The sequence below is a fragment of the Schistosoma mansoni genome (genome assembly GCF_000237925.1).
Source record: "Schistosoma mansoni, WGS project CABG00000000 data, supercontig 0267, strain Puerto Rico, whole genome shotgun sequence".
In the NCBI taxonomy this organism is placed as follows: domain Eukaryota; kingdom Metazoa; phylum Platyhelminthes; class Trematoda; order Strigeidida; family Schistosomatidae; genus Schistosoma; species Schistosoma mansoni.
Genome location: NW_017386130.1, coordinates 41,042 through 113,130, shown reverse-complemented (window position 1 = coordinate 113,130; position 72,089 = coordinate 41,042). Strand labels below are relative to the sequence as shown.

The window sequence follows — 72,089 nt, the reverse complement described above, 5'->3', positions numbered from 1 at the left end:
AATTGCTTCTCTACCAATCTGTTTCGTCGAGACTCAACAGCTGGCGTCGGACGAATGGCGTCGAAATGTGTTCGTATTTTTCTGCCTAGTAAAGCTCCTGCTAGAGAGACCCTGTTAATTGTCTGAGTATTTGGTGTAGAACGACAATCAGGAACCCCTCTAAAATCTCTCCTGTGGTCCCCTTCCCGTTTGATTTTTTCAGAGCATTTTTAAATGTACTGACAAACGTTCTACTTGGCGATTGGATTGGGGATGGGATGGAGGTGTTCGGACATGACTAATTCCGTCCTACCGACAAAATCCTGAGAAGCTAGCGGACGTAAACTGCGTTTTAATATCTCTAACTACCAGTTCTGGAACCCCGAAAAGACTAAATAGCCGACATAGTTTTCTGACTGTACAGATTGCAGTTTGATTTTCCACGAGAAAGATTTCTTGCCACTTGCTGTATGCATCAACTACTGAAAGGAAAGTTTGTCCATGAAGTAGACAAGCAAATCCAAGTGTATACACTGCCACGGAAACCTTTCACCTATCTTTTTTGCAAGCATCGTGGTATCCAATGATGAACACGATACGTTATAGACACTCATATTCATTATTCCAAGTTTACCTAACATACCTAGATCAAGAAGATCGGGGTTTGGCTTTTCAGTTAGATAGTATTTTCCTTTACAGTTAGTTCCCTTGTGGGAAAATTCACACTGTAATTCGCCAACCAATTTTACCACTCCTCCTGATGTGTGTTTAATAGTCTTCTTAGATGGCTTCATTGGCGGTTTCCCAAGCAGGTTATAAGTTTCTTTAGACACTAGGATGATGTCGGATGCCGTGTCAATTCGAAGACGAGCTGGTACGCCGTTAATCTGGATATTAGCACACTTTCTCCGAATATCATATTCTGTTTGGAAGTCTGCTGCCAGAGAAAAAGATTTATAGTCGGCTGATTTCACCACATGTCGAGGACGTTTATGTTTCTTCTTGGGCTGGGACGTACGATTCGGTGGACAATGACCTTTATATCCACGTCTGTTTCACACCCGAAATTTATTCTTAATAAATGGGCAGAATCGTACATAATGTCAACCACCGCATAACCAACAACCAACAGGCAGTTGTTGGTTTGTTAGAAGCTGTTCTCGGCTTCTGAGCTTTCAACCTAATAATAGCATTGACACTACTACAGGTTAAATTAGGATTTACTTGTTCAATCAGCTCATCGTCGCGTTTGGTGTTTTGTAGCCGCTTACACTCATCTCTCAATGTCTTGGGTGTGACGTTTGAATCTTGATTTAGTCGAGTTAAAGGTCTAGTCCTATTCTCAGTATTTTGTGATGACTGGAGAGCTTTGATGAATATAAAGCATTTAAATTGGTCTTCTGTTAATGAGCGTAAATTGAACCGTTCACACTCTCTGTTGACGATGTCTGCTAGAGCACCATATTCATCGGCTTGGCGTTTCACCAAATTTAGACACGTGTCGAATACTAAACAATGAGGAGGATTCACCGAATATCTCTGACAATTGAGTTATCGTGTCCTCGAAACTGAGCTCTCGAGATAACTTCGGCAATATATGGTCAGCATAACGTGCATATTTATTGATTCCCAACTTATGCATCAACAATTGAGTTTTCCACGCGTTATCTTGTTTACAGAATTCTGTTCTAAATGTATCTTCCCAACGCTTGAACCACATGACTAAAGTGTTTCCACTATTAGGGTCATAGTTGACTTCTGGGATGCTGCCAGCAACTGCATCACAAGAAGTACTTGAAATAGCGTGTGAACTCGAGCAGTGGATGTTAAGTTGTTGCGTTAGAGTCTCCAATAACCGCATTTTTGCATCAAGTTGTGCTTGCTGTTGTTTTAGTATTCGGTCTAGCTGGTCATCTGATATCGGCATCTTGAACGTGTTTTCCTTTTCCCCGTCGTCAGTGTTATAATTTCTTTTATTACGATCCAGCTACTCCTATTGCTTAGTATTCTTGGATACCGATGCACTTAGCAAGTCCCCAAACCAGAACACTGTAGTGGATGAGAACACAAGTGGGGATAATCGGATGTATTTCAACACAAAATTACAGGATCTCTTAGTAAAATCTCTTAGTAAAACCATACAGTAAATACTTAATTTGCAAAACGTCAATCAATCGTCTCAGACTACATTCTTCTTTCGTTTCCACACCAATCATTCTTTGTTCTCTTTCTCTTTCTTTAAACTTCACTTTCGATTGATGGTACATACTACTTATATCGGTGGACATCAGTAACACACACCACAGGTTGAACAGGAGCGAAATTATATTCCAAATAACAAGGGTAGATGGAAGTAGGAAGCACGTTACTATATTTGTGGTTTTCGCATGAAAGAGTTTTCTCCAAGTATCCTCTAAGGATAATTAGATAAGAAATAGCCAATCAGCGTGCAACAACGCAATCCTGCATGGAACGTGCTTCAACCCAATCTATGCTTCGCTAACAACTTCATATGACAGTATGATGTGGTTTAAAAGCCAATTTGTTCACAAACTGAAGGTACTTCCAATGGATTTCTGGGTTAGTGATAAGAGCGCTCAACTTTTGAGTAGGAGGTTGAGCGTTCAAATCCGCTACCGTCTGCCTCTATTCGAACGACTGGATGGTAGCACTAGTCCTTACAAGTGTGACTTAACACCGAGTACATAAACCTGTACTTGGCGTGTTATATTAACAGAATTTTACGGTTAGACATGAATTTCTTGATGAGGACTAGTATTAAGTCGTTAGGTTGTGATGCTTCATCAAATAACGTCTTTAGTTCATATTTTACAAACAATTTTCCTTCTACCCAGACTTGCTATGTTCATTAAACTGAATTCAGGTTGTGAAAAAGATAATGTTGATTAGACCATAAAACAAAATCAGTCAATACAGTTGTCATAGGAACAAAACTAGTCATATAGATAATGATAATGAATTGAACTAAAAAAAAAACAAAACAAATGAGTATGTGGAGTTCATATTCTATGTTTTGTTTTTTTTTGAATTCTCATCAGGATGTACATTTGTTAATACGACTGCTTTTCAGTTATACCAACATATTGATGTTAGTGGTATGATGCAGTTAATTTTTTTCTCCAGTAAGGTTTATCTGATTTCACATATTAGAACTGTTGTGCAATGATGTGTAGATTTGATTTTTATTTAAAAAGTTGGTCAGTTTATATTTATCTCTGGTTTAGATAAGTCGGATAGTAGCTAAAGCTGTCGACTATCTAACCATTTAGTCATATATCCGCAACTGAATACACCTACTTCAGTTGAGTGTTATCACTAGTCATCAAATAAGATGTTTGCTTCAGAATATGTAGTTGGTTGTATTTATCTAGTTAATTATATTCTCTTTGTTACATATAGAAAGTTATTCACCACACTTGACTTGTTATATGATAAGGTTAATAAATTCTATTCGTACAACAGTCGTGCTAATATAATACTTTCTGAGTTAGGTTCTGTAGATGTAATGAGGAATTATAGTTTCGAATACTTGAACATCTCTTTTGTTATATCTTTGATTCTCATATATCTCTTTTAATTGAATCACTAGATAAAATTCTATCTGTGCAAATCCAGCTTATAATTCACTAATCCAAGTGAACTTCTCTCAATGACCTTAGCTTTAACCAATGGCACACTCTAACAACAGTTTGCCTTAATCAGCGACCTTATTAATCCTCAGCGCCTATTGGTCCAAAACGAAAGCAGGCAATCATTTATTGTTCATATTTCAAACCTTTGTAGGTTTATGCACGTGAATTTGTAGATGGCAAGCACCGTCAGTGGGAAAACGTAGTTTATGCGCAACCAAGCCAAAATTGATAGAGGACAGAGCGAGAGAAATAACCAGTCAGCGATAATTTAAAGATAGTGAAACATACATTGACCGTTTTAACATTTTACAAAAGCCTATGGATTAAATAATACAGCAATACCATAAACCAATTACTTAATATTTGAAGCATTTCAGTTCTTATTATGGGTTTTAGTTCCATCAAAATTACCTAATAATTGTTTATTAATAGGATTAAGAATAGTAGTTCACTACATAACAGTCCTAGAAAGTTCCAACTTCAATCCTTCGTTCCATTGTAAACACATATACTACCTATTTCATTACACTTGGGTCTGAGATAAGTTTGAAATAATTCTCTCCAGTCTTTTGTTTCCTGTAAATGTCTTGTTCTTTTCTTTTTGGAACAAATCCAACAATCTTCATCGTAGCGCGCTAAAATTGTCATCAATAAACCCCATGACTTTTTGGCAAGTATGCAGACGCATGCTTGGTTACAAGCATCACCTGCCCTGAAAGTTTCATCTTCATATGGCGTCGACTTGGCTGGCTTGTCTCCTGATCCACTCCCAGGTTCTACTGATGAAGATGAGAAAGCAGGTAAATATTTTAATGGTGATTATTTATTTTACATTTATGTTATTATGTGCAACAATTTCTATTTTTATCTAATAGTGACATATGAGGCAATAAATTATTTTTGAAACTGAATTACTTCCTAGTATAATCAGTTAGCGCTTCCTTTTTTATGATGTGCTCTATGGTAGTTGAAATTTAACAGTTTAGCTGAGAGATAAAACGAAGATACATTCAAATGTCTGTTATATTTCGCATAGTTTTGGCTAGATGATACACGAAGTGGTGAGAACTTTCCTTTTTTTCGTGATTCGCTTTATCACAAATATGCCTATTTCTTTCTCCAGCAAGAAATAAGAGTTATATACCTGAAATTTACATGAAGAAGTAATCATTAGTTAACCTGATAATGTAATTCTAAAAATTTGAACTTTAATGATAATGAACAAGACTGCTTTCTATCTTCTTCTCTGGCTACTAACGAGAGACAGTAGTTCAAGCTTGTATAGATACTTTATTGTTAAAGATTCATGAAGCGTTAATTGTCATCTGAGTTCATTAAGTTATATACCAATTACTGAAATAACACTCGGTTATTTCCCTTACACAAATGGGACGTTAATTTACCTTAGACAAATATCTACACTAGATGCCCTCCCAATATCTATTCTACAGGACTTTAGCGCAACTTGGATCAGGAACGTGTGACTGGCCTGACTTGAACGTGAGTATATTTCCACACTAACAACCGACAAAATTAGCATTAATAATAGGGGTAGGCTAATATATAACACATCTTATACCTGTCAGACTATCTACTAGTTTGACTAGGTAAACAACCAATCATCATTTTCCTATCCAAAACATCACTTACATTTTATGATTGTGGTGTATGCTACTTGTGTCGACAGACATAAGTAGTATGTAACACCAATCAGAAGAGGAATGCATGGAAGTAGAAGGCTGTGAGGATCGACTTGAAGAAAACAGAAACGAAAATAGGAAAGAATTATGACTTGGAAGAATCATGCAGAATGTGAAGGACAAATGATGGAAATTTACAAATAAAATATTCAGTGTATTCATATCTTCTTCTCTTAATGGCCACGTTTCGCAGCCGTAAAGTAGAACAGAACTAACTGCTGCGCAGCATACTCATCGCTTAATTGATAAACAGATATCTCGCCTTCGCCATAGGTGACGTAAGTTGACAAAAGTCAGACGAGCTTTCTGAATCTGCGCTGAGATTTTGTCAGACGCCAACCCATTAGGGCTGATCAGACTTCCAAGATAAGTCACGTTGTCCGTGTGTTCAACTACTTCACTCCCTAACCTCAGTTCAGGTGTTGATGCAGTCCAGTCCTGGAGCAACAATTTACATTTCGAGGGGGAGAAACGCATCCCAAACATCCTGGTATTGTTGCTAAGTGCTACCAAAAGACTACATTTTATCAATGTATTCACCAAACAGGACTATGTCATCTGCATATTCTAGGTCGATAAGTGGACCTCGTGGTTGGAGATCAATGCCCGAAAATTCAGTCGACGAGAACGTTATTTCCATCAGTATGTCTATGATGAAGTTGAACTAAAATGGACATAGTGGATAACCTTGACGGACACCACTTGACTCGACTGTTACCAAGATGAATACTTGTCGGGTAGCGAAAGCTTACGTTGTGCTCAAATATCTGTTTTATAGTTAATAGACTTTTACATTTTTTGATTCCTTATATTCATCCCTCAAAACCGTTTTTGTACAATCTCATAACTGTGACTGTCATAGAGTCGTAGTAATAAGTTCATTTTATTTTTCTTTTATCAGTGTCTTCTGACAGTCCTTTTAGTGTATTTGAAGAGGATGGGGCGTTTTCCCCGATCGATCTGCACGCTTGGGAAAGATTTTCATTCTCTGAAATGTCTCGGTATGTAGCTAGTATTTACTGCGAAGTTTAATTTGGAATTAGTTCATTAATTTTCCTTGTTTGATCATTATATTTATTTGTGTACATGTGTGAGTGTTTAGTACAATGACTTACAGTGACTTCCCCACTGTAGGTAACGAAGTAATATTGTTAACTTTCGTGTAACAGGTTTATAACTAACAGACTAGAACACGGAACTATAACGCATGAGATGTATACCATTTATTTCGAGGCCTAAAATTTCTACACGATTTTTTTGTCAAGTTAACTTAAATGGTATGTGATAAATATCCTCACTTTACTAAATCATTCCTATTATATTACGTTTCCTAGCGACAATCCAGGTTTCTTTATTGATTATGCATAGACTTTATGCCATTTAGTCATCCACCGTGTTTGAAGTCAGTTGTATACACTGACTATGATTCGAGTCCTCCAGGTAAGCGTCAGTTCTCTCAAGATTACACATACACCTTGCTGATGAGTGTCAGCGTGGAACCTAGATCTAAAGTTTCCTACTGACTACTTCCAATCATTTGACATACATTGTATATGTGTAAATCCCTAACATATTCTTAATTCTGATAAAATTCAACGTCAATCCAACTTGAACTGCAAATGAATCCTTCGAGAAGATATCTCCCTCTCCATGTTAATGGTACAAGTTATTTATAGGGTCACTTTTATCATGTCCACTGTATTTGTAAATTCCATATAGTGTCTTACATCAGAATGTATATCCTATACGTGTTGATTAATGCCAAGCAAGTATTATTCATTCGGAGACTACAATCTTGTATACAGAATCTATCAATGTGATATTTTGAGATCTAGTAGTAGTTCAGTACCATCTAATTAGAAGAATGTTTGGTTTACACATTCATGTTGAGAGGTTATTTATCATTTATTTCTTCCGTGTTTTATTTATTTGTTCCAGTTTTCCTACATTGTACTTAGCTGTACGAAATTTAGTTCTTTGTTTGTGGTTTCGTAATCCCAAAGTGAGTTTTACTTCAAGGGTGCATGTTTCGTTTTGCTTGTAAAGTTCTATTGTTTTAGATGTCTAGTGCTGTAGTATATATTATCATATTATATGTGTGTTTGCTTGTTAATTAAGAGTAAATACTTTCCAACATCGACTATCAAAAACAATGAACGTTGGGAAACGTCGGCTTCTCCTTCAAACTCATCTAACACCCAGATAAAACCAATGATGAATCAAAATAGTGATTAGGCTAACAGAAATGAGATTAATACTAGTGCATACCTGTTGTTTTTAAACACCTTTACGGCGTCCATAGAAACAGGGCAATTACCTTGTAAAATGAATCATCGAGTAAACTTTAACGAAGCTACATTTCTAAATACGGTAAAAATGAAGGACACTTATGTCGTGGTTAGATTCTTATTTCGGTTTTCAGTGTTAAGATTAGTTTATCATGTATTTACTTATTATGACAGGTAAAAATTTCGGTGTACTATGATACTAAATAGCCAAGGCTATGTACAGTACTTTCAATATTCCTCAAATTCATTGTACCTAACAGTTTTTGTCATTTTTCCGTCCATTTATATCATAGGTGCTACATGTTAAAGTGTAGTTTTCAATGAAGATTTCGTCCCAGTTATCCTCTATAAATATGTCATTATAGCTTAGCTCAACATGTAGGATGAAAAGTTAAGGCATAAAATAAAGTCTCTAATAAAAAGTACACTAATTTTCAGCACTTAGCTACTAAGTGAACAGACGTTTAGCCGAAACCACTGAGTACGATGCATTAAACATTGAATAACTCCATTCCACTTAATGAATGCTTCATACAAAATAAAATAAAACCAATGTCAAAGAGATATAGAAGATGGAGTGAAGTATAAATAAGTGAACAAGAATAGTGCTTATTAAAAGGTTCAGTCCAATTTCGAAAGTAACACAGACGAATTCTGTTCAATCAGGAAGGATCGTCTTTTTTATAGAGAGTGTAATCAAAAACTGCTATTGATTCGTCACTGATTTCTACTCTTAGCTATGCTTGATAATTTTTCGTGCAACTAATGTACATGATCTCTGGGACAATAGAATCATGATGGATTAGGAAATACTGGTCCTATATAGAGCAACCATCTTATACTTCATGATGTCATTTCATAAGCTGCCCATTTATTCGCTTTTCAACCAACTGTGCTGTCGGCGAGTATTGCACGATATGGAAACCTCTATTACACTACTCTTATAGTTATTTTCATTTAAAACTTTCTATCTCTAATAAGTAGTTTAATATATCATTGAAACAATTCACATCATGTTGACTCTATCGTTGACATAAAGTGTGAATATCCAAGTTATTATGGGAACGTTTTTCCATAACCCAATTTTTAACTGAAGTTTTTGAATCGCCCAGCTTTAAGGTCACCTAAATCTCATGAAGGTTGTATCGGGTTGTGGTCTATGGTAATGTAGTCATTTTGATTTCTTGGCATTGTTTTCACTCATAGAAAAGAAGCTTTTTCTATGTAAAACAAACATATATGTCATGAAATGAATAGAACTTGATGACCAACTAAAGATTTGTGTATTCAGTTTTAAAGCACACATCTTATTTGATATGATACTTTTCGGTTACTTGAAATAAAGTAGGATTATAGTGAGTTTTGAACCTACAATTCAGTGTTTGGATAGTCATTAGCTCTAACCATTAAGCCACGAGTTCACAATTTCATTGAATCAGTGAACTTCATCTGATAGATCACTAAATCCAATTCTCACATGAATCTTTAGTCTACCAAATCAAGCACAAATAAGCATAACTAGATACCGTAAGTGTAACAATTAGTTTGTTCAAGGAAACTCGAAAGACTATATTGAAACACACTGTTAAAATATCTTTCTGCTTTTTAGCTCGTAGACATGAATGATACAGGTTTGATGGTTACCATTCATTTCCTAAAATATCAGTGATATTTTTGCCTTCATTCGAGTTTTTATGTTCGTAATTTGCTTCTAAGTATATCAGCATCAAAATTGATTGACTATAGTTTCATCATATGAAAATAATTTCTACTTACTTCTACTTGAACAGTATGGTTCATTAGTTTGTAAAGCCTAGACTTTCAATCAAGATATAAATAACAGAGCCAAGTTTAATCTTCACCTGTTGAGGTTTAGGTGTTCAGTGTATGTGTATCGCTTACCTGATGAGCACTACAATTGTAGAGAATAAATGATTGCATGTTGTTTTTAGGTTGTTGTGTGTCATTTTTCTAAGTTACTTGTTAGTTATCATATTCTCACCTTTTGAATAAATATATTCTTTTACTTTTCAGCGTCTAATAACCGGTAAATTTGCAGCTAATCACTGTTTTGTCCGGGGCTTACTACGTATAGTTTTGTGTGAACACTGGATACCACATCTAATTGAAGAATTTACATGTCGTGGTCTTATCAACGTTGGTGTTTGTCAAATAGATCCGTTTGACCTAGCGGTAGAGAGTGACCAGGTATTATGTTTTAGAAAAGCAAGCAATTAAGTAGTACTAACGATCGCTAAGATTTCATTATATTGGTTCGTGTTATTTGTAGAAATTTTAGTACATAACTTGTAAGCAATATGTTTTGTTCGTCAAATCATATGTAGTGGGTATATTATGTTGAAATCTCTCAGATAAGTCTGTTTTAAGGTCTTAAATAGTTATTAGTTTAAAAATTTACATATTTAGCTTGTAAGGAATCAACTAAACAAATTACATTAGCAATTATTTAGTGTTGCTTATGTGGATTGAATAAGTTAATAGTAACTGTCATAAAAAGTAAACATCATTTTGTGAATCATGAGTGACCAAGGTATGTTTCTTGGATTCCACTCCAGCAACTAGGTCTCTTTATATTCTTTCTTTCCATATATGCCAATCAGTTTGATTTTATATAGACTCAAAATTGTATACTTGGAAGTATCAAATTGTGGTAAAAATCACTTTCAAACGTGGTTTTCCGTTTTTTCGTAACTATACTTTCTGTTAATTTAATAAACGAGCCGAAACGTCAAAGTTTTCGGTGCAACTTGGTAAAGTTTATTAGCGAATTTGCGAAATGTTGAAGTCTGTTTCTGAAGATTATTCACTAGCTTAAACTGCTCTTTTTAGAATGAATCAAGAGCTTCAGTAAAGGTCAGAAAGACTGCAAGGACGATATAAGGTAAGGATAGCCGTTGACCTTTCTGATAGGCACCTCACTTTCCGGGTTATTCCTGATGAGCTGGATTTTGGGAGAGTGTCTGTACACATGACCTCAGCAAAATACTTACGGATGAGAAAATTGTATGACGAAAAGACGACTGGAGAAGTCGTACTTTTGAAGACTTCCGGGACTGTTTTGAGCGATAGGAATGGTGATGGGATGAGTAAATTCCAATAAAATGAGAAGTTTTGTGTGAATGATAACATGAGTCTACCCTAATTTTTTCAAAACCATGGTTATTATGATATCCATTCATATATTCATCGAGCACAGTAGAATTTTACAAAACAAAATTCTTATTTAAATGCTATACTGTAATAACCATATTAGTAGATGCGAACCACCTGTTTGGGGTCCGCAAGATAATCGTGATCAGTTGCTGGAGACTTTGAGTGACATACCTCAGAGTCGTTCACAATAACGCACACATGCATTCAAATTTAGTCTTCCTCTTCAATATTCCTTTATGCATACTTTTCTACCTTGTTTTTTTTTGAAATATATTCTCAATGTTCATTTATTATCATTGTTAGCTAGTTATCTGGTTGATTTCATCTCTTCGTACTAACATTGTATTGATAATTTGAGCCAATCGGACATTTTTGTCAATCTCTACGTTAATGATGACGGACTAATTAATAGTAATCACTATAACACTGAATTCTGTATTAATTAATATATATTATTGCATTATATATATATATATATATATATATATATATATATATACTAATTACATATTATTAACATTGATATCCTGTGAAATTCTTGGGTCAATAAGATTGTCACTGGTGTTTCCAAAGAACAAAAACAACAACAAATTCCTTCAAAATTCCAATTACGAATAATCGGTGATTCAGATCTGACAACTGCTGTAACTATTCGTCAACTATGGAATGCACTTTATCTACACCAGTTACATGTTCAATCTAGTCAACGTGTTCAGTCACAACAACAAAAGCTTTATTTTCCTTTATCTATCAAATTAATACCTTCTCCTAGTGTTGTTAGTATATTGTCAACATTTACAAATTCGTTAAATAATAATTCATTAAGTAATAACAAGCTTGCAGAATTAATGATCCAGTTTTCCTCTTTGAATAATACTATTCAAAGCACTGTTGAATTGATCACAAACAAGGGATTCGATAAAAATATGTGTGATAATAATAATGGTGACATGAAAAACTTAAAATCCAATGCTTTAATGTTAAAAAAGTCCAAACAATGTCCAATTTTATCTGTCCCATCTTTAATGGTAAGTTGATCAGTTTTGTTTTAATTGTGCTTTGAAGGGAAAGTTAAAAACTTGATTTTTTAAAATGAATATTTATCTTGTTTAGCTATTGTTTTTGTTTAAAATTTGGTAAATGCTTTGATTTTTTATGGACGATGGAGCGGTGGCTCAGAAGTGGTTAAGGCTTTCAACTTTCATCTACGAAGCTGTAGGTCCCCACCTACTTCACTTTGGGCAACTAGGTGGTATCACTAGCCTTCATATGCAAAGTGTGGATTAAAATCAAGTACACGAATATGTACCTTGCCATGAGTTAATAGTAAAAGCGATACTTTCAACTTATATTTAACTTGATAATTTCCATTTAAACGTTTCAGATTTGAAATTGTCTGCAGTGGAACTGATATATTCTCGTCTTTGCCTTCCTTTGCGTCCTCAATATTATTTCTTATCCCTCGAATTCGTCCCTTTTTTACAAACTTTTCTCGAAAGCTTATTCTTTCTCATAATCAACAACAACTATTTCGATTATTCGTTATTCGCCTTTTAAGTTTTATCTCGTTGTGCTGGCATTGTATTATAACTTGGGATGTCGCATATTTGTCTATCAGTTAGTTATAAGCAACACAGGAATATATAGCCTCTGCCAGGGAAGTCCTACTCACTGCCTTCTCGTGGCGGGGGTGTTGTTCACGAAAGTGAGAGGACGAAAAGCGAATGTCCGGCGCTTTAACCGGGTTAGTGGACAAGGCGAGTCCACCTAGGGGAGTTGGAAAACCCTGATTCCAAACCAATGGTGCACACGGGCTCCAGTATCCTGAGGGAACAAATGGCGTACGAATCAACTGTTGATCACCGGCTACCATGGGACTGCATCTCCTCACGATGCTCCACTGCCTTGTGGATCAGATCTTTCGGTCAAAGGCTCCGGGTGTGATCCCCTAAGAAAACTACCTGTTTCAGTCTGGGCACCTGGGCAGTATCACAGCCCTCACACAAATCAAATGAGATTTGTGTGGCGCATATGTATCTGGTGCTTCCTTGTACCAATATTTATGTTTAAATAACTGAATAAAACACAGGACTTGGCACATTTGTGCATCTGTTTAAGCTACTACACAATCATCACAACACGATCAAATTATCAAAACAAACGTCAGAGTAGTAGATGTAGTGACAATATCAGCGATAGAGTGGGCTAGATTATACATACAGAATGTTCTTCGAGAAGAAAATATAACTTCATGGAATGAAAATTATAAGTATGCCATATTATTCAATGTCACCGACCGTTTTTTATGATAATCACATGAACCTCAAGTAAATAGGACCAATCTGCGTACTTGGTTTAATCCAGTAGTCAGTGACCTCATGGATTGACTCCATATATTTGTTACGCCTCTTCTAGCTTTCTTTCAGACTTTTACACCAACAGGAATCTCGCGTCAGGATATGTGGTGGTTGAGCATAGACGATATTTGTCTCAATCACCTCAGTTGTTGAAGATTCACTCCCTCGCCAACCAACTTGCCACCTTTACCCTATACCCTATGTCTAGCCTCTACATTTTCCACTCTATAGTCCCAATTTACATGAGAAATATGTTCATTTGTGCCGGGTTCCTTGTTGATTGCGACTGACTGGTTGAATGACTGAGGATGGTTTAGGCAGCAAGGTAATGGTAACGGTAACATCGTATCATTTTATGTAATATGTTTAATTTGTAATATAGCATTTTAATCATATTGTTCCTGTTAATATGTAGTGAAGAATCAAGATTCGTAAATATAAAAAGAACAAATAAGTTAAATAGTTTTGTGGAAATTCTTGTCTTTTTAAAAATCTAAAGGTCATTGGTTTGATCTTGTACGATTGTGTTGTTGTAGGTGTACATTAACTTACTTCATTCAGAGTACCGAGTTAAGATGATACAATTAATTGTTCAGTTATGAGTGGGTTTTTATATAACAACAGTTCGTGATGTTATGTTCTTCCACTGTTTAGCATTTATCCCGTGAACACTAAAATGCACTTGACTATCCCTAAGTCAAAATAAGAATTAGAAATGGACAATATTCATTCTAATAACCTGAATTACAAAACTACAGTTTACTTAGAATTTACACAAGAATATTCTAGTATTTCCGTCCTGTCTATTATATGATTGGTTAGTTAAAAATGATCCAATCGACTAACTTTAATTCCAATTTGTTTAGGACATTCAATAGCCAAGACTCTATCAGCAATAATAAAGTTATACGAACATGAAAGAATTTGATTAATTGATGTAATTTATTTACATTGTACAAGTTTATGTGCTCTTAGTTTTTATGTGAGTGCTTCCTGAATCATGTAGTTGGAGCAGGTTTCAGAATTACGATCTACTGGCTTTAATTGAGTTCACTTGACTTTATCATTTTATTATAGTATCACTGTTATCATCCTTACTAATTTTAGTTTGGAAAATGCGGTTGGATTACTAACTTTTTCAGTAATTAACTCTGGATCAGACCCATTTACAAATATCTATATTTATTTACTGAGTTAAGTGGTTTTTCTTTTTCCTTCACACTTCATCTAAAACTGCTAATTTATGTGTTTTCTATATACACTAATTTACGTAAGTTGTTTGTCAAGTACATATTGATTTTTTGAGTTGGAATTATTGTAAGAACTGTTCATACCACTTGGCTGTTAGATTATAAGTGGAACAGGTTTTGAACTAATGACTTACTGGTAGTTGAAAACCGAATGCTTTAAACAATAAATCGTCACTTCACTCATAAATATTATTTTCAGTCAGTGAATAATGATGTTTACATGTTGCTGTACACGTTTATAATTTGGAGAAATCTCAGCTCATTTGTATGAAATTATCCTACATGTGGGTTCTATTGTATTTGTTTTTTCACAATTTTTTGTCATTTCATGTCAAATACCCCTTTTGTTTCAACCTTTAAAAAATATTTATATGTGAAAATTGTCAATTTTAGTCTCCTGTTCAAATTGATGAAAATAAGAATTTATCAGGTATATTTGTACCACTACATTCATGGTCAGATCGTATCTATACTTATTCACATCATCCTGTGTCGATATTTGCTTGGCAAGTAAGGTCTTTTCATAGTCATAATTCTTATTGCTTATATTTCATATTTTTAATGTTTAAAAGATAATGATTGTAGTCTTGTGTAGATGAAGTTGTCGATAAGAGATTTGAGTTTATTGGTATTGAATACTTACAATCTATCCTATAACTACGTGAGCTTACGTCACAAAAGTTTAGGACACATTCATTTCTTCTTCTTCAAAACACTGCCGATTTTTGACGATACATCTCTTCCATTGTTAGTGTTTATGGGTTTCTACACATAATTCCTATAATTATTGTAAATGACAAGCATCGTACGGAATGTAAAGTTAAATATTAAGATTATTACTTGCATCCCAACCAGTATGTCTACATCTGACATTTTCTAGTCCAACAGTCAGTGATTTCCTTGACTAATCCTGTTTCTTGACATGACTGTTATTAATATCTCTTCCATCTACTTATATTCTAGTCATACTCGAAGTCAGGATAGGCAACTGCTAGGCGTAAGTACTACATGTTCAAGGAGCCCTAGCAGATGGAAGTCTACAGTCCCGTTAGCGAATTCATTATCTTCATCTACTAGCCTACTATTAACTGTAAGATTACTCACTCTATTACTTCGAAGACATTTATAACCAAACTCTAGCAGTAACCTAGGCATATCTATCTACATAAGCCATGTTCCACAGCCATAAATTAATCCAGGATAAACTGCTGTTCGGTCCACTTACCCCTTGATAACCAGATTGTTAGCAGGAAATAAACCGGATTAAGGCACGTTATGTGCATGATCGTGACGGCGCACACTGATTGGCTAATTCTAAACCACTCAGCTCTGGCAAATTATTGGAGAAACATCTAGAAGCTTCTTATGCATATATTATAGATATATGAACGTTTTTCTAACCATTGATTGCTGTTCACCTACTCTTGTTATTTTGAATAGTTTCGTTCCTGTTCAACGTGTTCTGATTTTGGGGGTCTTGTCGAGTGTCATTGTATAAGAATACTAAGCAATAGGAGTAACTGGGTCGTTTATTAGCAAAACAATTATAACACAGATAGATAGCTTGCACACACCAAACTTGGCGGAAGTTGGAAAACACCAAAATCACATTTCGTATCCATGCCAAGATTTCATCAACCAGTAACTCATGTCAGAGTTAATAAATTTTTGTGATCAGTAGTAAAATGATAAACATGTCCAACTATAGTGCACCGTTTATTAGTTTATTATAGAATAAGGTTTTTATGATTTGGTGGAGGAATTTCTGATTGTTAAAATGAAAGAAAAAAAACGCTTATCGAGATTGATATTCAGTAATACTGAATTAGGCGAGTAATGGCTGCCCATAACTCTGTATACTTTACATAAGGCGCTGAATGTTTTGAAAACAAAGACAAACTACTACCCACAAGAATGTAGTTTTCACATGTCATAAGATAAAGTACTTGTATGCAAAATATTGACACAAAATTTAATATAAAATATAAAAGTGAGTGAAAGAAATTAGTTTTTCAGTCATTCACTGTCCAATGAATTATAATGCCTGACTAATTGTTTTAGACCTAATTCTTATAGTTAGATTATTTAAACAATAATTCTTCATTTTCATTTTCTTACCGTTTTTCTCTTATTTATGTATATTGTTATTCATTGGATACATTGTTATTTCCTTTACTCTCTATAGACTGGTTTGGAATTACATCCTATTGCAAAATGTCTACTTTTACAGCCATCGTCAAGTGGATTTGTAATTAATAATAACAATAATAATAATAATAATAATAATAATAATGAGGATAATAATATAAACAAATTCACACTTATTCCATCGAGTCAATCCGTTCGTATAGAATTTCATGTTGAAGCTATCTTAGACTTAGTTATTCAACTTTATTCAGATAAAACAAATGCTGAAATTAATCCGAAATTAGAAGAAATGGAAGGAGTGGATTTTGTTACTGACATCAATAAGAATGATAATAATACTGTATTGAAATCTATAACTCATAGATTACTTGACAGAACTTCCTCAGTTGAAGGTAACATTTACTTATATGTATATGTAGACTGTTCGAAAATGTATCACTGAATTTTTCCGTATATATATATATATATATATATATATATATATATGAATGTATGTATGCATTTAATGGTAGTTGTTTTGGTATCTCTGATTTCATGATGACTATTACCATCCATTTTAACTTAGTGAGCCAGTGGTTTAATGACTAGATCATTTGTCTTTTAACAACACTAGATTAAATCTATTTGGTCAATTTTGTTTTACTCTTATATGTCTAGATATTTATGCCGGAGAAATAATATCTTAACCTGATTGATACATATAAATTAGTACTTGGTAAATCAACTACATTGTTAATATCGAAAGGTTTGTGGAGACTGTTGAATTTTCATATTTCAAATCCTAGGCTGGTCTTAGCTAGGTAACGATTAGAGTCCAGAAACCGCAGAACGGCTTTTCAGTCCTAGTATTTGACTTAGTGGTGTGCACATTCACAGACTCACAAGGGGTAGAACTCAGAACTTTTGGTCTCGCTCTCGAATTCTTAACCTGTAGACCACTGAGCTAAAATGTAATGGTGTACGCGTATAGTTCCATTTAATTCTCTATATTTTGCGGGCATCTGTCATTGTCTGGGGTGGATAGCTGTCTCACATTCGATATGGTTGAACTCTACTAGTCACTGGTATTTATTGGTTGCCTAACTAAGATCAGTCCGTGATGTAATCCATGGGAATTACATTGTGTCGGTTGTTTTTACGATCTATTGGATACAATAAAACTAATTATCAATTACTTTATTGTTAAACTCATTTCTATGCAACACACCTGTTTTCAGTGTACATATATTATAAGCTGCCTATTACAATTAAACAGGAATTTTATTTAAAAAACAATGTTTGTCCACATGGTGTTGTACTGATTGTCTAAAATTTATCTATGTTTACTAGTATTGGGCTGGGGAAATTGTTGAATTTTATTGAAGTCATGAACCGATCTCAGTTAGACAACATTGGACAGCCGTTTCGTTCCAGTATGGGACTCCCCAGTTTTATGTTTTATGGCCAGTCAAACATCACGTAACAAGAAATCACCAGTCAGAATACTGACTTCTCTGACCTTCCCCCTGTGCTAAACCAATGGCATGTCAACCAGCACTAGCAGCTTTGAGATAACACTGAGTCCTTATTGGTCCTCTGTGTGGTAGCCTCTCTCCTAGCCCAGTCCGTTCAATTCAGAACACAAATATCAGCCTCTTCTATTTGAATCGTACATTTCAGACACACGTGGTTTATATACAAGCAGACCAGACCACATCACACCATAAAGTGAAAAATAATAATTATACAAGATCAAATCAAAATTGGCTGTGAGTATAGGAGCCTGTAACCAATGGATTTGGTATAAATTAAGAACTGTAAATCGTATATTATTTATTTTCTTAAACACATAAACATTGGTACAAGGAGGTACCAAATAGGTATGCGCCACATAAATCATTCGAAAGTCGGACTCAGAACCTTTGGTCTAGCACGCGAACGCTTAATCGCCAAACTACCGAGCCAGTATTCAAAAACATATTTAACTCTTATTAGTCCGTGATATTGCCCGACGACCTTCCATTATCTTCAACGAGTAATATCCTCGCACTCGACACGGTTGAACTTCACTGATCACGTTCTCTGAATAGAACTTCACGAAGTTGTTCGCACATTGTCATAATCCTAATCTAGCCTAATTATATATCGCCTGCTGCTCACATTTCTATTTTTAGATTGCTGGGATGAAATGGATGCAGAAGTTCGAAGGCGCTTGACTGATTTAACTGGGAATTCAGTAAGTTAACTATCAGATATTTTGCTTTTTCTGATAACAATTAGACAAATCTGTTTAAAAGTGTAAAGCTTAGTGTAAATCAACTATTCTCCACACATCGTACGTGCGTGCCTGTGCGTATATCAAACTGTTAGCACAAGTTATACTATATCATACAGCTTGCTGGCTAGTTGTTTAGTATGTAGAGTTGGTTAGGGTTATACAAAGTAAAACACTCAGTTTGTGTATATATGTCAGTAATTCGGATTCTGTGTCATTGAGTATGGAATTTTTATCCTCACCCTTAGATTTTAGCTTTACATATTTGTAGGCCCTCTATTTTTTTCTGGAGAATGGGACCCTAGTTGGGAAATAAATAAGATTTCGAAAAAAACCTTTTATCATTCTGATAATATTTCGCCACTACTTTGTAATTCTATTACCGCCTCGTCAGGAGGGATGGGACGGTTAGTGTTTGCGCAAATATATTAAATGTTATATATTCTGTACACGAGACACTGATTTTAATGTAAAGGCAGACTACACGAATAACAGCGGGATTCATAAGTGACCTTGAGAAAGTAAAGCCAATTTGTAGCCATCAGAAATGTAGATGCTATGAGTGAATAACATAAAAATCCAAAATGACTAGGAGTTTTGGTTAAGGTGTAGGCTTAGGGGTTCGAGTTAAGATTCAAGGCTACGAGTTATGTTGGGCTTAGAAAGTTGAATACAACATTTGCAGTTAGAAATGATAGTAGGGAAATGCTACATAGCCTCATATAGACAAATACGTATCCAGTTCTTTGATTTTAAGTATGAAGCTATTCCCACGAATTTATGAATCATGTCTTCTATTCTTTAGTTCTCTTATATTCATCAGCTCTAAGCATTTTGTCAGCTCATTATTAGTAGTATTTAATTAGATTACAAAAAACATAAGTTTTGTCTGTCATAACGTTTTGAATTTCTCACAGAAAACCAATAGTCTTTATCTTAAATCGGATTGGCTCGCCTTTATAGTTTACTTTAACCGGTCAGAATTGTTCGGGAGATACTTGTTTTCAGTATGTTTTTCTACATTAAGTCTTTAAGTATTAATTATTCCTTTGTCTATTTTGTTTGTATTTTCAAATTTTTTATTAGATTGAACAAAGTTTGATTGAATACTTTTTAGCTTCTGTTGAATATGATTTGACCGAACCGTTAACAACAAATTTTACAGAATTATCAAAGTCATCATCAATGCGATATTTACAACCACTAACAGCTCGTTTAGATCAGTTACCAGTGTGTTATTTTAATGAGAAAACCGTCACATCGACAACAGTAACAAGAGAGTTTAGTCAACAACAATCGAATAATTTAAATGGTAATAATGAAAATCTCACTGCCTATGTTATTCGTACACCATCATCAATTAGGAATTGTGCTAATGAATCAAACAGTTGTTTAATTCCGGGTCCTATAAATTATTTATGGAATTGTTTGACAAAAAATATTATCAATGAAAGTATTACTTGTGATAATAATGGTTTGAGTCAATTAATCTCAATTATTCTAGAAAATTATGATTTCAATGTAAATACTAGTTCATCATCATTATCATCCTCAGATGACAATATTATTGATGCTAATAGTTCAATGCATATTGTTTCCACTCCATTGAAACAGTGTAATTGTAGTGATAACAGTAATAATAATTATACTAAAGAGAAGGTTATTTCAGATGATTTGAAAAGTATTCGTTTAAATTATACCAATGGAACTGAACTTGTTGATTGGGTAATAAATAGATTTTTTCCCCTTATTTTTATATTTTCTTAAATTTTTTATTATATTTGAATAAATACAGTTGATAGCTTGTCGATTCGGTTGTTTGAAACTTCACTGAATGGTAACTGGCCACATATCATTTTATCAGTCAGTCAGTTAGTCAATCACAACGTGGAACCGGGTACGTATATACATGGGTTCAAGTTGCCATACCTTATTAGCAAAGAGAGATGAAATTGTCAGACCAAATCCTAAAATAGTAGAGGTGGTAATGGTATGAGTGGTAATAAGAAAGAATAGGAATCAAAGATATGGCTCAAAGATATATAAATTAGTGAAATAAAAACGGATAAAAAGAAGTTATGGGGAATTCTGAGTTAAGAATGGATGCAGTTGCACCATTGCAACTGATTTTGAGCTATATCATTGAACGTCTCTAATCACTGGTTACGATAATTACATGAACCCCAACCAGATAGTCTACGTCTATTAGTCAACATGGATCAGTTCAATTGTCAGTTACTTTATGGACTGATGCGGTGTTTTGATTTGGCCACCCCTAACTTTCTTCCAGCTTACTACACCAGACATCTTTGCCCGTCAAAGTATGCAGTGGTCGGGGAGATGTATCACAAGGCCCGACTACCTCAGTTGGTGGGAATTCAATATCCCACCAATCGATTTGCCATCCTCACCTATTACTCAGTTCCTAACCGAGACATTACTCATTCAGTGGTCCCAAAACATATGAGACACCTGTGATTGAACACTTTTTACCTACGAATATCCTCTATTCTTAATGACCATGTTTTACATCTATAAAGTAGGACACAGTGAACTGCTACACAGTATACTCATCCTTTAGTTGGCAGACAGATATATCGCGTGCGTAACAGTAGGTAACGCAGGTTGGCAAAAGTCAATCGAGCCTTCTGAATTCGCGCAGTGGTTTCGTCAGACATCAGAGCATCAGGACTGATGAGACTCTTAATATAGATGAGGCATTCTATACGTTCAACTACTTCACTCTATATCATTAATTTAGGAGCTTACGCAAGCCAATCTTAAAGCGATATTTTGCATTTAGAGAGATATAATCCTATCCTAAACATGCTTGCATTGTCTCTTAAGGTGGTCAAATGATTCTGAAACGTTATGTTTAATGCTGAACGATTGATGTGATGCGTTCCAACTTAATCTAATATACTGTATCAAGCTGTATCACAAATACTGATTGTTGATACTCATTTTTAATATCATTCAATGTTAATTTTGAGTTATGACCCAGAGAAGGAGCCAGGAATGGCATTTTAATATATGTAAGTCTACATGTTTGTGGACTGTAAATCAGTATTGGTGAGTTAGATTAGCCTTCAGTTAGAGATTTAAGTTTAAATCAACTTCAGTGCAACTTCAGTGTTGTTCGTCAAGAAATCACTTGTTTCATACATTATCATCTTCAAGCAACAGTGTCATGTATTAAACTGGGAATAATCATTAGCGAACTATTTACTGAGTGGTCTACACGTTTCATCAAATGTGTTTTATTGTGTGCGTTTCGTGACAGAGTGACGTTTCAATATTTATTCAAATTCTGCTAAACTAATTTTTCTGGATAATAGACTAACTTTTCAAATATTTTCTTGGAAAACAAAATCATCTTTAAACAGGTCTTCATACCACCTGAACCATGTGTCAAAGTGCCGTTTGTTTAATGGTCATAGATTAATTTACCTACACTGTTAAGAATAAAGTCGATTGACAATGGAGTATTAGAAACAATAACTGAGAACGTCGCTTTTTGTGTTTTCTTCGAGTTCGTAAACTCTTGCATTAACTTAAGTTGTCGCTTCAATATTAATTCCACTTTATCAGGTTCTATTTTCACTAAACTCTGTCTCTACAAGGTATACTTTGCTCTAACAGTGATAATTCCTAACTGTGTCTTGATGTTAGGATAACAAGGCTTCTAATCCTTTTTAACCTTAACTACGGCAAAACATAATCTTGCAAATAAAATTTATATGTAGTGATTAAGGAAGATTATTCATTAATCAAATTCATTCATTTATATACAGATCATCATATAGAATTATTACAAATGAATATTATACTAAACACGAGTTGAACTGAATAATACGGAAGTCAAATGAACAAAATTCACACGTAGTCAATATACTTGATTTGTTACTAATAAATTGTATATTTCAATATCATCAATGTCACTGTTAGACAGTTGGTGAAGTTGTAACTATTTTTTGTCTCTTGTTTAGTATTTATTCACCGGTAAGATGTATTTATCATTTAGAAAGAGATTGTTTAGTTCTTCACAATATTTTCATCAAATCGATGAATTTCTAGTCAATACTTTCTATTTTTAGCCTGTGTTAATATGGCTTGTTCTTGGCGGAGTTAGCCTATGAATTCTTTTATTATTTATTTATTACTCTGACGGTATATGTTTGATATTAGCCGTGTCTATAAAACGAATATGAGCATATGAAACGTGATCTGTACAAGTTGCAAACGACCTCAACGACTCTGTTTTCGATCATTTTTGGCTCTGAGGAATTGCCAACACTTGTTGGTAACACAGTATCATTAGTGCAAAGTTTTTTGGGATATTGAAAGTGATAATTTAAAAAGGTGTCGTAATCTTGCTGGCTTACCATTAAACTGTGGGGTCATTTTATTCCATGGTGATGGCAATTCGGTTTAAATAGAGGAATAGCTTGGTGTTTTATTTTATTCTAGGTCGATCTGTTAATTTACCTATTCATCTTAGTATACCAGACTTCTTGTAATGTGTATTGGGTTTTTGGAGTGCTACTAATTTTGCTTCTTATCACATTTCTACTTAGGTAATCGTGACAACTCCCATTGATCGAATCCGTTTACATTTTGTACCCAAATCTTTGGTATCAAACGACATGTTAAACCGCTCTGTCCAATATTCCAAACAAACCTACCTATCAATCTATTTACCCTTTCATCTTCGATCCATTTTGATTGATGAACATTATTTACTCAAGAATGAACCATACGCTCTAGATGTAAATCGTTCAGTGGACAAGAATATTGGTCAATACTCAACAAACGCTCGTCTAATTACTATCACATTAGTTTATTCGTCAAGTTGGTGGAGACAGTATACTACTGAAGGTTTTGTGAGTTCTGATCCAAGCCATACAGTTTCATTTTATGGAGATAACTTCAGTGAATTATTCTCATTCCTTCCAGATAGTCGGGAAAACCGAGGATTCTGTCATGTGTTTCGTGATCTACGTCCAGATGTAAGCTCTTTTTTAAAATGTTTCATTGTAGTCTACCTGCTTGAAATGAATTCTTTATGACCATATAACATTATTATTAAGTCAATCTCGATAATTTGTCAATACCAACAGTGTGCCTTCTTGTTTCGTCAGTACATGTAGTTTGACTTCTCCTCGAACTTCATGGAATGATTGAAAATCGATATCTCGAAGTAGCTACAAAATACTTACTTAGTTTCCCTTTTTTCAAAACAGATGAGATATCTGGATGCCTGATAAAGAATAAGTATGTTTCACTTCTCGGGTGCTATTAGATCAGTTCATGAAGTTTTTGGATATTTATGTGGTTCATTTCGATCGGCTGGGTGGATTCCATACGATAATCGTTATCAGTGGTTAGAGACGTCGGGTAACATGGCTTAAAGTTGGTTACAAATGCTCTGACACATTCATTCTTTATTTTTCTCTCTATTTTGAATTTCACTATTCCTTCATCGTTATCATTGGTACTGCGTTATTTCGATCTCTTTTGCTATTAATCTTATTGATTTCATCTCATGCTAAAATAGAATGAAGATTTAGGCTAACGCACATTTGTGTCAAGCTTTACGTCTATTATAACTGATTTATACTGCATTTATTTTTGTGTTAATTTGTGGCTGTAAAATATAATCATTTAAAGTAAGTCTATACAAGCATCATAGGTATTTGAATTTGATTCAATGAAATGAACTGAGAAATATTAAAGCAAAATGTAAAATGTTCGGTAAAGTACACTAATATTTTGATAGGTTTGATCGCTTTTATGAATTGGGGTGGATGTGTCTAATCTGCTTCATGGTTTAATACATCATCCTTCTTCAGGTACGCACCATCATCTCATGTGGCTATATTGGTTCTGGAGCCAAGACTTGTAGGGATGTTGGTTTTTCTCACTTAGCAAGCACGCTACTTGTGAAAATTTCTAGGATATACTACCACTTTAACTGCTTTAAAGTGCATTTGTTAGTTTACGTGGTCCTATAGATCAGGTCGTATTAGCTGTACAATCATGCACTTGTCAAACGAATATCTGAGCACCACTCTTGCTTAGGACGTCAATCTAGTGGCTCTCATCGTTAAGTGTCCAACGTGAGACTTAAAGGTCATCAGTCTGGTTTTCACTCTTGAAGAATCTCAGACTATCATGTAATAACTATCCATAACCCTCAGATTTTCAGTGTTGCTTCGACTAAGATCAATCTGTGACAAATACAGCCTAATAAATTTATTCCTAATATTTATATATGATATTTATGATATGATATGATATTTATATATGATGGCATAATTTAACTTATTTTTATTTATTTGAACACATAAATATTGGTACAAAGGGGCACCGAATACATATGCGCTGCACAAATCTCATTTGATTTATGTGAGGGCTGTGATACTGCCCAGATGCCCAAACTGAAGCAGGCGGTTTTCTTAGGGGATCACACCCGGAGCCTTTGACCTAAAGGTCTAATCCACAAGGCAGTGGAGTATCGTGAGGAGATACAGTCCCATGGTAGCCGGTGACCAGCAATTGGTTTGTACGCCATTCGTTCCTGCAGGACACAGGAGCCCATGTGCACCATTGGTTTGGAATCAGGGTTTTCCAACTCCCCTAGGTGGACTTTCCATGTCTATCAACCCGGTTAAAGCGCCGGACATTCGCTTTTCGTCCTCTCACTTTCGTGAACAACACCCCCGCCACGAGAAGGCAGTGAGTAGGACTTCCCTGACAGAGGCTATATATGCGTGACCATATGAGAGCATTTGGAGAGGGAGAGCGGACTCTCCCCACTGTCGGCCGTACCAGGGCATTTGGGGACGCATAATTTAACTACGCTTTTGTAAATAAAGGTTACAAAAGCGTAGTTAAATTATGCTTTTGTACGTTTTTGTAACTATTCATGAGTGATGGAGTCAAATAAAGGTTACAAAAGCGTAAAAAAGCATAATTTAATTGCGCTTTTGTAACCTTTATTTGACCCCATCACTCATGAATATTAATAATCAAGGAATTATAGATCCTGCTCAATTTCATATGTATCCTGTCGACGTATCACGTTAATGCAACGTAGAAATAAAAAGTCGGCACGAATTGTGTTTAAAATACATATATTTCACACTCATCGGTCATACTGAACAAGTGAATGTGAAAATAGGCGTTTCAGCTAAAATCCTTGAAGAAATAGTTGATTTTTATTTGATAAGATAATGTGCAAACTATAGATACCCAATTGAATTGTGAACAGCGGACATACACATAAGCCATGGATACACGAAAAAATAAACATGAATGTCGTTGACGAAGTCACAGATAACTGAGATATACATAGAAGGTTATATACTATCTTAATTAGTAATCTGCTCATATGTTAGAAAAGTTCACTTTAGTATTCTAATAAAACAACACGTCACTACAATACAATAATTTCTTTCTTATTTATTTTCTTAAAGATTAACTCTCCAGGGATTTTACAAACTCAATTGTTCGCAGCCTCGGCAGATCATTGGTGGGATAAAACAGATGTACTTTTACAAACTGCTGTGGATCGATATTTGAAGACCCATTTCATGATATCATCGTCGACCGAAGAATCTCAATTTTCTGATCGATTTAATTTATTATCTTCATATATCGCTCGTTTACAAACTCCCAATTTAAATTCTTCGAAGAATTGTATATGTATTGTCAATAATGAAGAAAATGATTGTAGAGAACAATGGTTTCATGTTAAACGATCTGCTTGGATGGAGCTTGTAAAACGTACTGGATTACTTATTGTAAATTTGATACAGAATGAAAATTATATAGATTATGGTAGTCGGAAAGAAAATTGTTTACATATCAATAATCATATTAATGGTCTAACTACATCAGAAATGATTTACACGTCAAATCCAGTAAGTAGAATATACTTTGTATTGAAGATAATAAGATGTGAATATGTTTTATAGGATATGTTTAGTTTACCACTAGTTACTTAAATTTATAATAACTTAGCAGTGTCAAATCTAATAGGTTTCTTGTTCACCTACAGTAACATATTTTTATAAGTTTATATATATATATATATATATATATATATATATATATATTCAGTGTTTATGCTAAATTTATTCTAGTGAACGTGTCTTCATTCTGTTTTCTGCCTAACACGATTTCGAAGTCAATACAGGTTGTAGGTGACTTTTAACTACTACTCTCGTCCGGCTGACGAGTCTCAAGTAGGATGAAACATGGGCACTAGATTTTAGTTTTAACCATCATCCACTTCTGTTTATAACGCTTGTGACCAAATAGCAACATCGAGACAATCCGCACATGATGTACATAAGCCAAAAAGAGATTGATCCATTACAGTCCTAAACATTAATGGAAAGATTTAAACTAATACTCTCATTGTCCGAATTGAAATTGTCAGCTAATTATCACAGCTAGTTACGTAAGAGTAGGAATAGGAATTCAAATAAGGTATAAAAGTGGATGTTATTTATGTTATATATGAAGTAAATGATAAGCGATTGGTAGGATGGTTGCGATGAAAATTAGATATCAGTATGGGGTTTTGGAGATTAAGTTTTTGGTTGAGATCATGAATCGATTAATGCTGGACCACCATTGAAAACCTGAGTACACTGGACGGCCGTTTCTTTCTAGTATAGACCTCCTCATTAGCGCGCATTCACGATCCCGCACGTGGGATCTGAGGTTAGACTCAGGGTACTAGGTAAGGATGCCAAATCAGTTGATGAGATAGTGAATCTTCATCATTTGGGTGGGATGTTTAGGGCATGTATTACGTATACCCACCCACCGACTGCCTCGACGCGGAATGATGGCTGGTGTAGGACTAGGTTAGATGAAAGCTAGGATTGGCCGAGTCATGGCACCAGTCCATGAAGACGCTGACTATTAGACTTATTCATGCATGTATGTTTGAGGTCCTCGTTATTGTCGTAACCAGTGGTTGGAGACATGGCTCGAAATCGTCCGCATCGGCGTAAGCTTATTCACTTTTCATCTTCCTATAGCTCCTGAGTCTCTCAACCAACTTACCCTCATAATCCGTATTACTGAATCGCTTCTTCAATACCTAATCTTTTTTATTTCCATTACTACTATTGATATCACTACCTCTACCGCCTTGGAAAATTTCATCTCGCTGTGCAAATGGAATATGAGAACTTGAATCGATGTGCGCATATTCCAGGTTCTACGTTGCGTATTACTGATTGAGAATACTCTTCAAGTTCCCCTATATTCTATTTATTCGTTCTTATCTTACAAAATGTACTTACCGTTAACTATGTTGATTGATTCCCCGCCATGTTTTTGTTTTCAGCTTCATTATTCAGGTATGGATGCAGTGACGTCGTCAGTACAAGCTGGTTTAGAACTGGCAAATTTAACTTTACGCCTGTTACCACATAGAAATCAATTCCATTCTAAATTCTCTTCATTAGTATCTACTAATGAAACAGTAATTAGTGTTGACGATCAATCTAATGATACATGTGATCCTAATTCCAATGAATCATTCAATAGTTCACATTCCCATCAATCGTTAGATAATGCTAAACTCGTTCAATCATCGTGGGAACGTGTACAAAATTTAAATTGTCAATTTCCAGAAACATATTTTAATAATAACACGGAATGCTTAAGTGCACGTACCAGACGCCTTTTGAAACGAAAGCATTCTGAATCAGATCAAAATCTTGTTTGTTTAGAGTGATGCATTAATTCATTTTATATGTGTGCCTTACTAGTTATTATAATTATTATTACTATGTAGAATCATATATATATATATATATATATATATATATATATATATATATATATATATATATATATATATATATATATATATATATAAACGACGTTCCTAGATGTATATATTATTAATAACTGTACTACGAAGTGCAATTTATCTATTTATGACCAATGCAACTAGTAATACTATTTTAATAATTGGTTTCGCTTTTAAATTTATGGGAGATTTTAGCCAAAAAATCAAGGATGAGTGCGTTTAAATATACCTACCTAATTACTTACCGTGTGAAAACTTGTTTATTTCTTCGTGTTTCATTTTTGTTTAAAGTGTTACACATCTACTACGTAATTTTCTTTGCCGAATTATATTTTTAATATTTTTGTTATCCACTACACAGATGCACTTACTCCACACCTCTTTTTCTTATTACACATTTTATTCTTTTTTTCACTGTGTAACTACTCTATATGTTTCCCTATATATAATCTATGCAATGTTTAATTGGTTTATGCATTTCATACATATACATGTTTATTTCTAGATGCAGATATGTGTATATGTATTACCCTTTTGGTTTTTTGTAAAGATTTTCTTTATTGTTTTTTGCTTGTTATTATTGTTGGTTTAATACGTAATGCATGTCAGGTAAAATGCAAGCACGTTAGTGAATGAGAATGTCTTTCTCGAATAGTAATATTCTTCTTTTTCATTCAGGTGTTATTACTCAGTTGAATGCGATTCAATATTAAATAATGCTAGTCGCATTATAAATAATCTTTATTGTAGGATAAATAAATGGTTTCTAGATGAAGTTGGTGTAAAAAAACAGGATTGAATAAAAAATTGTGGATTTTTGAATGAATAGTCTTTTAGGTACGCACTATCGGGGAGTATTATACCAGGATAAAATAACTATTCAGTTCTATTTTTTTTCCAAAATCTTCGTTTCCAATTGTTATATCCGCGTCGCTAATTACTTATACTTGAAGCAAGGAAACCCTGCTATTCCCACGACGCGAAATTAGGAGCAATGAAGACTGGTACGTGTGAAGGTTTATTAACCCCGAAACACGACAACAACTAGTCGAAAATGCACTTATTTATATATAGATTTGCACACGCATTTGATTATTAATTAGTAAAAAGTCACATAGAATTATCGCAAAATTGTACACTGCATTTTATGCTGATCGTAGTTCAAGGTAATTTAATACAATTTAAGAAAAAATCACTCTGAAAGAAATCAATGTTAAATTGGATAAAATAACATTGGAAATACAGAAAATAATCATATTGAATTAGAAACGATAGTAATGTTGATCTTCATTGTTATGAAGTGTAGAATATGTTGGGATATTTTACTTATTGCTAAAGATTGTATCTACGATATTCATCTTTTAGTGTTTTATAATCATATACCATTTCCACCATTCGAACGGCCGCTGCATTTAAAGTCCATGTAAATATTGACAGTGTCGTTAAGAGATCATTTTTCCTCTAATTTCTTGATCATACTTCTGATTTCTCTTGTTCATTATTAGTAATTGAAGTCAGACAAATATCTTGTACTGAAATATCCGTGTAAAAGTAGCCTGTCCTTTAATCAGTTGCTTCGTAATTTCATAGTTAGCTGCTCAAGCATCCAAAACCCGGAAGCACAGCATATCTTTTTTGTCCTAGCATGAGTCTCCTTACATATGCTCTTCCATGACCTCATTTGGGTTGAACTATTAGTTTAACCTTCATGGTTTACATTTCTAATTGGATATCCATTGGTGCGGTGTTCCAACCATGCTAAGTTTGGCCAAGCCTCACTCGGTAAAGCTGATTAGTTTGTCTGGATTAGAATCCGCTTTCCGAGGCTTAATAACCCACCGTATGGACGTGATTTCGTGGGGAAATCGTTAGAACCCCTGGATCTTAGCACATGGGTGCCGCACTTGGTGCAAGTGTAGCCTACATGCACACCGGTAACACAAGTTTTCACTGATGCATCCTATATCATACACGAAAGCATATTCACCCACCCAGGAGGATAGATGGTTACTGCTCCCTTCGAACGTATTTGCTACAGCTGACTGTCTCTTACGCATTATGTGCATATCACTGGCACAAGGAATTTTGTCCATACACTTCATGAAATACACATAAGCGCTCTCTCAGGACGGATTGATAGTCACCTATCCGTATTATTTGCTATCGTATATTTCTATTATCTTCGACCTAAAGGATTAGTTCACTGATTTTATTAGACATGGGCAGACATTTTAACAGCTTATAATTCCTTGCACTAACCCACACGTGTGATCTTTGGATGTACCAATATACATGAACTACACAAGTCAAGACTAATGCAATCTATGTACACAAGTATGCATATCGTGAATATCATTATGGCCAGTCACTGACTTGTAACTAATGTCATACTGCCTCAGTTTATTTCAAACGATCAATATGAGACCACCTAGTACGGCAGCCAGAAAAGTATATAGATATAAATAAAGATTGTCCTCTTATAGTTCAGACAGTGAGGGTCTGAAATACTATTTTTGGGTAGATAGATAGACTGTAGAAGTGGACCAAATATGAAGTAGTTGAGATTTATAGCCGTAAAGGAGGATTTTGTTAGAAGTGAATACTTTCAAGCTGAATATTTCAGTTATTGAAATTTTACTATCTTGGTAGACAACAGCAAACATTAGAGAGAGAAGACTATTTGAACTTTCAACGGAATGACAACTGTTGTTGACATGGATGTGATTGTCAGTGGGATTTATATTGACATTACTAAGGGATATATTTCTACTGGCTTTTTCATGAACTAATTTGGGATTTTGTAGGTGCTTGTCGTTTTCCTTACTAATTTAAAGCTTGGGCTTTTTTAAATTAATGTATTGATTGCTGACTAGCCTCAGTATTAGTAATCGAAAATATGCTTTCAGCATTATTGAAAAGTCAGAGTAGATCCATAGATTGACGCGATAAAAGCAATATTTGATTTTTTTTGAAGGGCCTTGGGAGATTGTTTCTATTTGTAGGTTATACTCGTTACAGATCGATCTCAGTTTAGGTACCACTGAGAACCAAGGAACGCTGAACAGTTGTTCCGTCATAACATAAAACTCTTCTACAGTGCTACTTAACAATAATAGTCAACTCACTAGGACTTTTTTTAAAGATATTCTTGAATTTATAGTTAGGAACCGTACCTGGTGGGATTCCGACATGTCAGAAATAAAACAATTATCACTACTGGTGTTGGACAATCGTTACAATGTTAAATATCCGAAGTTGGAACTGTACTAACCTTGGTAACTGACCCAGAGATTCTGATAGTTAAGCGTTTGTCGGTAGATATGCGTCCAATTCATGGTTGAGTCGTAGGTGCGCACTTCTAAGCAGTCTTATATTAGGAAAAGGCAGTTATCCAGTGCTGCTTGTTTTCATTATTACCTTTAATGAGACCAACCTACGATGAATAAAATCTACAATGTTAAATTGACAATTTCTGAAGCCTTTTAGAATTGGACGAAACATATAATTACTTACTTCATACGTGATGATATTCGATTGGATGTTCATTCAAAACAAATAGACTTTAGATCAAAATACAATTGTTACACAATTATATATTTTAAAAAAATCAACAATCGATCATTTCACTATTCGACGCATAAAAAACAGAAAGCATGAACGAAACAATCAGAAATAAAATCAAATGTTTTTAAAATATAAAACAGAAACAAATATTTTACTTTTTAAAATCAAGTCAGAATTAAATACCTAATGATGAATATATATTGTGTTTTGTTCTGTTCATTTAACATTATTTTAGTTTCATAATAAAAATGGTTTGCTCATTTATCTATCTACTGGATTATAATTTGACTCAATTGATTTGTGCGCTAATTCGAGAATTGTTCAATGTTGTATTGTTAAATTCTTGGACAATTAATTCCGCATCTGAATTATGTTGTAGATAAACTTTAGCAAAGCCATTAGATATTTCATTCAATAAAGAGTGTTCGAATTGTACAGATAATATTTTCTGAATAAAAGATATATTATATAAGTGTGTTTATAACGTGTAAATTAAAGTGAAACGTTGTGGTGATAATTTACCCTTATTTCTAGTGAAATTCGCTTATAGACATCTGTAGAGGTAAATATTTAATATTTATCAATGAAGAATTATATTCGCAGAAAACTGTGAGTGATGTCTTTCACAGTATGGATTGAATTAACGACGAGAAGCACTGTATTTGACTATGTCGACGTACACATCCGTTGACATTGATATATAGTTAAATGACTAATTTTTTGTCATACAAATCCGTTTGACAAATTTCGCGATTATAGATCGAGGATAGTTTTTGAATGGAAGAAGTCTAATACTGAAATCTATCTATGCTTATTATGCACACCAAGTACAAGTTCATTTAGTCGAATGACCAGTGTTCAACTCAAAAAGGTAGTTAACGTGAATTGAAAGTAACTCTTTATACACTTCATGAGATAATTTTATAAAGCTCATCGTTAATTGAAGTTTAGGATCTCATGATACCCAGAGTGACAATAAAAGTTAGTAATTAGATCATCTAGTTAATGGAATGCAATATTTCTCAAAACATGCACTCGCGTTACAAATCGTCTACATTATTTCAGTTTATTAGATATTTTGATCATCAGTGTTGTATTTTATACACTACACTAACAAAAAGAATCACACTAATTGTTTAAATTTTGGTTAGTTTTCATGGATAAAGATAGATGAATGTGCTTAGTCGACGACAGAAACTATATAATATCTCGCTCTGCACAACTGAGTGTTTGTAGGATTACTTACCACTTAAATAATTAAGCTATTTTGGCCTTTATACCTTTCATCGACTAGGTAATATACGGTTGCCATTAGGGCAGTGTATTATATCTCGCTTTGTCGACAACACTTTGCATCCTTTTATAAATATAGGAGTACAGTTTATTAGTAGCTAGATATTATTGGAAATTGTCCAAGTTAGCTCTCTAAGATCGATTCCCTCAAGTATTTAGCAATACGAAAATTTAATTTTCTTAAGCTCTAATTCTCACTGACTAACTTCATTTTAAGTGAAATCTAAACTTATCTTTTCCATTGATTATCCACATAAGTGTAGATAAGTATTGGTGTTAGTCTATGAACCTAGACGTCTCGTGTTAATTGATATTCATTAACTAGACTTATTCACAAGAGAACCAATTGTCCTTGTGATATTCTTACCTTCATCACTGTATATGATAAGTTAACAATAAGTCTACTCTGTGCTCAGACTAACATTTTGTGGGATTAGGGTGTTGAAAATGATGTACCATTGAATAGTGACTAATGTCATGTTTATATAGTCCTTGAAGTGCTTATCGGGTTCCAATGATCATACCGATGTTTGGCCACTAGTCTCGATACCGTGCGCACTCTTTTGAGATGTTAGGCGTTTGGAGGTAATCGAAAGAAAAACCTGGACCTAGGTTTCGTACTATTTGACACTCTTCAGCAAGGTTCGATCTGGTCATCGAAACTTACAATCAACGCAAATAAATAAACCTATAACCCACCACTGTAACATGTTGCCATAATTAATGAGTATTGCTATCGAAACGTTTACTCTTTGCGATACTCACAACTTATTTGAATGCTATCTTGAAAAAAGTAATTACATTTAGACAAAAGAATATCAACATACTACATTGTTAATTTTTTTCTCCAACCATTTTGTAAAATCATTTGGGGTCATTTCTTTTGGAAAGCCTTGAACAGTTACAATTATTGGTTTATTTTCTGTTTTGGAAGCGACCAGATCATTTGTCTTAAACACCTGCATTTCAGGACTATTCATAATTGTTATTTGCTCTGCCTTATGATTATTTGACCATGAATTTGCCCAATCAGAATTCCCTTCGAATTCGGGTAAGTTGTAACCATTACTGATATTGTTATTTTTGTTCTTATGACAATTCGTTAAGTAGGGGATTGAAGTTGAAAGTAGTTCAGTCGATTCATGATTATTTAATAATGAATTGTTTGTAAAGAAATTCGGAAATGACGTTTGATAAATCAAATTTGGTATTTGAAATCCTAGCATATTTGATAATGGAGGAGTACACTGAATTAATGCTGAAATAGAACATAGTGTAAAACATTTAAACATAAGCTAGTTTCATCAATTAAAATTATTACTAGACACTAAAGTTCAATAATGTGTACTGACTATGATATTTAGGCTGACAATGAAGCACTAAATTTTAGAATAAAAGTTCTAAATCGAAATAAACAATTCCAGATAAATAAAACTGGATTTTTAGTTGATTCGTCTAAAACATTGGTTATTTTACTTCATTAATACAGTAGCATAAATTGTTCATCGAATAACTGAGTAAGCTCAGCTTCCAAGGCTTTTGGTGAAACTTAGGAAAATTCAGGAATCCATGACTTGTTGGCGACTGAATGTGGTGATGGTACATTAGAGAAAAATGCTTTTCTAGTCGATCAAGTGTTTCATTGAAGGCTGTGAAAACAAAAGATGGTGGAAGACCAAGATAATCGCTTATCTCTTACAGTATTGTAGTCAGTTAATTCTGTTACGTTTATCAGAAATAAATGATCTTTGACTTTATCGACAAAGGTCGGTTAGCATTAAATGACCACACAAACATAACATTAGTTAGTACTCAGTGATCTAGTAATTGTAGGCAACTAAATCTCATAGAAGGTTAGTCGTTCCTCGAACAACTCAGTGGTATCATCTCAAATTGTGAAGCTATGTGTCTAGACCTTGAGTTCCGCATGGAGCACCAGCTCTCTCAAGATTGCAGGTAGTTTTTGCTGAGGACTAATGACTAAACCCGAGAATGGGATTTCTCGCAAACTACTTCTAACCATCTAACGACTTTCATTTTTATGCTTTATCGATCATGTTATTTAGAAAGTAAAACATACCCATATTATTGTGGTTGAATATTTCATAACATAAAAAGCAGCTTTATTTCCCTTATATATACTTACATAATCAATCAGTCGACTTATTCTTCTGTCTTTTGAAACCTACTTGCTCGAGATTTTATGTGTAGTTCTTCCAGAAAATATATAGTTTCGATCAATCTATTAATCGCTGTTACTTTATCAATTGAATTATGCCGACATAGTAAATTGATCTATATTTTTAAAATAAGTGATAAATTCCTCGTCAGTTTTTATTCCTGTAATGTATTGTAGAATGGGAATAGTTGCGTTTGTTATTACTAATTACTGTAAAGGTTTTCTATATTTCCTACCTTATTTGTTGAAAGCTCGTTTCAATTAAAGTTAAAGAAGTGGTAGCGAGGTTTTACAACTTAGGCGGGTATTTTTGGTGTTATTGATTCCTTTGAAATATATAATTTTTCATTATTATTCTGGACAGCAACATCAGCGCTTAAGTTGTGTAGAATTGAGCTTCTTGGTTATACCACTCGTGCGATGCATGTTGGTGATGTTATCCAGAACGACAATGAATACCCCATAGTTAAACCACCTAGTTCGAAGTACTAAGCACTCATTTATATAGTTCTATATGTAAAGAGGTTTACTCAGAAAACAAAACCATTTCTTTTTCAACCACATCCATTTCTTATAAGATTTTTGATTAACACAGCATGGCCTTCCATCTAGTGACTTTCGATTGGTCCACTATATTAAATTATTACATTGCATTTTTTATTCAATACAAATAAGGAATATTAATTCCTGTTAACATACCATTAGTTATATTATTATCAATTAAAGGTGTTGGAAATGAAAATGTACTGTTTATTCCAGTGATATAATTTGGTAAATTTGGTAATGTTGGTGGTAGCACATTGAAATTGCTCAATTCTTCGTTACTAATAAATGGATTCAAGCGAAATTCCGGAGTTTTTATATGTAAAAAATTAGTTTGTTCAATACCATAACCTGACTGTAATGGTATTGATGATTTTAGCATAGTAGTAATATCATCTAAATTATGCAACTGAGTTAAAATTATTGGATTCATTAGATTAGACAACGTTGAGGTTGATGATGATGAAATGAGGTTATTTGTAAATATTCCAATATTTCTTGACATATTAGATAATAGGTGATTTAAATCTTCTCTTGTACATTGAATTACATCAACATATGCACCGACTGGAATTGGTAATCCATATTTAATGAAAATACTTTTATGCTTTTGTTCGCAAACAGTTTGAGCGGATAATTCTGTTACAAATTGAATCATAGCTTCACCGATAGGTTGGCCCTTTTAAAATAATATTCATACAAAAGAATGTAACTAAAGAACTCTTTTGCGAAGAATTTACAAGGATTACTGGATTTTGAAGCTTAAATTATGGACTATCCTTAGTTATACAAACACTGAATACCAGGGGACACTGAGAAGTGGTTCGATCCTAGTATAGAGCTTCTCAATATAGCGAGATAAGACTCAAGATCTTTCAGGTCTCGCAACAAGCGCTTAAGCTGTGGACCACTGAGTTGGTATCAAACTGTATACATTGCTATTTTAATCAATAGATGATATTTTTTAACCATCTTTCTATAGCATTGGTCAACGGCTGTTTTACGTCTGACACGGTTGAACTTCATCACAAGAAATGGCTTCTTACTAGACACTTCGGAATCATTTTTCGAAAATAGTCGGTAATAAATACATGGTTGTTAATAGCATGAGAGTGTGTGGAGACTATTGAAAATTATAGTTCACATCACAGACTGACCTTAGTTAGAAATGTAGACACTTTAGATGCCAACTCAATTGTCAAAATTCTAGCGCTCACCATCAGACCTGAAGGTTCTAGGTTCGATCCTCAGTGAGGTTCTGGGTACGTACTGTTGCGAAGTCCTGTATTAGAACGAAACAGCTGTCTAATGCTTGATAGTTTTTGGTGGTTGTTTAACTAAGGTCAGTTCTTGACGTTCACTGTCAAGAGACTTTTGTTAGAATCCCTATAAATACACATTTTCTATGAAATCAAAAAGAAGATAAAGTAGTTGTGGCGAAATTCAGTTTTGAACAAAACTTTTGGTAATATACTATACTTTTCAAAGTCGATTTGTACTATACAGTTGGCTGGTCACTGAGTAGTGACCAATATCATGTTTTCTGGTTTTTTTAGTGCTGAGCGAGTAAAATCAACCTTGTCATATTTTCTTGAAGTTGATGGGTTTGATTCATGTAGGATCATAGGTGTGTGATGGTAAGAAGTTCGAAATCAGGGTGAAATAGTTGTCGAGCGCTTTATAATTCTCTTTGGTCCAGCAACAAATATCAAATTGTGGATAAACGTTTATTGTTACATAACATCACTGGTTCTTAATTTACTCTTTTCTTGTGATAAGTTATTAATTACTGGTCAAATATTTATTTACATCCAGTTTTCTCCTTCAGTAATCCATTACAATTAACTAAATAAATTAATTTCTCCTTTATTGAATTATCTGATAATTGCAGATAACTAAATCAGTCTCCTGTAAGTCTTAAGAATACTCTAACGTGTGTTTGTGTGAAAGAGAGAGCTTGTATGGTTATTTATATATAATATTTAAGTACTCGAGTTGATAAGTAATAAACATAGGGAATGGACGTGCTTTTTTTAGTATATTTTGCACTCTTTGTTGAATAGGTTATTACTCTTATTGTTATTTTATTCAGTCAACTGCAATTTATAGGATAGATAGATTTTTTGTTAACACTGGAATCCAGGAAGCCTGTTTCGTTCTATTCGTGACTCATCAGATGGATGGATCTGGCAAGTTCCAGTACTGATGTTCACACAAAGACTCGAACCAAGTGCAATTCTCTTCAGAAACTTAACGCATTATTCACTGATATGATGAGTCCAGATCGTCACTCGCTTGTACAAAGCATATGATATTTATGTCATTGTTGGAAAGACTTTGAATTATCCATTTGCTGATAATCTAAACTGGATCTATAAAAACTTGAAAAATGTATCTATATTGTGGCAATGCTCACAAGATGTATATATTGTCGACTAAAACTTATCGTAAGTCAGCCAAGAGTACTGAAAACGGAATAACTCAACCTATTTTCAACATGGCAACTTTAATCTGGTTTGTTTCCACTTTATTAGAAAAAAAAGAATGAATTATAGACCTTACCATCATGTCATACACTAAGTGTATTCCATGTAGAGCTACATTACGCCAATTATCTTGTAGAAATAATAAAATATCTGTAATGTCAGCGTTGATTGGCATGCCACATATACGTACAAATGTTTTAGTAATTTGTTCCATTGATAAATTAATATTCAATAATAAATTTTCATTGATTTTATTTTTGTTATTATCACTACTACTACTACCAATGTCATCAGTAGTATTAGTACTACTACTAGTAGTCGTAGTAGTAGCAGCAATAGTAGTAGTAACTGTTGTAGTAGTTGTTGTTGTTGCTGACGTTATCTTCATCATCAAATTTGATCCAAATATTTGAAACAACTGTGAATTTGAGTAAGAATCTGGGGTATATGAATTGACTATCCAATATTGTTTGTAAATCCGGTATAGTATTATTATTCTAACATTACTACCACTAGTACTACTGGTGTTACCGCAACTACTATTATTACTACTATTGATATTAACATTCACACCATTAATTGTTATAGGTATTGAATTTATTGGAAATCTTGGCAAAACTAATGTTGAGCTAAAATTATTATTATTAGCCACAATTGCAGCAGCAGTATTTAATGAGCGGACTGTAGCATTAGGTCTACCACAAGGTTGATTCGTTGTCAACTGATTTGGAGTGAAAATATTTGTTAATGTTGTAGGTGTATTGATAAAACTAATGAAATTATTCAACATATCTAGACTATTGAAATGATTTGACGAATCTGTAGGTAGAATATTTGTCACTGAATTATTCATATTTGTATTCGATAGAACTCTTTGAAAGTATGAATTTCCATTTTGTGATATATTTGGTGCTAAACTAAATGATAAATTTTGTTGTTGTGATGGTGGTTGGTATTGTGATATGTCGTTTATAAATGAAGTATTTGAGTTGATTACTGAAATTAGATGTGGAGAATATGTAAATTCTGGAATAGTTGATGGATTAGACAGTAATTTCAAATTGTAATCTGAATAAATTAAATTATTATTGGTTTCAGTGAAATGTGGCATGTAAACACTACTATTATTTGCAGTAAATACAGAATTATTACATTCTGTTAAATGATTATTCCAACAATGAATTTGTTCTTCACAAGTTGAACTTAAAATACTATTCATCACCTGTAAAATGAGAGAGAGAGAGAGAAAACAACCATGGAAACATTTAACAAGTTTGAGAAAAGTCTCATTATCTGATCGTTCAATCTATCAAATGTGGATAAGATTAACTGGTTATCACAGCCAAGTTTTAGAAATACATAAAACTGTAAATAGTATTACCATAGATTTATAACAATTTAAAAAAAATGTTATATGATTTGTTGCATAGTATCTACAGTTTAATAATAATACAATTTATGCTATAGACGTTTTCTACTATTTTAGACCCATCAAATAGTTACACTAACATTTATATTCATCTTACCACGGAATCAACAAACTGGAAAATATGAATTTTAAAATCTAATTACATTCACTGTACCGAAGTTATAGCGCTGGTTATTTAGGGCGATTCTATCTTAAGTCTATCAGGTTGAAAAATTAACTTACTATTTAATTCATGCTATGATAATTCCTATTCATGTAAGTTCAGTGATGAATACTACGTTAGTTTCTCAGGAATGATCTTCAATATTCAAAAGAAATTATACATTGAATGTAACTATTTCGTACTCATGTTGAAGACGAGAGAGCACGTAACAATTAGGTCATCCTAGTTCGAGTTTCTACAGTACTATACGGTTGCGACCAAATAAGGAATCGGGAATATAATTCTCAACATCAGCAATGAATAACTGAAGGTGAAAATATGAACCATTCCAATCTCAATTATTACATGGTACTGTTATCGTTAAGCTTATTATGAATAAAGGAACTGTCAAAAACTGACTATCACTAAATAACTGTTCTGTTTTAAATTAAGGCTTTGTAATAACGCAGACCGATGACCTTAAGTCAGATTTGACCAAGGACCAGCGCTTTTTATCAATAAGTCAGTTAATCGGTATCTAACTGTTAATATATTTTTAAAAGTAGTCAACTTACGACACAGTATGATCTTCATCTACTGTCATAGATGTATACTATGTCACATTTCTCCCATTTCTCCTGAGTTTTTACGAGGTCCATCATGTCAGGCAGTGATATATGTATATATCTTACACAAGAGAAGCTACTACTTTTCAACTGATTATAATATTTCAATATAATTTCTAAGAATTATAAGAAATTTTATTAACGGTAATCATTACCTGATTGACTTCAGCTGGAGTCGATTTAAACAATTCAATATAACGACTACCAATATGTTGTTTATTATTTTCAAGTGCCTTTTCAGCTACAATTTTTGTCTCAAAGATGACAAAGGCATCACCAGTTGCCCGTCCATCAGGTTTATTAACAAAAAGAATCCCATTAGCATTAAATTGCACTGAACAATTTATGTTTGCAAAAAATGAAATCTATAAATTTGGTAAACAGACAAAAGAAATAATATTGCATATTACTTATTTTTGATTAGATTTAGGGTTTCTACGCAAATTGAAGATAATGTTTTCGACGGGAATCGAAAAAAGTCCTTTAAAAACCAGGAATTAGTGGACAATAATTTTGTTTTAGTCTGTGAAACACTTGAGTTGTGTGCAATCATAATATTAAACTGAGTTCTACTCAGAACTTCGAAAACGTTTTAGAATACACGATCCTAGTTTAATAATTTCAGTCAATGTATGGCAAAACGCGATCATTATGTAATGTCATCAGTGATATCTGTTTTACTTCCGAAGTTACTAAACTTGTCATGACTTCTAACTCGTGGACACCCCTCGAAAAGAGTTAGTACTGCTCGCTCTAAATGTCAACGCGTTACTCATTTGCGAACGGAGTTCCAGAAAGAACATCACCTCTGGGGTTCACGCACATGCCATGGTCAAATTCCATCTCTTTTATGTAAACTTGTGTCATAATGGCTAAATAAAGGGATTCCGCACAGAATCCACATAAGCCGATCAAGGCTGATCATATTTCAGGTAAAAAAAACGACAATGGGGTAACTCAAACCATGAAAATGAAATTAAGAAGTTTAATAATTAGTGTTTTATTGATAATCAATTAAATAAAGCAACTTGCTATGCAGAATCCGACTAATTTTAAAGGATAAATATAAAACGCAATCCTTTAGTCTGATTCATCAGTTAGTTAATCTGACATGTTAGCATTTTGATTTATACATGCACCATGTGAAGTACATCTGCACATGCAATCAAGTGTTTTCTGATGATGACATGCATTTAAATTTTCATAAAGTTAATGATGTTGAAACACAAGCCTTATCATTCTCCAAGGATTTAAGCTGAAACTGAATCATTCAATTTGTTGCTTTTTGTCATATAATTTTACATTTAATGAAGTTGAATGGTGGCTACTAGCGGACTAATTAACTAAATATACAGACATCCCAGTTTTATTGTTGAAATTGAAATTGAAACCCGGTACCTAGTGCTTCAAATATTAACATTTGGACCCAGGTTTATCCAGCTGACAAGTTCCGAATAGGACAGAACACATGTCCTAATTTCCTCTCCTAGGCATAATCAAACCTTAATGTAAACTAAATGGTGATCCCAGGGTGGTTATAGATCTACAGGAAATGTTCAGCTGCATTCCTAAATATCAGCAACGGAAATTCGTAAACATTTACACGTAGATCTTCGTAACTATTTGTGAATTTCATTAGCATATATATTTATGATTTAATTACAGTGAATAAATTTAAAATTTTGTCATCGCTAACCTTGTAAGATATTCTTCAACCATCTGCAATTTTTTGGGTTATAATTTGATAACCATGTAAATCTCTCTCTATAATCATTAGATTTAGCCAGTGTAATTGGTTTTTGATTTCGAAATGCAAAATGGGTAGCGTTGATGATAAAAAGTAAAGCAATGAGGCTAATGAAGAGGCTGTTGTTCGAAAATTTCCAGGTACATGTTGGTAGGTGTAGACTACCTGGTTAGGATCCGCGAGATGATAGCAATCGATGGTTAGAGACCTTGAATGACATGGCTCAAAATCGTTTGCAGTGGCGCAGGTGTATCCACTCTTTGTGTTCTCCCAAATTCTAATCTTCTGAATTCTCCATGTCTCTAGCTTTTTCTCTTTCCAAATTTCACTGGATTATACTTCTTCAATAACATCTTCAAACCCTAATTTTTCACGCTAATGCTTATACTCTTACTACTACTCTTTCTACCATTATGGGATTTGAATAGACAACTGCATCTCTGTGTTAATGTGGCATGGCAACTCGAACTGATGTACGTATGTACGAAGTTCTACTTTGTGACTGAATGACTGACTGAATATATTTTTACAAATGGTAAGTGTTTAGGAATGCATAAGACTGTCACGCAGCTTCTCAGTCTGAGACGTCATCAATGAGCTGGGCTCTCTGCAACTGACTTCCTCCGATACTGAAATATTTACGTTTGATTTATCTCCGAGTAGTGACAAATATCATGTTTGTCAAGTCGTTTGGATAAAATTTGGTAATACCTAAAGTGTTTGACAAACACTATATTGATCACTGGATCAATCGTCTGAAAATATGTCAGTAGAAGAGGAGGTCAGTCACAAAGTGTATAGCTTAATATATTTCGAATTGTCTCATGGTGCATTTATTTACCAAGTAGTTTTATGTGAAAACACAGAAATATCATTCTATTAAGAAGTCAGATAAATTAAAAAAACCACAATCAAAAATATACAACGGCGAAAGATGGAATAAAATGGAAAGAATAAGTTGTCATGCCACCACCCTCTGTTATTAAACTGGATTACCAGAATAAAATCATGGCAAATTCAAAATGAGAATAATATGGTTTTTGAAAATACAAATAAATTCTCCAATAAGTAAGGGATTAACGAACTCAAGGATTGAAAACCTGGAAGCTCTGGACGGCCGTTTCGCTCTAGTGTGGGACTTCTCGGCAGCGAGCATCAACTTCGAAAATACTACAATCTCCATAAATTCCCAAAATTGATAAACTCAGTGATGATTAAATACATTATATTTTCACAGATTAATACCAGCTTTTCATTGCTTATTCTAAATAAATATTATTTACGATAAATCTTGTGCTCATTACAGAAAATTATCGTCGTTTTACAGTATCTACTTACATATTTTCTTGTCTTTGCTGTCGAAGTTCCTATCCCAGAAAACTACCACCGATATAAATGAAAACTAGAGAGAGTATTCAACATTATATCGAAAAGTCAGAATGCGTGGCGTTATAATGACATAGTTATTGTAGGAACTTGACATCTTAATTTTACTAAGTTTGGATAATAGCTAATGGTGGAATTTAGGGAGCAAGTTTAATCCTATTTAAGACTCGTTATTTGGATACATTTGGTTCCTATTGTTGTTGTTTTTCACACCTGATATTCAAACACAGCAGCGTTCACTTCAAATGATAACGCGTTATTTACCGAGCTACTCAGTCCAAATTACTGATAGATTGTCTGGTGGGCATGAGTTTTATCTGTAAAGGAAAGTACAATTCTCTGTAAATTGATATCTTAGCATTACAGTTGTTTATTGTCATATTAAAATGCCCCGTGTATTTTGTTCTGTCCTTAAAGAAATAGTATCATTTATGAAATATACACAAATTGTGGAAAAATAATGATTTCGAATGTGAGTGGTGTATGGCTCATTACAAAATTCCCTTTATGATTTATTGTTAAATGATAGTATGTGATCTAATTTAAATTGAAAATTGATCACTAAATTATTATTAATGACAAAAGGCATTTACAATCATTTTGTATTATTGTGTAATAAATGTCATTATGGATAGAATATGTTAAATTTTTGTTTAAATTATACGCAATAAAAATTACCTAACGAAACATCGAGGATATTCAATAGTGACCACAACCAGCTTTCATTTGAAGGTATATTCAATAATGTATTATATATATAATAATAATAATAAAATTTAACACCTCCGTTAACCCATAAATTATGCATTTCTGTCTGTTTGTTTGTAGTGTGCTGAACATTTTGAAAAACAGTTATTTTACTAATTTTCTACCAATAAACACACAATCACACAAATACAAATAGATATAAACCAATACGAACATACAGATATGTATATAACTGATTGTTTTCCATAACCTTTTTTGTTCGATTGATTTTCATTAAAACTGATTGACAAGTTAACTCGACCATGATAATATACAGTAATGTGTGTAAGAGAATACAATACAATCTGACCACCTGTTATTTCTTACCTTTGAGAAACAGTAGTGGTAATAATTACCATGGCGCTATATACCTCTTCATATATATATATATATATATATATATATATATATATATATCACTTCTTTATTCTCATTCATACAGACACACATTGATCCTTTTACCATGAAGTGATGGAGTCTAATGATTGTCTATTCGAAAGTTAGAAAAGAATATAAATACTTAATATGAACAATTTAAGTAATTTCTAAGTGTTCTTATTGACTACTATTAATATTTCAGTGTTTCTTATGCTAATATTAGTTGATTTCAGCATTGGCTTCGCAAGAAGTTCTGCTAAGAATACTTCATGAACTGGATACTTTTTGAAACATTTCTACCATCTGTTATGAAGGTATATAAACCAGTTTTCAGCCACTGATGACTTGGTATTAAGAGCATTGATGTGCCAAATATTTATCAGCAAAGAATCCTTTGTAGGATGATTATTAATATCAGGAGAAAAGCTTATTATCAGGTTATGCAGACAAAGAAATAAGTTTAAATGTCAAACTTATGAACTAACGACTAAACAGAGATCTAATCAAAAACGTATGATAACTTGTATCAGTTGAATGATTTCTAACGAACCAATCTTTATTAGTATACACAAAAATCTTACAATTTGTTCCGGTGTTGTTGTATAAGGTAAACCACGCATTCGAATCAATGTCTGATTAGGTGTTGTTAACTTTCCCAAAAAATTCATTGCCTCTTGAGATTCACCTATTAAGTTAAAAAAACAATCCTTCATGCGAAATAGAATAATAGGTAGTAGAATATTTAAATGTTGTTTCATAAAATTTTATATGAAGACAATTATTTTACTTCTAAATTTACATTTCACTCTTATCGGTATGTGTATTCTGATTATTTTTTCTTTCTACCAAACGATTCGGTTCTATAGTTGAAATTACAGGATGATCATAAATAGACTGAAGTTGAACTACAGGAAATATTGGATAGCTGTTTCGTTCTATTATGAGGCTCCTCAGCGGTGACTACGCAGAACCCCACCACAGGAGATCGAATCTAGGGCTTTCAAATCTTGTGGCTAGAACCTAATCGTTAGACAAATGAATCGGCAATAGACATTTTACACATTTGGTTTCAGTCAGCTCGCGATATTAGGTAACCATCTTCCAGTGCCATCGGTGAGTAAATACCTTGAACCCCACTGGTCATGGCTTCTCATTAGAAACTTTAGAATAGAATGGTAATGTATTTCACCTGTCTTCCAAATTTACTCTATAGCTTTGTGACTGTTTAAATTAACTGGAAAACACATATTTCTATGGATGATATTAGATCCAGTTTAAGCCAGTTACAGACAATCATTTATTTAAATGAATAACCTTACTTATCATTAATATAGTTTTACTTAGAACTTAAACCTTGAAAATCGGTTCCACAGACTTCGGGCATATTTTCTGAAGAGTTCTAATTATATGTGTGAATTATTAAGTAGTGAATATTATTGACATCATTAGGTAAATATTCATTGAAAACCAGGTAGCAGTAGAGTATCCAAAGATTATGGTCCTGATGCCCGGTAAGATTATAAGTGTACACTGCTGTGGAATCTCATGCAAATATGAACTATTACTACTTGATTTCCAATGATTGTCTAAGTAAGGTCAGTGCATGATGTTGACTGTAAGACTTGAAAATCTCCACAAACCTCTTAAATGATAAAAAGCTATCATAGTCCAGAGTCACATAAGTAATTAATACAAATTAATTAATACAAACCTTTTTGTCTTCATCGAATGATGCTAACTATGAAACTGATGAAAATATAGGAACACTCAACACTGCTCGGGACTCTCTGACAGTAAATACCTTTTTATAAGTTTAATTAACTTTGCATTTTAAAACAGGGAATTAATGTGGTTTACATATATTATGTGGCATTTTTTCACGGTTTAATAAGACGCCAGAAATGACTAAAACAAGGAAACCCTGCCTAAACCCCTTCTTGGGTTACTATCGGTCCTTAAGCCAGGTAAATAAGGGAGGTTGGACATAAGATTAGCATCCCCACCTCGTAGGACAAAAACGTCGTTAAAAAATGTTAAGTAAAAAAATAACTTATGACATTTAACCTCTGTTTTGAGAGTTGAAGAGTCTTAATACAGATGAGCTACGACATCTCATTGTAAAACTTGAAATTCTTCAAATTCTGTGAGACGGGTGCCCCTTCTGACAACTAAAGCGATAATTAATATAGGTACAGCGAATGTTCAGAAAATGTAAGCGACCGAGTGGGTCATTAAAATATCAGGTGAAATAAGTGAATATTGTATAAATCTTCCTAGAATAAGTGAAGCAATTGACGACAACTAGGAAGAACTGTTTAGGACAGAGTTGGTTAGATATTTCTGGTTAGCGGCTTATGTTCCAAGAAGGTTAATAAGCGTAAGAAACCGATTGGCCAGAACAATATATGGAGGGAATGTTAAAAATAATTAAAACAGTATCATAATTTCATTATCTCTAACTAACCTCCAGCTATCGAAATGAAATCAGAACCAGTTGCAGCATAAACTTCAATATATCGTTTACCAACATGATGTTTATGTTTTCTTAAAGCTAAACTTTGTTGTTCTGCATCTGCGAATTGTATTAGTGCTTCACCATTTCTACGTCCAATCTTACTCAATACTAATGATATACCACCTTTAGCAATATTTATACCACTGAAAAACTGAAATATTTCCAAATCTGTAGCTTGCCATGGTAGTCCACGAGCTCGAACAACAACATTGTCATTGATTGTGTCGGTTTTAGATCTTTAAGGGATTTTTGTTTAAAAAAGTAATGGTAATCTGAAGAAAATATGAAATTTTTTTCCTAATTGAAAATAAGATTAATTACCAACTTGAAATATCAATATGGTTGTAAGTACTTTTTACCTATATGCGTGGAAACTCGGTGTATCTATTATGATTATTCTTATTTTTATGATTATCACTATTAATAGCCTCATCCAATATCATGTTTTTGGTACAATATAGAATTCTCAGCACAAAGTATTTCAGCAAGCTTATTTTACAAAACAAAAGGAAAACTGAATACATATATACATAAATTTAGTTAATAAAGTACCTGAAATCAGACGATATATTTTTCGGATTTAAATCTGTTCACCTTTTTAATTTGAAACATGTTTAAGAATACAAGTCATCGACTAGCTCAGCTTTAACGACCTTTTTGCTACATGATATATCTACTAGATAAGGTATTGTAGAGCTTTTATATCCTTGCCTACGTTCATGGATTCTAATGTATTGACGTCTCGTTTTATCAGAGGATATACGAGGAGAAAGATATGAATGAACTGGATGGTTAGTATATGATAGGATGACACCTGCCAGGAGTTTATGAGATCTTAGATGTCTATCCAACAATGAACTTAAGAAATTCACCACACCCTGCTAACTGCCTTCAGCACTTTCCGCAATACAGTAATGTCTTTTCTCGAAATCCCGAGAAAGCGTAATGAAGAACATTAAGGAATTATGTGTAATATGCAATAATTAACAAGTCCTAAGGGTAAATATCGAGTAATACCATATGCACACAGCTTCTTTATATGGTATATCATTGAAAAAACTTTCTATGACAACAACAAAACATGAGAAGACCAAAAGAGACCAAACAAAAAACTTACATCAAGATAAATGACCTTTGATACTGTTTTTATTACAGAATCTCAAGTAGTACAAGCTTCATGGGATTACAACAGCTTGTTTAGATGCTGTTCATGTTTCAGGCTAAAGTTAACAGTTTAAAATTTTGAAGGACCAAGTATAAGACCATTAACAACAGACCTTCGTTCAGTAAGAGACAAGAACTGATTCATTTCAAGGGGTTGTGAAGAGGTAGGAATCGGCATACATACCGTGAGATCATTGTTTATTGCTCAACTTCAACAAGGTAAGTTATTTTAAGTATGAATTCAAAATTGTCACTGAAGAAATATATTCTACACCAACAACCATGATGATGTGATTTAAGTTTATATGTAGTTTTTTTCTAAACAAACTTCAAACCTATGGGATATAGTTTGATCGGAACAGTTTTTATAAAGGTTTGATGCACTATTTTCTTTTATCGATGGAGACAGATTTAATTATGTTCATTAATTTTCTGATTTTAAATAATAGTACTATTGGTAAGTTGTATTATCAATGTCTGACACAAAACGTGTGAAATTTGATGTCATTTTAGGAAATAATTTATCTGAACAAATACAAATTTACACAAATGTGGTTTATATTACATAAGAAATTTTAGAAATCAGTGAACGCTAAGTAATCATTTAAAAATTCTCAGGATCTCATATCGTTGACAGCATTGAGCTCAGGATTTGCAGGTCTCATTCGCATCATGATTCAGAATAGGATAATGCTTACTTATAGTAATTCAACCATCCTTCTAACTGTCTCTTTGGTGGGAAACCACCTCTTACTCCATCTGGCTAGTTCTACAGTTTGCAACTGTTTGGTGATCATATTTTCCAACGATTAATTGAGATCAGATCGTGATGTAAATAATCATTTAATTAGATGGATCATTGTGATTACACACCATTGTTTACACCATAAACTCATATCTATAACCATTAAAATAAAGTCAGTGGTTATATATACAATTTAAAACAAGAATCTCTTACGCTCATAACAATAGATTAGTATGGTAATGAGGACTGACAAATTACTTCATGAGAATATCTAGCTTGACGATTTATATAAACTCTTTATCATGAAATATTTCATCAATAAATCTCAACATCGTTTTTACATATTCAGAAATGCTATACACTTACATTATAGCTGGATAATATTCACGATTAACTGTTTCGAATTCTGTCCATTCCATTCCTGTAAAAAGATAAGAACGGATAGTTTTTTTATTAGAATAATTCATTAGACTTTCTGAATTCTTCCATTCGGCTGCTTACAATTTCGAAACAATAATATTGATCATACTACATAATTTATATGAGAAAAAGTTTTAATTTAAATTAAGTTTAACGTGCAGTTATAGATTGATAAACGACATTAACAGTGGAAGACTTAAGAAACATTGTTCAAAAGACTGACTATTCGTAACTTAATAATCTATGAATATTCTAACAAAGAATTGTGACAAACTTGGTAACACAATTTTTACAAATCGAAGATTTATGCCATAATTTGTATAGTGCCTAAAGAAAATTAACTAGCTAAGCAAAGCTTTGTGAGCCATAGTTGTGACAATAATTATAATAAGATTATTTTTACTGAAATCATGAACCAACCAGTGTAAGACTTCCGTTGAAAATCCCGGAGGCATTAGACTTCTGTTCGTCCCAGCGTCGGACTCCTCAGTAGTGTTCAGTCATGATCTCGCACCGGAAATGGAAACTCAGGACCTTCAGTCTCACGAAAACGTTTAACATTTAGACGACTGATACGACATGCAACGGGTTCGAGTCACGCCTGCTGGATTATAGGTGAGTACTGATGAAGAGTCTCATACTAGGATAAAACGGTCGCCAAGTGTTTTCAGGTTTTCATTGATGATCTAACTTTGATCAGCACATGGTCTCAATAGAAGCTCAACACTCTCCACAACCCTACACTGATAATTAGATAAGCTACTATGTAAATGCATTATTCTTACTCAATAACGTTAACTAGACCGTATTAATGATCTTGTGGAGAACTGATGCTTAGTCTCAAATGAGAACACCTTATCACCCAGTGTCTACATTCAGGGGTTTCACTATATAGTCATTTTCACCCCACAAAACTTGATTGTTTGATTGGAAACAAGATAATAAGTAAACATTTCAACATGGTTGAGAGGGCTCAATTAATAATAAGAATTAGATCATTCGATGTTCCTGACTGCAGCAGTCATCGATTAGTGTATGAAGGTGAACCAATTGCTCTCAACCGGAACATTTTGGTTGAGTTAACATTTCAAAAACAAACCTTGCTTATTGCTAAAATAATAAATTTCTTTAGGATTGGATTATGCCTATAAATGTGTACTTAATCTTAGTTTCATATAGCCGAAAATGTTAACCAGAACATTTTACTTACGTACGCCTGTTACCCCTCAAGGAGGAGCAAAGGCCGCCTACCAGCACTCTCCATCCAACTCTGTTCTGAGCAATCCTTTACACTTCTCCCCAGTTGCTATCCATCATTTTCATACCTGTCTACATGTCATGACGTAGTATGTTTTTTAGCCTACTTCTTTTCCACTCCCCTTCAGGATTCCAAGTAAATGCTTGCCTCGTGATGCAGTTTGGTGATTTCTTCAATGTATGTCCTATCCACTTCCAAAGTATTTTCCTAATTTCCTCTTCATCTGGAAGCTTTCTTGTCCTCTCCCACTGTAGACTTTTGCTGATGGTATTCGGTCAATGGACATTCAGCATCTTACGTAAACAGTTGTTTATAAATGCTTGTACCGCTTTGATGATGGTTGTAGTAGTTCTCCATGACTTTGATATTGGTTGACAATTACTTTGAGTTCCATATATTCTTTAACTGTAGAAATGCGGTCCTCGCTTTGTCAATCCTTGTTTTTATGTCTGCATCAGATCCTCTTTGCTCATCAATGATGCTTCCTAGGTACGTGAAAGATTCGACATATTCCAGAGTTCCTCCATTAAGTGTGATTAGCTTGGCGCTGTCCGTGTTGTATTTGAGAATCTTGCTTTTACATTTGTGTATTTTGAGATCTATTAATGCAGAGGCTGCTGCTACATTAATTGTCTTCATCTGTATTTGTTCGTGTGTATGAGGTAGAAGAGCCAGGTCATCTACGAAGTCAATTGTATTCCGTAAATTCCCTCCGACATAGAATTCTTCATAATCCAGTGAACCACCAAAAGAAAGAGCAAGAGAGAGAAAGTAAGCGAACTTGTCTGACCCCTGCACTGCATTCCATCGTACGAATTCCGGATAATGTAGACAATCTTCTCAGGAAATCCGTAGAGTCCATAATCTTCTCCTCTCCACACTGCCAAACGTCCTAACATAGTCAAGAAAGTTGACGTGTTGTGACGCGTCCCACTCAACTGATTGTTCAACAATGATCCGTAGTGTCGCAATTCGGTCTGTGCATGACCGATCCTCACGGAATTCAGTCTGTTGAACTCAAAGCTGGACGTCTACTGAATCCTTCATCTGGTTCAGCAACACTCTGTTGAAAACCTTTCCTAGTACTGATAGTAATGTGATGTCTATGTAGTTCTCACATTCGCTCAGATCTCCTTTCTGCTGTATCTTGATGAGGTGTCCTTCTTTCCAGTTTGTCAGTGGCACTTGTTCTCCCTTCCAAATCTTCCTGAACAGAACGTAGAGCATGTTTGCAGTTGCTTCTATGTCTGACTTCAGTACTTCAGGTGGTATATTGTCGGGTCCTGCTGCTTTTCCACTCTTCATTTTTCCGATGGCCATCCTGATTTCTTCGATCGTTGGTAGAGTAGTGACATCTATAAGAAGATATGTGTATGTGTTGATCCGATGTCTGGTGGATTCAATGGAGCTGGTCTATTCCTCAGAGTGTTCCACCATCTGTTCCCCTGTTCTCAAATCTCAGTGACTGACGTACCTTCTTTATCTTCGACTGGTCTCTCTGGTTTACTATGATTCCCCACTAGCTAATTCGTTGCATCGTATGGTTTTCTCATATTTCCTTCTGTTGCAGAGTTTTCTGCTGTTGCTGCTTAGTCTTCCATGCATTTCTACTTGTCAGCCCTAATGCTCTTCTTCACTTGCTTGTTTGCTTCTGTTTATTCGACCTGACACTCGGCGCTCTCTTCTCTTGTTCGACTGTTGTTAATTCTTGTATTCTTGTTTTTTCTTTCTTGAATCCCCCCCAGGGTGTCAATAGAAATCCACTCCTTATTATGATGCTTCTTGTGGCCCAGAACCACCTGACATGTTGAAGTTAGTGCTTCTTCGATCTTTTTCCAGTGGTCCTACATTGTAGTGTCTTCTTTCTCCAGTAAATCCCGTAAGGCTTGGAACATGTTGTTGATGGCTACCTTGAATTTATTGAGTTTGTGATTATCTCGAAGTAAGGTTGTAATGAATCTTTACAATGCTGTTTCCCCAGTTGTCCATAACTTTTTTAGCTCCAGTTTCATATTAGCCACAACCAGGTGATGATCTGAAGCTATCTAAGCTCTTTCTCGGTCCTCACATCTTCCGTTGTACTTCTGAATTTTTCAGTGATGTAAATATGATCTATCTGGTTCTCTGTAGTGTGATCCGGTGAGACCCATGTAGCTTTGTGTATGCGTTCGTGAGGGAATATTGTACCCCCTATAACCAATTCGTTGAATGCACATGGGTTTGCAAATCTCTCGCCATTCTCATTCCTTTCTCTAAGTCCATGTCGTCTCATGATATCTTCATTCTCAGTGTTGTTCATTCCGGCTTTGGTGTTCAAGTCTCTCATCAGGATAGTCAGGTCCTTTCTTTGGCACTTTGCTATGATTGATTGCAGCCTCTCGTAAAACTGTCATTTGTGAGTGCATAACATTGGATATTACTTATTATGATTCCCTTCTTCTTTGTTTTTAAAGATGCTATGATGATCATGGATCCATGAAATTTCCATCCTATAAGTGCGTTTCGTGCTTCTTTGGACAACATTAGAGAAACACCCTGAGTGTGTGGAGCATTTTTCTCTTAGTGGCCGGAGTACAGCAGCATCTCTCTCATATTTAGCCTTTGCTGTCCAACTTGGGTCCAATGGGTTTCGCTGATTCCGAGTATTGCCAATTTGTATCTCTTCATTTTCGTTGCAGTTTGACTGATCCTCCCGGTCTCTCACACTGTCTGGACGTTCCATATACCTGTATTAGTTGTTGTTAGAAGGAGCATCATTCTCTTAACTTTCGAAGAATCTTGGCTTTAATGCTGAAGTTTCATAATTCTTCCTCTAATTCTCAGGGCAGATTTTAAGTGGCTTCATTTGTTTAGTCTGGCTGTCGTTTTTTCGCAAGATTTTTTTCGTACGTGATGTAGTTTTCGACCCCACACCCAACCGTCATCCTTTATCCTGGCTTGGGACTGACATCAACTCTAGAAGAGCTACAGGCTTAGTTGTTAAACAGAAAAAAGGAACCTAATCATTGAAACCAATCAAACTGGAGATATTTAAGTACATAAAAATAGTTCTTTCTTCATAGTACGTGAGAAATCTAATGCAGACATATTTATCAATCAACAAAGTTGTCTAAATTCATTTTGGATGTAAATTCTATACTACTGTTAAGTAGTTTAGGATAAGTAATCAGTCGCAAAATGATATTTATACTGGTCTCTGTGATTGAATAATATCAGCATAAAATCATTAAAAATCATTCAAGTAATACCTATGAAAAATATTTTGATTTTGATGACATTAAGAGCTTATGAATTAAGAACACTGATATTGTATACATTAGTGTATTTCTATAACCGATAATACATATATAACATAAAATATTACTACGTGATTAGTATCTGAATAAGAGTTGTAATTCGTTTTTACTCTGATAATTGATATATATTTGTACAGAAAAATGAAGTTAAGCGACAACTACAATAGAATGAAAAAAGGTCGTGCACTCCACATTTATATAAACATTTGACAGAATTTTTATGACTCAATTGAAGTAGTCAGTCAAAGTTTATAGTTCAGTTAAATGAGTACTGGGTCAATATTCCAGAAAGTACTTGCTCCATTTCAATACCTTATTTATGTTTTTCTCATGAATGAATGAACAAAATCTACATGCGATTTTCGTGTGAATGCGAATATTAATGAGAGTTCACACATTTATACACTGAGATTTTAAAAGAACTAGAGAACACTAAAGAATAATTTCCTACAATCTAGTAATGACACTAAATAATTAGAGCGTAACAGGATATTTTAAAATTACCGGGTATAAATACTGGTACTACTTAAGATATGTAACTTCTTTTTGCCAATTGTTAGTAACCATTTACAGTCGAAAGGTTCTATCTTCTGTTGATGAATATTTTACTGTCGAATAAATTAAAATTACGTTTAAATATATTTTTAATCATTCCATAAATTCCATCTATCAAAAAATTCATTGCTATCATTTCGGTAAATATTCTCACACTACATTACTCACGATGAATCCTTAGACTAAAGTTTTCTATGTATTACTATGATTGGTTTATGTGCGTTGTCTAAGTGTGTAATGTTTGTTCATAATATAAATAATTGTGCTATAATACAGTTCATCATAGGAATTGATGCATTAAAATTTATTTAAAGTAGATGTCTATTCATAATAAATAACAATCGACATTAAACCTATTTATGTGATATTTTGTCTACTCTCACTTATATTCAGCATTCAAATGACTGTACGGTTAACAAAGACACAATACTGAACAACTTAAGGATTCATCATGAATTTGCTTTAACGAAAGCTCCTTATGTTTAAACAAATATTAAATATGTCAGCATTCGACTCATAGTTAAAGGTACGTTTAACTGAAGTTAAAATATTCTTCTCTATCCTTTCTAGTCAATTGACATAATACATTCAATGTAGCTGTATAATTTTTTTTTATTTATTCGTGAACTTCTAGTCTTCATTGTTTAATATATATACTATGACACTTGGTTTAACAGAAAAAATATTTATATAACTTGTGTGTATCTACAATTATTTGTTAAAATAGAACAATATAAAGCGAATAAGTAATTAGTTGCAAACATGTGTGCATACAGTAAGTAATTAAAAAAGACAAAATAAAAAAATACACTTGTCATTATTGAAAATAAATATTGACTGGTTTAAGTGAATCTCATCAATTGACATTCGTACCATATGTTTTGTTTTAATCTTTTGCCATTTTTCAAGTCTCTTAAAACTACAGTATGTACAGATGGAAGGCCTTCTTCATTTTTTTAATCTTTGTATTGACGATTTATTTTCCGTTTAAAATTAAAAATTGATCAAATGTAAAGAAATCTATCAGGCGTTATGAACATCTGTTATTTCAATGGAGAATAGTTCAGGAATTGTAGACTGACTATATATATATATATATATATATATAAACAATAGTTTGATCATAATACCTGTATTGCCTACAAACTGACAGATGGTAAACTGTGATGTAAGTGTTATGGAAGTTAATTTTATTTTACTAACTATGGTTAGTGTTAAAAATAAAACTCATAATTTTATCTAAGAATATATAAAATGTTTCTAATTGAAAATTGATTTATTTTTGCCACACATTTAACAGGCTTAAGTCTCCAAATGTTCGGGGTTATTATAAGTTTAAAAACGAGCTTTTGGTGATGTTTGTATAATTTCTACAAAGGTCAAAATAGAACTAGAGAGTAAAGGACCATGTTCACTAGTATGAAACATATCACTGAAATAAATTATAAGATTATATTTGCAAAGGTATGTACCCTTCCGCTGATGATTTTAGGAGCTGAAATTTTTCAGTCTCTTTTAATATATAGTTCATCTTGAGTAGATTGTCTTGATATTTATATTTAGTTCCATATTGGATAGTGGTTGAAAATAGAATCCAGGACGTGCGTTTCACCTTATTTGGGAGGGGATCGTCAAGCTAATCTGAATTTCACTGTTGACGTTCACATTCTTTCATCACAATTTACCTTAACATGGCTCTTAAACCTCTGTCTGATGTCCATTCTTGGAATTGTAGAAGCTTTCTATATGTGTGCAAAAATATTTACTTTATTTTTAAATCTCCGCTGATAATCCTCAATATATTAATTTAATACTCAAATTCCTTAGGTTGATTGACCAGTAGTCATCTGAAGCGGTTGTTGTTTAACCAATAGTATTTGATGATTACCGAGAGCTATGAAATGTCAATTTTAAAATCACTGGAATAATTAGCCAGTATTTATTGATTTACCCAAAGTGAAGAATATGATGAAGTAGTAATATACTTGATGGAAATGTAAATGGTTTGCTTCCAATTCAAAGGACAGACAGTAAAGTGTTACTCATATGGTCAGAATGTACTAACTTCAATCCCATTGTGGGTCTATAGAGGTGAATTACTTAACAGTCTCAAACTTGAATGAAACAACTGTTGACTAATTTTTTGTTTTCAGTGGCTTTTGGGTGTATCATTTTAACAACTATCTGTAAACTAAAAAGAATTTTTATTAACGACCTGCCTAAAATGTTTTAGTCAAAATTTCATCTGTGACTACCAAGGTTTGTAAATCATTCAGTTGTCATGATTACCTTACTCTGAGAAGTTATGAGATATAAAGAACCAGTTTTTTTCATATACTATTCAGTTGGATATATCATCTGTTTGGTTTCATTTTAGATAAGGACTGTCGTTTGACCGTGATTTTTTCAGTTGCTTAAATTGACTAGAAGCATCATCGTATGACTACACATTTAAATGTTTTACGAATTTATATCGTATAAAGTGAATGAACTATTTATAAACTGTATGAATGATATATGAAATGAGACATGCAACCATAATAATTTAGATAAAACAATATTATTTTGCATGAAAGTAATATTTACACTCCCTGGTGTTGTCGGAGTAAAAACGATAATTATTGTGACTTCGTCATAGCTGAAGGCCATCGGAAGGGATATGGATAAAGAACAACAATTACATTTAAATTTTCTAAATAATTACTCTATATTTATGACAGTAACTGTTTTCAAGAAAAGGTCCCATTAAACTGTCAAGAAAGATTAAACAGAACAAAAACTGTAGTAAAGGAATATTAGTGGTCAGTTTTATTCCAACTATCGTTATCGGTTTTAGTTAGAAAATATAGCGTGTTTCATTAAGTGTTTCGAATTTTAGGGGTTATAAACCTTAAATCTCTATTTTATTTTTATTTTTGCTAAGGGTCATGGTAAAATATCTCGACGTTGATATATTCAAAGTTTGCAAAATAAAACTTTTATGGCACTAACTTGGGTATTTATCCAAGAAAAAAATGTATAGATTGATAGAAAATTCTCAGCGGGTTCACTTCTGGTATATTTTTTAGTAAAAAGAGTAATGAGCTTTATATAAACTAACCATCTAATGTCATTTTCTGTATCACTTTTACTAATATTCGACAATGTTGAATAGGCCAATAACCTGGTTGACGTTTTAATCCAATCAACTTAGAATTGAACTGTTGGTAATCTTGATTTGATGTATGTGGTTCTTGTATTGTCGAAGAAATAAGATGATCTTGTGAAAGATTTGTAGTAGTAGCAATATTTCTTGGTAATTGTATTTCTGAATTACAATACTGATATTCATAATGATTATCAATCTTTTCAAGTTGAGATTTTAACAAGAATGATTCTTTATGTTGAATAGTTGAATAAGGTGGTGAATAATCATCGTCTATTTGTAAGTCTTTTTAATGAGCAGAAGAAAAACAGAAAGAAAAGAGAAATTATTTTGTTTGATCATGAGCAAGTCCACTGATTATACAAATGTGTATAAAGATAAATGATATTAGCCCGCAATTTCCATAAATGTTGATAGAATCTATTTGCAAATGTGATACTATGCATAAAAAGTGAATATTTAAACAAATGAAACATATATTGTATAGAGTAGGTGGATTATAGCTGACAGTCGAATACACAACTCTCATTAACTTTTTTAGGATTCGACAGTTAGATAAACCTCAACCACATTGTTAATTTTAACAGTAACTTTATACAGACATTTGGCAAAAATGAATAATCAGCATTCACTCACGAATATTGAAACACCGTGATAATTCAAACACTTTCTTATAATAATGTAAATAAGTTTTCTATTTTATTTGCCGAAAAGTATTTACAAAATTAAACAACCATGTCAGTTGTATAACAAAATGTTATTGAAAAATCATCGCTTCATAAGTAATCCCATGATATATTGATATGTGAACATTAGATTACATGCGTAAAACATTTTATAATTCATTTAAATGGTTTTCATCACCATCTGATATCTACAGTAAAAATCACTGTAAGCTGATAATTGTTTCTTTCTAGTGTCGAACTTGTCAACATAAAGTAGGTTCAATGTTACAAGGGACATTTGAGTTTCTGGATTTCGCAATACCATGATTTTCAGTAGTTCTTTATTAAGAGTCAGTTTGTATTGGATGCTCCTTCGTTGAACTATCTGAAATTCATTATAAAACCAGATAAATAATTCTCGATTGTATGTGCATAAATCTATCTCAGAGTTCAATCCCCGGCATTGTTACCTCACTATAAAACACCTTTTCAGTAATTCAATTTCAATCCATTTAGCCAAAATGTTCGACTGTATGCGATCAGTGTCAGTACATGAATTTTCAGTGTATTGAAATGAAGTTAAAATTGTTAATAAAGGCTTATTCGAAGATGAATAACTATTCTTAAATTTTAAATTGATATGGGATTTAAAAAATTTAAATCATTAACCGTATACAGTGGCTGTATTTAACATCCAAGACTATCTGTTTGAAAATTATGTATCTAACTGGATACATTTTCATTTTTTTTACATTTGTTTTAAACATGGTATATTGCATGATATACTCATATACTTCAATAAAAATACTTAGGACTTGCTAAGGTACCAAAAATTATGAGATATAAGCTGGAGCGTTATGGAGGTCTTATTAGTTCTTGATTTTGTCTACAAAGAAGAGTAAATTGACACTCATAATTTAGAAATATTTCGCTATGTAATAATGATTGAAGATGTTTAAGGCTGAAGATGAATAGCCAGTAAACACTATTAGAATACATTTTTTGAATAGTTAAGAACTGTGTAGTATATATGGTTCATTTATAGCCTTGTTGAAGCTACTCGAATACTTTTTGGCTCTATTTTGACGTGGAAATTGGTGGTTTTGATTTGTAGGGATTTACAAAATAAGTATTATGATATGCTAAGTGATACATTTGAACATTTTGCCAAGCTCGCTATTAGCTAATATGATTTCACCACTTTTTTTTACCTGCCCAACATATTTCTAAATGTTGAGCAGATTATTGAAAGTATGTTTGTTGTTTACACGTTTATTGTATTGAAAATTAGGTTTCAACTAGTAAACATCGTTGTTTCATTTCCATCCGACTTCATTGATCTCTCTTGGGCTTCACTTAGTAGATAAGATTGAAATAATCTGAATATATAACATTTGGATTATTTGGAAAAAAATTAGACACTTTTCTGTATATATATATATAATCTCTTTGAATAAACAATATATTTTCTTAAGTGTAAACATAAGTCTAATGAACAGAAAATACAAAAAGCTAATATACTTCACCATAACTTACATTCCATCATTTCATTAATTGTATTTGGGATAGTAGCAAGTTTATAGAATTTTGCAAAAGATTTTTTTATGTCAATAAATTGATAAAAATAAGGATAATTTGTAATGTCAATTGATTTTATGGTAGTTTCTGGATGAAGTGTTAAACGTAGGCCGTACGGTCCATCGACCAGCAAAATAAAACTTTTCAAATTTTCATCACATTCCATTTTCTCCGTAGTGGTACTATTAGTATTAATGGTAGTTCTAGAATTAGCAGTTGAGCAACAAAATGGAGAAGAATTCTGATCAAGATGTCTACCATTCACCGTGGAATGATCATTTTGGAAACAATACAGATTATTGTCTTGAATCCACTGGTTAAACTGTCATGGTAAGAAAGAATAATGAATTTTTGTTTAGTGAGAATGACAAATAAATTTTTGAGACAGGTTTGTAAAGACGGATTGCAATCCAAGTATTTTTAATATCAAAATATTGATAATTAAAAAATTATCAGTTTAGTGCTAAAAATGTATATTTATCTAACAACTTGAAATAAGATGTACTGCCGAAAAAAATCAGAACTGTTTTAACATGATGCTTATTGTGTGTTTCATTTTTCTTACAAAATTAAAGAGGCTTGAGTATTCGTGTTCAAAGACACACCCATTGGGATGATGAGTGAGTAAATACGGTCTCGAAAATCTTATTTCTAAAATTATTTAGATTCTGACAATCACCTTAAACCAACCAGCCTACTACAAATTAGAAAAAGATGTTTGGTTAACTATTCACAAAATTTCTGATGGAAGTTAATGCTTTTAACTAGTGTGGTAGAGTTATTCAAACACGAAACTATAGTACTAACACACTGTTTAAAAACCATATTCTGTCATTATAAGAAACAATAAAATACTTCCTAAAAACTGATAGAGGATTATTTGAGTGATAACAACAATGACTATAATTAAAAAATTAACCATCTAAAAAATTCGAAATTTCAGAAGTTTTAGATTTCTAACATTTATTTTTCAGAGGAACTTAGTGTCAGTAACTATTTTAGTGAAAGATAGCCTTAATTAGTAAAGGAGAAATAAGGCTCGGAGATATCCAAATGAAAATTTATAGTTAAAATTACTATTTTGAGACAATTTAATGGGTTGAATTCATTTTTTTTCAATATCATCAATATAACACTATGTTATGATTTACGATGTGGGTCAGGTGTTGCGGATCATCCCCCTGTAAACTGTGACAATTTGAGAAATCAGAATAGTGTCGTCAAAGAGAAAAGTTGTTTCACTGAACTGTTTGTATTTTATTTTATTAACTTATTTTCTAGGCAGTTATTTTTGATTGACAAATCTCTATGCTAATGACTAACCAGAACATTGGAATCAGTGTCTATCAAATTATGAGTCTCATTTCTGCTTACGAAAACTAACTACTTTAAAGTCCTTAATAATGACTACACTATTTTGCAAAGGATGTATGATGTTAAATGCTAAGTCATACTAAATTCTGAGTAAAATATTAAGGAACACCTGCTTACATAGGTTTCACCAAACTCATTCAAATAAGATAGATTAAATTTCTATATGTAAGTTTTTAGAATTTAGTTACCGATGCTAACACTAAAACATTCCTACTCATAAAATATCTGAAAAAAATGTTTTCAGTATTTTTTTTTATCTCAAACTTACGTCCTTTAAAGCCTTTTCAAGTAGTGGAGCTTCGGTTAGAATTTGAGTGTTTACTGAAGTCACTTTCTGGCACTCTTCAGTTGGTCCAATTATTTTCACACTATAATTTTCTCCATTAACATCAGATTGAATTATCCTATCTGTTATTGAACTGCCATTATTATCTTGTGGATAGATCTCGTCACTTTCTAACTTAACATACGGTTGTTTAATTTTTGACAGACTAAACTCTTTAGAATCATGATAGGTTATTTGACAAGGTTTAATAAACTGTTGAAATTCTGCACCACCTTGCTGAAAATCAAGCGAATTCTGTTGAAAATAAGTAATATAAATAATACTTTAAAAACATCTAATTTACAAATGATTTATTGTTCATATAGTGCCATCAATAATAGGATGAATCTATATAATTTCAGAGAATACTTGTTTAAAATTTTTTATTTAAATTATTAATTATTCTGTAGGTTTATCAATCAGTCAGTATGTAATAGGTAACAATGAACTTCAAGACAATTATATGTCAGTTCAGTTTTTTTCAGTCCTCGTGGGTACCATGAGAGAAATTTCAGATGGAGAGAAAACTGATAAAAAGCAAAACATCAATGATACTTGGAAGAGTGAAAATTTAAACAAACTCTTAAACAGTATACATAACATCGGGAATGAGATAGTATGAAGTGTGATTACAAATGAAGATTTAGAAGAAAATTAAGTATGAATATATTTACCATATGAATTGATTTTACACTACAGTGTTTAGGATCTTGATCCAGAGAACATGATTATCTGACCAACTCCAACCAAGGATTATGTATCTCTTAGTTTAATTTTAGCTAATATTTAGGTACAAGAGTGTGCTAAACGGATTTAAGAAATTTTATAGAATAACTGTCAGCTAGTAGTATTGCCATATTTGTTCGCAGATGGATAACTTAAGAAACTACATATTTAAAAATGTTCTCTTTATTTACTGACAATCATTGATGACATTGTTTGACATCGATAATCCTATTGTATGTTGAGTAAACGACAAATAATATTTTTTCTCATAATTGATTATCGATCATTTGATAATAAAATGATATAATTGAATTTGATTTATCCATTCAACTATCAGACCGTTTGAGAAATCTATAACGAATTTATTATCAGGATTTTTAACAGAAACAAGACATTTTGAAATTGCTCGAGTCAACAAGATGACAATGAAGATTATGGTCAAACGCTATCATGCAGCCATTGACGGGTAGCTTAAAAAAGTTAGTGAGAGGAGACTCTAAACTTAATTATCATTTTAACAAATATGACATATTTGAATTCTTCAATGAACTGATGTTTTCTGTTTGATCCATCGTCATAATTTATTCTGTATTGAATAATAGATAGTTCTGCATAAATAGTAAGTGATATAGATATTGTTTACTTTCAGTAAAACTTGGATCGGTTCGTGATCTCAGTAAAAATTCGCACTAGATATTAGTTGGTAATATGAATTCTTGAACCTTAAATAGGTCAACTTTTCTGGCTGCCGTACTAGAAGGTTTCATATTGATCGTTTGAAATAAACTGAGGCAGTATGACAATAGTTACAAGTCAGTGACTGACCATTATGAAAGTTGATGAAAAAGCCAGTAGAAATATATCCCTTAGTAATGTCAATATAAATCCCACTGACAATCACATCCATGTCAACAACAGTTGTCATTCCGTTGAAAGTTCAAATAGTCTTCTCTCTCTAATGTTTGCTGTTGTCTACCAAGATAGTAAAATTTCAATAACTGAAATATTCAGCTTGAAAGTATTCACTTCTAACAAAATCCTCCTTTACGGCTATAAATCTCAACTACTTCATATTTGGTCCACTTCTACAGTCTATCTATCTACCCAAAAATAGTATTTCAGACCCTCACTGTCTGAACTATAAGAGGACAATCTTTATTTATATCTATATACTTTTCTGGCTGCCGTACTAGGTGGTCTCATATTGATCGTTTGAAATAAACTGAGGCAGTATGACATTAGTTACAAGTCAGTGACTGGCCATAATGATATTCACGATATGCATACTTGTGTACATAGATTGCATTAGTCTTGACTTGTGTAGTTCATGTATATTGGTACATCCAAAGATCACACGTGTGGGTTAGTGCAAGGAATTATAAGCTGTTAAAATGTCTGCCCATGTCTAATAAAATCAGTGAACTAATCCTTTAGGTCGAAGATAATAGAAATATACGATAGCAAATAATACGGATAGGTGACTATCAATCCGTCCTGAGAGAGCGCTTATGTGTATTTCATGAAGTGTATGGACAAAATTCCTTGTGCCAGTGATATGCACATAATGCGTAAGAGACAGTCAGCTGTAGCAAATACGTTCGAAGGGAGCAGTAACCATCTATCCTCCTGGGTGGGTGAATATGCTTTCGTGTATGATATAGGATGCATCAGTGAAAACTTGTGTTACCGGTGTGCATGTAGGCTACACTTGCACCAAGTGCGGCACCCATGTGCTAAGATCCAGGGGTTCTAACGATTTCCCCACGAAATCACGTCCATACGGTGGGTTATTAAGCCTCGGAAAGCGGATTCTAATCCAGACAAACTAATCAGCTTTACCGAGTGAGGCTTGGCCAAACTTAGCATGGTTGGAACACCGCACCAATGGATATCCAATTAGAAATGTAAACCATGAAGGTTAAACTAAAAGTCTCCAGATTAAGCTATCCAAAGGAATGAAGCTTGACCAACCTTAAAAGGGCTGGAACACTGCACTTTACTGTATCGGCTTTAATTCAACGGTTTGCCGTTTTTACACGATTGTGTCACTGCTACTTATTATCACTTGCTTTTATTAATCATTTTAGGTATATCCCGTGTATTCACGCTGTTGTTAGCTCCTTTTTTCTCATGTTCTCATTTTCCAGATAGTCTAACATATACCATTACGAACATTCTTCCAGAACATATCCTCAGGATAGAAGTAAACGGCTGCATATTTATATCTCAATTGCCGACGAGATTACTCTTGAAGTAATTATAACCATCCGACCTCGTAGCTTATTACAGGTAGATTTTAAATTCGAAGTCAATATAAAATATTCCATAGTTATTCACAAGATTAATGAACTAGATTTTAAACCAACAGCTGATGACTGAATAATTGACCTAAGTAGTTAGTTTCATTAAGAACAGTTAAATGAAAAAAATTGTTCTGTTTATTAAAAATCAACTTGATAAATTCTTAGTTCTATCATACTTACATCATTTTGTTTTAATTGATAGATTTTCGCAGTCAATAACATAATTGGATATTCATCGGAACCTGTTTCATCATACTGTCGACCAGAGGTACAAATATCCAAAACCACTAAACAGTCTGGTCCGTTTAAACCATAATTAGTTGGCTGTGATAATGACTTGTTAGGAAGAGATGTTGATGAAGATCTGGCAAAAGTAGTAGAATTCGGGGATGATGATGTCGATGATGTTGGTAATGGTAACGGTGTTGTTGATGTTGAGATAGTACAAAATGGATAACCAGTTTGTTGAAAATTATATGACGATGGGCTTTCATGTGGCTGTGGATAATAATTCGCTAGAGGTATTTCAGTGTCAGCTACATCTTGACGTTCCTGTTTAGCTTTTTTAACTTGAGATAATGGATTGTTTAACATATTTTGATCATCTGAAGTTATCACTTCCATGTGTTCTTTTCTCAAATAATACAAATGGTCTTATGTATGTGACTTTCCTAGCGAATACTAATTATGAACTAATATAAACAATTATATATATATATATATATATATATATATATATATATATATATGAGGTGCTCACATTGGTATGTCTATACATGCCTATTTATTGTGCTCATAGGAACATGTGTAGTTGTGTCAATATAATAACTTCTTACTGAGAAAATTGGGCTAATTTCAGTAGTGAATACTTCACTCATAATTTGAATAACTAATATATGTAGAGAACGGAAGTGAACAGTTATTATTGTTAGTTAGATTTCAGCTGACTTTAATTTCTTTCCTAATTTGAACAAAAAAGCATGGAACGACCATGTAAATGCTACATGCATACAACAATTTGGTTGTTCAAAACTCGTATATAATATTTTGGTCAATAATATATTCATATAATTTGTTGAATGTATGCGTAACTGTATATACAGTGGTTGAGCATTCCTTCCCAATAGACAAATATACCTGTGTATATGTAAATATATATATATATATATAAGATTGGTCATTGAATGTATATTGACTGATAATTTTCTATTATAATGTGCTATGCGTTAAACTGATATGGGAAATCGATTTATACAAGGATTAGTAGAGTAATTGTAAAAGTTAGAGATTTTGTGTGTGATCAATGGTAGGAATAAACAGTAATAATAAGGTCAATGAACACCTTGATTAATAGTTATAAAAACTTTGTATAAAAGCTTATAACTACACTTAAAGTAATAATGATTTTTAAAAAAACGTATTCTCTTATACTTAAGACAAATCTTTGTTAATAAACAATTCTTGGTAAACATATTCATTATCTTAATGTATAATAGTTATTACAGGGAGAGGAATTTTAGATTAATTTTAACATTGAACAATGAAGATAAATATCACTTCAAATTAGTTTTTATCATATGCTCAAATCAAAACAGAGAACTGTGGAATATAATGATAAATAATTGATTATTTGGAATTTTTAAACGTGTATATCGTGTACAAGTGTATAATCGTGTATAAGTGAACGAATTTTAAGCTTTCCAAGTATACTGTTTTAAATAGTGAATTAAAAATAGAACATGTCATTTTGCAAAATTTCATTTGATGATGTAGTTGAAAAACTGTATCATTTATTATTCAGTTGATTGTGTAGATCACAGAATTGTGTTAAATTACCATTCATTTAATGGTAAACCAACTTCTCAATGAAAGTAGGATAGTTATCTTGTTTGGAGATTCCAAAAGCTTTCGTAGAGAATAGTGATGAATTTCATTATGACGTGAAATCATTCACAGTAATAGTGATATATATTTTCAGCTATAGCTATCAAAGAAACTAACTGAAGTGAATAGGTCCTAATCGGTTCACCTAATTCTACTGATGAGTTGGAAGAGTCGTCCCCATTTATTTATAACAAGTATGATTACACAGACTGAATCAGTTGAATAACGTCAAATGCTTCTCTAATCTTGTAGGTTTACCATCTCATTTTGGTTTTTGGTTGAAAACATCTCGGCAAGCATTCAGAAACGTTGAGTTGTTTTCACCAATACGAGCCACCTGTGAATCAATTAAACCGTTTGTTTATCAAGATGTTAATATAATGTACAGTGACTTACTCTGTAATATTTTACGACAGCGAAGTTTAGCCTTCAAAGGCAGTAGAAATGCGTAGGTCGATGAATATGCATCTTCGAAGCCTTGCTCATCTATGATAGATTCACCGAGTGAGATAGGTTTATATTAAGGGTAAGTTTACAGGTAGAGATGTTTGAATTAGTGGAGAATTTATAAACGTTCATTGATATTAGTGGCTAGAACTAGTTTATACATACCCAGCTAGCTATTTACACCGGGCATCATATACTAACTAATGACTGGAGATGGCCTGACCAAGATATACTACCGGTCATTAGTTTTTGACAGTAGATTTAAGTAGATTTTAGAGACTAAAAATTTCTTTCTTAGAATATAGACAATCTAAAGTTGAAAGCTTGAGATAACAGAAATCCATTCGTTATTTATTTTCTGCTTAATATTAATCTTAACAATGAAATCATATCTATGATAACACAATTTAGTTCATTGTTAGTTACCGTTTTCAGTGTTCATAAAAGTATAACAATTTATATCAAAACAAATTGATATCAGGTCTTGACTAACATACGACTTCTTCAATTTATTCATACGTAATATTTATCTTCTAAATAATACTCAATATTATTATCACTATAATTATTACTATCATTATTTGTTGAAATTATTAATATTCTGTTTGCCTATATTCTTCATAATAATATCGACTTTCAAACATCAGTTGATTAAACTTGTTAATTTTCATCTTACCTACATCTTATTCTAAGATTATTTATTTTTTTCGTTTTATTGTTGACCTGAATTCATTGAATTCAACCTGATATTTTATTTTATTTAAATAAAGTTGACATGAAATTAAAGCAATTATGTAAAGCATTCAGTTGTTTTTTTACACTAATTCTGGCGTCCTGATTTATTTAATTTTTTGCCGTAGAAAGAATTAACTTTGATCAGAAAGGGTTTTGTGGTGATTTCAGTATTTTCATAGTTTTCCATAGCAATTTAAACTATAAAAATACTGTAATCGCCACAAATCCTCGTGCATTACAAATGATCATGTGCTCACCAGTAACTAGCTTAAAAATCTAACTCTTGAAGTTCTAGTGGGAAGCCATGACAAGTAAAATTCACCCATGTTTGTTGTGAAGTAGTTATTCGTCACACGAAATGGATAACGGTTGCTCAATATCACGAGTCGATTGAAGTTAGAATGGTATACTATTTGATGCCCGTTCAATTTTCTAGAGCTTCAGTGTTCATGTGTGAGACCGATGGCCGTGAGTTCGATTATTTGACCCCTGGTGGGTCATGGATGCGCACTGCTAAACAGTCTCATGATAGTACGAAAAGGCCATCTAGTGCTGTCAGATTGTTAATGGTGGTCTAACTATGATCATTTCATGATCTCAATAAAATTTGACAATTTCCATACTTGTTGGTAATATAACAATCATATGAAGTTGGAACAGTATACTGAAAGTGAAGTAACATTTTTTAGTTGACTTGTCGAGCCATTAATAAAGTACGTGGTTAAAATATTTCTGATTCAAAAGATGACATCCTATAATAACTTTTAAAACACGTCTGTACAATTCAGAAAGAAGGAAAAGTGTGGAGTAATATAGTTTACAAGCAAAATGTGTTTGACACCTTATTTCACGTTCTCTAAATGGTTGATCACTAACTGATAAGAACTGATATACTAAACGTCGGATTTCCTACTTTAGTGTGTTGGTTGGTCATAGTTATTCATAATTCCAAAACTCGTTTACCGTTTATATGTTCAAAGTCTGGTTTCAATCGACAAAATCATACTTTTGATGTGAATCATTTGACAAAAATCTTTACTCTAGCCATTCAACTTTCCAATCCATTATTTAAATGATTTTTTTAAACTGAAATGAATCTAGTCTGTCACGAACTAATAAGCAAGGGGAATATATATTCAAAAATGTTGATTTCTGTCACCAACGTATAATGAAACTGAAATCTCCTGATAATAACTGTTTTCTAAAATTAACTGACTAGTTACTAAATCCAAGTGGTAAAACAGTAAAACTTTCGATTTGTTTTTAATAGTTAAATTAATGAGGATGGAAAGTGATTTCTGACCATATCTGAGTTGAGGTACATTAGTTCAGTAATCATTATCAGCTACAAGAGTCTGCTTTCAGTTATCTTATCTCTGAGCTGCATAGTTCTTTTGAGAAGCTTTTGTTGTCGCTTTATATAGCATTACGATGGTTTGGTTCACATACTTCAAAGAAAGTGATCTGAGTTATGAGTTGATAATAGCATTCGGAACAATAATTGAGTTAATCATTTCAAAAATACACAACAAAACCAATGAAGTCCGCTTAAGCAATAGTTTTTTTATCACTTCATAAACGCTTATACTTTCCTTCTGCTAATATTAAAAATTAAATTTAATTAATCTCTAATAGTATACAGGTTCCCTTAACGAATATTTAGGTACCCATAAGTTGGTGGGGTCCCATTATTTTATTTAAGTCTCAAAAATTATCGATGCTCAGCACCCAAGTGGATAAGCCTTTAAGCTTTGAAATGATAGATATTGAACTTAAAGCTTAGCGTAAAACTCAGTACTGGGAAATATGTGCAATTATCTAATGAGTCCTTGTTTGGATGAGATACACTTTGGGGACTCCACTACAGCTTTATATCCCAACTGGATAGAAACAGGATAAAAACTACGACAAAACCGATTGGTTTATAGTATTCTACCACCAGACATTTATTTATAGGTAAGTTGTAATAATTATATATTGTGCTAATGGAAAACAAAGATTAGGCTTCATACGGTTATACTGTGTTAAATGGGCTCCAGTTATTTAACTATACATCTATTAATTATTAACTTTATGTTAACAAATAATGTTAATCTCAGTATTGTTGTGATACGCTTGATATCATTTTAAACAATTTTCTACGTGGATATAAATTAAAAACTTTAATTATATTTATTACTAGTTATCAAATAATAACATCTAAATTGAGAAGTCGGTGACATATGAAATATACGAAATACACCAAATAAAGATTCGATGACATTGAAGCATTTTAGGGTTATTTTTATGGAAGAGTAATTTCAAATGTCATTAAAAAGGGTTTACAAATACTACTTAATTACATGAACGTTTCTGTATTTATTCGAATGTTTGAAACGAAAAGCAGATTTATTCCTCCAAGGATAATACATCTATTATGACTTGTTATCACTGAGCGAAATTAAATAGCAAACCACCAATCAGAATCCTGATTCTGATTCAATCTATTTCGCGTTCATCATTTACTCTACAGCCTAGCGTTTCGGATTTTGCCAATAAAAGTCTGACCAGCACCATTAACTTTAGGTCAACAGCAAAGTTCGTTTTGGCTCACGATTCTAAAGCTTTTCCTTTTGCTCTTTCCTTGAGTCCGAAAGTCAATAATCAGGCTCTACCATATTTATATTTCGTAGAGAAATGGGTTGTATACATATATAATAAACCATAACACACCATAAGATGAAAAATTATAATTGTCCATGATAAAAATACTAACTAATCTAGATTATGGTCGACTATGAAAACATTTTAGAGATCACCGAGTTCTACTTATGAGTAGTATAAAGCTCATGGTGATAATAAAAGCCAAAGTTTGGAAACTAATTGAATAGCAAATTCGAATTATTGCTGAGTTGGAACCTCAAATCTGCAGCGGATAATACCTGTGAAGTGTAACTGAATGAAGACGTCAATATTTACAAGCGTTTATGGTTTCTCATTATTGACACTCAGGACTATATTTTATTAGTTTCGGTTGGGATGTATGATCGAACGAATACCGTAATATTAAACGTGGTTCCCTGTAGTATCGTCAACGGAAGGATGAAAATCCTTCTAACCGAAAAGTTAAACATTCCACAACCAGTCGTTCTTTTAAACAGTATATGATCATAGATATAAGTACGAAAACTAAATCAATAACATAGAAAAATATTTCGGTATGTAGAATAACTAGTGTGTTTGACATTGATATTCTTTTTGATTGAATAAATAAACCTTTAGTACTATAGGTTTCATACAAACTACTCTCTGTTCAGTTACTTAGTTAGAAAATTTTCATTGATTAACAATAATTTTATGATGATTTTATCATGGGAATTAATAATCCGTTGTCTTCAAAATATTGTCTCTTGCATTTCAACAGCCGTGGTCACCAAATGAAACAACACTACCGTTAATCATCACCATCATATATATATATATATATATATATATATATATATATATCAATTCTATCCAAATAATGCTATTCTATTAGAGAAAGCTTGGGGTAGTGAATATGGTTATTGATACTAATTATAATTACACATCCTATCTGCACTATAATAGCCTAGCATATTGATCGACTATTGTTCCTAGTAATGTTTAGTTTACCATACTTTGTGATTATATGAGAATAGATCTGAGTAACAAGGTTACAATGAATAATATAATCCATGTTTGATAGGGTTTGAGATTGGCAGAGTTTCCGTTTCTTGGAGATTCTGAAAAAGAAAGAAGGAAAGTATATATGAAAAAAGAAAATTAGTTATAT

At 33.1% G+C, this 72,089-nt stretch overlaps 2 protein-coding genes across 2 annotated transcripts in view; one reads left to right on the top strand and one right to left on the bottom strand.

Annotated features, from left to right (window-relative positions):
- The window catches only part of Smp_169550 (hypothetical protein), a gene marked incomplete at both ends in the record, with an annotated part of 30,327 nt that extends 1,764 nt beyond the window's left edge, over positions 1 to 28,563 (top strand). The window contains 13 exons of the mRNA XM_018790710.1: positions 4,264 to 4,432; positions 6,234 to 6,333; positions 7,271 to 7,334; positions 9,655 to 9,828; positions 11,346 to 11,822; positions 14,795 to 14,911; positions 16,587 to 16,641; positions 16,801 to 16,941; positions 18,703 to 18,764; positions 19,890 to 20,528; positions 23,381 to 23,812; positions 26,282 to 26,728; positions 28,171 to 28,563. Of these exons, the coding sequence (XP_018647394.1) occupies positions 4,264 to 4,432; positions 6,234 to 6,333; positions 7,271 to 7,334; positions 9,655 to 9,828; positions 11,346 to 11,822; positions 14,795 to 14,911; positions 16,587 to 16,641; positions 16,801 to 16,941; positions 18,703 to 18,764; positions 19,890 to 20,528; positions 23,381 to 23,812; positions 26,282 to 26,728; positions 28,171 to 28,563 (3,270 nt within the window). The remainder of the gene's footprint in view (positions 1 to 4,263; positions 4,433 to 6,233; positions 6,334 to 7,270; positions 7,335 to 9,654; positions 9,829 to 11,345; positions 11,823 to 14,794; positions 14,912 to 16,586; positions 16,642 to 16,800; positions 16,942 to 18,702; positions 18,765 to 19,889; positions 20,529 to 23,380; positions 23,813 to 26,281; positions 26,729 to 28,170) is intronic.
- Positions 28,564 to 32,494: 3,931 nt separating this feature from the next.
- Positions 32,495 to 64,130, bottom strand: Smp_169540 (heterogeneous nuclear ribonucleoprotein-related; the record flags this gene model as incomplete). The annotated part of the gene is made up of 12 exons (XM_018790698.1): positions 32,495 to 32,653; positions 34,326 to 34,756; positions 36,377 to 36,899; positions 39,704 to 39,928; positions 41,059 to 41,237; positions 45,712 to 45,846; positions 47,626 to 47,912; positions 49,952 to 50,006; positions 58,215 to 58,544; positions 60,461 to 60,824; positions 62,145 to 62,456; positions 64,101 to 64,130. 12 exons carry the CDS (start codon positions 64,128 to 64,130, stop codon positions 32,495 to 32,497), a joined length of 3,030 nt encoding a protein of 1,009 aa, XP_018647393.1.
- Positions 64,131 to 72,089: the final 7,959 nt, after the last annotated feature.